A 60,115-nucleotide genomic window follows, 5' to 3' on the forward strand; every position below is an offset into this window, starting at 1 on the left:
TTTGATCTGCACCATCAGTGTGTAGGGATCCATCCTATGTAGATTAGACCACCAAGGCACTCATCCGAGGGCACAATAACCACTTGCCGCCATGCCTTTGCCCCTAAGATGACATGGTTGGTTGAGCATAGAAAATATGATGAGGGAGAGAGAGTTGGTGATGTGGCTGCAATTATTGAGTGGTGGAACATGTGTACTACATACAAGAGGTGAGAGTTTGATTTACCAAGTCTATTCTTAAGTATTTGGAGATAGGGCTTATGGTTTAAAGTTGGTAGGAAGTGATGGTGAGTCTGACTCGTCTATGTTTGTAGTGACAGTTCTTGTGCATGAGACAAGCATGGTGCAATGATGGTCTCTCTTGGCATTCTTTTTGTTGATTATGTTATGCATGATTAACTATTAGGAAGGAGGATTGGGATTGGTCATAAGAAGGGAGACTTGTATTACCTAGATTGGCTGGATGAGTTCACAAAGGATATCTAGAGTTAGTTTAGGAGCTGCAGTTATGAATGAGTCGGTATTCTATAAGTCATATTTCTCACTCTAGGATGTCGGGAGAGACCTCATCATTGCGCCATGCATGTCTCATGAGAATTGCCACTAAAGACATAGATGAGTTATACTCATCCTCACTTCCCAACAACTTTAAACAATAGACCCTATCTTCAAATACTCAAGAGTAGGCTTGGTGAATCAAACTCTTACCTCTTGCATGCAGTCCACATGTCCCACCATACACCAGTTGCAGCCACATCACCAACTCTATCTCCTTCATCTCATTTTCCATCCTCAACCGACCAAAAGAATGTGAAGAACCCAAAGTATGCACACGCTTTCAAAGCACATGGCCTACCTGCATACACTCAATAACTTTTTTATCTTAGGCACATAGCACAAATGACTTGGATCCACTGCTTCATCTTTGCATGCCAATACAAACTTCTCCCCTCTTTTATGCATTCCACGTGTGACAACTCTCTCTGCGCAACCCAAGAAAACCTACCACTACACTCCTCTCTCTCTCTCTCATGACTATGGTCCGTATGATACACATGAGTACATGACCACTGTACCCAACATGTTGCACATCAATATGTATGGTGCAAGTGAATCAAACCATCCTCATGTGACCATCCATAAGATGTGTATGGTGGATCTCTCTCTCTCTCTCTCTCTCTCTCTCTCTCTCTCTCTCTCTCTCTCTCTCTCTCTCTCTCTTTGCATGTGGATCACACAACCGTCAATGTGTATGGTGCAAGTGAATCAAACCATCCTCATGTGACCATCCATAAGATGTGTATGGTGGATCTCTCTCTCTCTCTCTCTGCATGTGGATCACACAACCGTCTTGTAACCATCCATGGGACGTGTATGGTGCATGTGTTTCGACATGTGTATGTAGCACACCTTTCCAAAATGAACATCCTTCACTACAATGCATGTGATGCATGTCAGCACATGACCATTGTACCCAATATCAACATCTAGCACATCGATCTGTATGGGGCAGCACATCAATGTGTATGGTTCTAGTGAATCAAACCATCCTCATGTGACCATCCATAAGATGTGTATGGTGGATCTCTCTCTCTCTCTCTCTCTCTCTCTCTCTCTCTCTCTCTCTCTCTCTCTCTCTCTCTCTCTCTCTCTCTCTCTGCATGTGAATCACACAACCCTCATGTAACCATCCATGGGATGTCTATGGTGCATGTGTTTCGACATGTTCATGTAGCATACCTTTCCAAAATGGACATCTTTCACTAGAGTGCATGTGATGCATCAACACATGAGCATTGTACCTAACATCTAGCACATCGACGTGTATGGGGCATCACATGGATGTGTACGGTGCATTTGAAGCACACCATCCTATGTTGGATGTGTTTCAACGTGTGCATCTCTCTCTCAGCACATGACCACTATACCCAACATCTTGCACGTTGATGTGTATAGTGCATGTGAAGCACCAGCCTATGGTGGATGTGTTTCGATATATTTTTCTTCTCTCTGCATCTGAATGACACGACCCTTGTGTGACCATCCATGCGTTGTGTATTGTGTATGCGTTTTGGCGTGTGCATGTATGTAACACTCTCCCTCTCTCTCATATCCTACACCCTGCATGCCGTATCTTATAAGTAGACCCAACCCTAAAATCTGTTAAACATGGCGAGCCTCATCTGACCATCCATGGGATGTCTATGGGTGATGTAGGCAATGCTCTCTCTTATCTCGTTTTCACCTTGCATGCCGCAACAAACTCAAGTTCTGTGTTCGGCGGACTGCCTGCCCGATCAAGACGGGGGATGTCTCGTGGAGGTTCTCGGAGCATTTGTTCAGGGGGCCTCGGAGGTCTCTTGCTTGCAACCTGTGCATCCACAACCTTGCCCAGATTCGTTAAGTTCGGGGTGTGGGTCACAGGGGGTCGATGACATGTTCCTCATATAGGGTATGTCCTTTGCAGAGGTTGCGCGAGCACTAAGAGTGTGCAGATTTCACTCGGGCACGATCGGCGGCCAGGGTCGCAAATAGTCTTCGTAGAGCTAAATCATTGGCCTGTTTGCAAGCCCAGCTTAAAGAAGATGAATCCAGCTCAGTTCGACGCTCAGTTAGGCACGATCGGCGGTCAGGGTCGTAAATAGTCTTCGTAGAGCTAAATCATTGGCCCGTTCGCAAGCCCAACTTAAAGAAGATGGATCCAGCTCAATTCGACGCTCAGTCAAGCAAAGGCGTACTAGGGTGCTCCCTGATTATTTATCATGAAGATGTGCATTTGGAATATTAGGGGCATGAATTGCTCCCGCAATCACTTGTTTTAGCTAATTGGATTAGATATGAAAGTTCGGACGTCGTTGCAATTTGTGAAACCATAATGGAGGATATTTCGTTATCAGTGGTGTCTTACTTATGGAGAGGTGCGGCATATTCTTTTAAACCGGCCGTTGGGTTTGCTGGGGACATCCTGGTTCTTTAGAAAGCTTCTTTTAAGGTGACGATAGTGGTCATTATTCCACCTCTCTTTCTGCAAACTTGCTGCCGTCGCTACAAGATGTCGTCTTCACCTTTGTGTATGGCCCTGTCGTGTCAGCCTCGCGACCAACTTTCTGGGCTGACTTGGACCGAGTTTTGGTTACTTTTGGAGCTCTTCAGTGTTTAGGAGAAGATTTCAATTGTCTGTTGTCCACGCAAGATTCTAGTCTGCCGGTTCTTCTCAACTCCTCCATTAGGGGGTTTCAAGAGTTTGTTTGGCGGAACCAGTTTTACTCGGTACTTCATGTGAGGGAGCAATTCTCATGGTCAAATATGATGTCTCACCCTTGCTTGCGGATACTTGATCGTGTATTTCTCTCACCAGATCTATTTCACGCTGTCCCGGATATCACTGCATGCCTGCTGCCACGGACCATGTCCGATCATGGACAACTGACTGTTTCTTGGGGCGCAGGCTTCAAAGTGTGTCGTAGATTCTTCTTTGAGAAGTAGTGGCTTCGTGTGCCAGACTTTAAGCAACTGGTTAGACAATCGTGGGTTGAACCTGCTACAGGATCTTGGGTGACCATCCGCATCCATGCAAAGCTTTTTCGTCTTCGGCAACGTATTAAGGAATGACTCAGCTTTAATAACCTGAACAAGTTTAGGTTCATCGGCCAGTGGGAAGCTGAGCTCTCATCTTTGGCCCAATGTCAGGTCGATCTTGTTGGTGTGCCGGAGGGTCAAGTGCTTCAGTTGCAAGAGCGTATCGTCGTCCTCTCTGCCCTTGTTGCAAAATGGAGAGCGCGAGATGAGCTTAGATGGAAATTGAGGGCCAGAGTTGCATGGTTGGCTAATGGCGATGATAATACACAATTTTTTCATATGAACGCATCAAATAAGTACAATAAGAACTGGTTCCTCTCGGTCGAGATCGATGGATGCAAGTTTGGTCAGCAAAATTGCTTGCCAGCTATTACTTCTTATTTCTTCAGGCTGTATTCAACCGACGTAGGTTTTGGGGGGGTCATCGCCGATATGGGTTATAAGCGGTTGGTGGCAAACAAATTTGTTCCTCTGCGGGCTTGATTCACCGAAGCTGAGATTTCTAATGCTATTAGCGGCTTCTCGGGATGGAATGCCCAAGGCCTTGATGGTTTCCACGTCGACTTCTTCAAAGCTTTTTGGTCAATTGTTAAAGCTGACCTGCTCCACTTGTTCGATGAATTCTATCGTAATGCAAGGCTGCCTAAACCATACCATGTGGCAGTCATCTCTTTGATTCCTAAGAGGCAAGGGGCGTCAGACATATCCAACTTTAGGCCGATTTCGGTGATGGGTGCTTTGTATCACATCATATGTAAGGTGTTGGCTAATCGGTTGCGCGCTGTCATTGATCAACTTGGCTCTCCGAACCAGGGGGCTTTTATTCCGGGTCGAAGTGTGGAAGAATCCTTTATTTGTGCAACTGAGCTTTTTCACTCTTTATAGTCGATCGGAGCACCGTACTTCTTGTTAAAATTGGATTTTCACAAGGCTTATGATAGTCTAACATGAGATTTTTTGTTTAAATCTCTAACAATATGGGGTTTGGCAGCCGGTTTATAGCATGAGTTAAGGAGCTGTTCACGAAATCCGTGTTGTCGGTTTGCATCAACGGACTGAGAGGGGAAGAATTCAAGTTGGCTAGAGGTGTGCGGCAGGGTTGTCTCCTAGCCCCAATCCTTTTTAATATCGCGGCAAAGGGTTTACCTATTCTCATGAAAAGGGCAGAACAAAAATGATTCTTGGATTCCTTGGGCATTCCTGGTTTTGTTGGTCACACAATTCAATATGCAGATGATAATATAATATTTGGTCATGCGAATGTTAATCAAATATCCAGGTTGTGCTTCATTATTAAAGTATTCGTTGTAATTTCTGGCCTTCGCCTGAACGAGAGTAAGTGCGCTCTGGTCTTACTTAATGCTGACCCTCTTTTCTAATAGGCTGCTGCAAGGATCTTCAACTGCCCGATACCTGACCTTTCTGTTTCTTAGGTCTATCGTTGCACTCACTGCAGTCGTCGGGACCTTCATCTTAGATGTCTACTATAGAGAGGGTGCAAGGGAGATTGCAGTCTTGGAAGGCCCGATATTTATCTTTTGCGGGACGATTGACGCTAATTTGCCATGTTTTGGCCAGATTACCAGACTTTCGTATGAGCATGTCCATTATACCGACGACAGTAGAACGGACAATTAACCGTTTGCTTTCGCACTTACTTTGGTCTGGGAATGCATCTCACAAAAAGTACCCGCTTGTTTTTTGGCAGCAAATCGTTCTCCTGAGGCAGCGAGGCGGCTTGGAGACTCCGGATCTGAGAAAGAGGAGCATCGTTTTAGTCTTGAAGTGGGCCTTGGTCGCTTCCACATCTCCATCTCCTTGGGCTACGTTTGTTAGGCAAAAATATGATAGTCTACCAGACTCCCTTCTTTCGACGCCCAGTTCAGTGTGCCATTCGTCCCTCTAGTTGGAGTGGCGGAAGACACTTCACTCATTCAATGGCAGGGATCTTAGGCCTGGTCATGGCAGCCCGTGGCTTCATTGGGGCATGGCGAGCGGAGATAAGTTCTCTATTAAGCAAGTTTACCATTCCTTGTTGCCATCCGGGATGGACTTTGTATATGGGGTAAGGGGCCCGCTCCAAAGGCAAAAGCTTTGGCGTGGCTAATGGCTCTGGATCGTCTGCAAACCCAAATTAATGTCAGGAAACAGGGGCTTCAATTTCTCAGCATGTGTGTTCTTTGCGAGAAGGCAGTAGAGGACACAACTCACCTATTTTGGTTTTGCACGGTCGTTCTAGGCCTATTTTTTCAAACTTGGGGTGCACCGTCTGTTCAAACTCGTTCGAGTTTCGTTATTTGGGACCTTTTGCTTAGTCCCATGATTTTACGACACAAAAAAATGGAGATTATTGTGGAAGGTATGGTTGGTTTAAGCATGGTGGGTGATCTAGACTGAAAGAAACGACATATTTTTCAGGGGCATCAAATTCGATTTTGGAAGGCTTTGCCAACGGGTTATGTCTGATGCGTATCTGACTCTTAAATTACATAGTGAGACGGGGGGTGTTGGATTTGCTTGTACTCTGAACTGTGCACTGTCATCATCTAGATTGTGGTTGTCTTACTCTTATGTTTCTCTCTCATCCAATATTCCGTTGGATGTATTTTGGTAATGTTGAATGATGAATGTTTTCTCTCTCTCTCTCTCTCTCTCTCTCTCTCTCTCTCTCTCTCTCTCTCTCTCTCTCTCTCTCTCTCTCTCTCTCTCTCTCTCTCTCTCTCTCTCTCTCCTACACCCCTATGTGACATAGACACGATAACCAGGTAGTTGTACCCATGTCGACATGACTCGACATGGGTACTGGTACCTGACGCAACACGGGTACATGCTGGTCTGGGTTGGGTCCAACCCGACCCAAACAAAAAAAAAACTGATGTGGGATTAAGAAAAAGAAGAAGAGGATGAGAAGGAAAGGAAGAAGAGGAAGAAAAAAAAGAGAAGAAGAAAGAGAGAGCAAACCCTCTTCAACTTCCTCCTTCCAATATGCCCGAGAGAGAGAGAGAGGGGGAGAGAGAGGAAGTGTACCTCTTAGGGTGGGCCTCTTCTTCTTCTTCCTCAGAGAGAGAGAGGGGAAATGCCCTGTGCGAGAGAGAACAAAAAAAGGGGAAGGCACCTTCGACCTTCCCCTTTTAAAAAGAGAGGAAAGAGTTTGGGTCTGGGTCCTATGTGGATCCAGATCCAAACTTTTTCCTCTATTTTATAGAGAGGGAAAATAGTTTGGGTCTGGATGCGGGTGCGGGTGCGACACGGGTGCGGCGTAATTTGAAAAAATTTGGACACAGGGACTCGACTATATATATATATATTAAAAAATATATATTATAAATATATATATTTTAAATATATATAATTATATATAACAATAAATTAACACATAAAGATTGTAAAATTTAAAGCAAAAATAAAAAAGCAATTCTTAACAACACAAACTTACCAAAATATAACACATAAAGAAGCTTGTGAGTGTGATAAACAACAAAACTTATCATAAATCTACCACATCGTCTAAATTAGAGGGAAGAACAGGATCGAGGTAGTCCATGTTGAGAGTATGTAAATTATGTTCTCCCTCCAAGTCAAAATCTTCTGGATTTACATCCCAATTCTTGGATGGCCCACAACAACATCAAAAAATGACTATATTAGTATCTAACTTACAACTTTGAATACAAATATTTAAATACAAACTTTGAATACAAAGAAAAAAAGTACATATACTCTTCTTTGGTGCAGCGATTAATTAATCGTAGATTTGAGTGAACATAAACCAAATCCTCTGCTCTTTTACTAGTGAGTTTGTTTCTTTTAATGTTGTGAATTTGAGCATATGTACTCCAATTTTTTTCACAACAAGATGATGTACCAGGTTGAGATAACAACTTCATTGCAAGACATTGCAGATTTGGTGTCTCTGATCCATATGTTGCCCACCAATTAAGGGGATCTTCCTCGTCCCTTGCCACAAGTACTGCTAAAGAATCAAATCTCCCAGTAGAAAACTTGCCAAACTCACTATTTACAACCTTAAACATGTGAGGATCATTAAAAAGTCTTCCCAAATATATCATTCTATTTCTTGATATCTCAGGATCTTCATTTGGAGAAACACAACTAACACCTGCTGTCAACCATTTTTTTGCGTAGTATTTTGGATTGAGAGAGTGTGCCATGCAATGTAAAGGTGTATTGCTTTTATCCCATCTTCTCACTAAAACTGAATGTACATGATTGTAAAATTCTGAATCATCAAGTGCAATATCTTTTTTCTTATGTTTAAAAATGATACTTTGAACTTTTTCAATCATATTGTCCCATATTTCATAAATTTTATGAAGCATGGGTACATCTCTGTCAATTTCTCTCAACATTTCTCAAACAGGCTCTGTAAATTCAACAAAATATGTAATTTTATCCTACCAAAAATCATCACAGATGCATGTTTTTATAGCTTGAGCCTTGAAATCATCTTCAGTATGATGAAAATCTCAATCTTGATCAGCCACCATGATCATCAATGCATTCTTGAGTTGCTTAATTCTTTTTATCATAACAATGAGAGAAGCAAAACGAGTTTCAGCAACTTTCAGTAACTTGAGATTAGAATACCTATTAAATATAGAAAGAGCATGATGATGGTTTACAACAAAATTTCTAATATTTTGAATATCATGCTCTATTTCCTCAATCTATAAGCACATTTCATGTGCATGTGCATCATCTTTTGATGGATTGCATATACTCTTAAGTGTCAAATTTAAACTGTGTGCAGCACAAGGAGTCCAAAAAATATGTGAATATGTATCTTTACTTGCCAAATTCATTCCTGCACGACTGCAAACTGGAGCATTGTCAGTAATGATTTGCACCACTTTCTTCACCCACTTCTTTTATCACTTCAACAAATAATCTCTTTAAATATTCAACATCTTTATACCCTCCAGATGCATCAACAATCTTCAAAAAGATTGACCCATTAAGTGAGTAAGCAATGAAGTTTATCAGTGGTCGCCTTTGTATATCAGTCCACCCATCAGAAACAATTGACACTTCATGTCGTTTCTATGCAAATTTTTGGGTCTCTAACAAGTCTTCAATTCTATTTTTTTCCTCTGCAAGAATGACTGTTCTTAGTTTTTCTGAACTAGGAGGCACATAACCACTCAAATTACAATTAGACAAAGATGTAATCATATCTTTCCAGTATGGACTTCTAGCTACATTAAAAGGAATTGAGCTTGAGTAAAAGAATCGATCAATGTTTTTATCAATTTCTGCTCTTGTCATGTTTTTGAATGACGCTTGTATTGTTTTATTGCTTTCCATCTTTCTTTTCTTTAAAAGCTCTTCTTGTATATCACTAGCAGTAGGAAAAGACAAATTAATCGAATCGCTTCTCATCTCTGCAATTTTCTTCCTTTCAGCTTCCTCTTGTTCTTTTTTTAATTGCTTTAACATGTCTTTATCAACCCCAGAACATGCCCTAATTCCTTGACCACGAATATGCAAAAGATGTGCTTTCACACGCGTATAAGAACATGTGAAAACAGTCTTACATAGATTATAATGAAACAACACATTCCCACCACCACCACTACTAGCTTTTACCCTTTTTGTCACAAACCTCCAAAGTGGTTGAGAAACTTCTAATTCAGGGTTAGAACTTGAACCAAATGTATTGACACTACCGCTAGAACTCACCATTATATCTGAAAAGTGAAAACTGAAAAGAAAATAAGTAAATAAAATAAAGTTAATAAACACTTCAAAATAATAGTAATAGGAGCTCTAGGTTTGTTCCCCCTGTTTAAACCAGACCCTCCTCTGCAAACCAGGTTCGAGATAGGGGGCTTACCCCCTATCTGATGCTAAAAGGATGGGCAGGGCAAGCCCCTGCTGAACCTTATCAGTGGTAGGGACTTTGCCATTGCCAAAAATCTAAAGGCAACAGGGGAAACGAGGAGGGGCCGAGCCCCTCCTCGTTTCCCTTTTGTTCGACAGGGGTAAGACTCGTCCTGTCAGTCGAGCCCCCTCCTTCCCCCACTCCTACTTCTTACCCCTGCGATAAAAGGGAAACGAGGAGGGGTTGAGCCCCTCCTCTGTGAATTAGAGGCACAGGGAGGGACTGAGCCCCTCTTCTGCGAGCAGCGGGTGCAAGGGGGGGGGGGGCTGCCTGACATAAGCGAAACGAGGAGGGGCCAAGCCCCTCCTTTGTGAAGAGGAGGCACAAAGAGGGGCCGAGCCCCTCTTCTGCGAGCATAGGGTGCACGAGGGTCGACATACCTGTTGAGTGTTGACGGAGGGGGAGACGGTGGCTGGCACCTGTGCGTACCGTCGTCGGAGTCTGGATCGCCGATGTGGGTTTAAGAGAAAGCTGCAGGGGCTGAGGGGGAGAGGCAAAATCGAGAGGGTAAGCCCCTCCCCCTGTCGATAAACCCCTTTTAGGGTTCGGTTACAGATGAATTTTGGATCTAGGTCGGGTCCGGACCCGATCCGACCACGATCCAAAACATATTTTAAACATCAAAACGGACATTTTTGGACTCGGTCAAAGTTGACCGAGTCCAAAATGTAGACGGGCTCGGCCTCGACTCGTTGACCGAGTCTGACTCTGCGTTGACCGAGTCCGGGCCGAGTCCGAAGCCGCACCCGTGTCGGGGCGTGTCGACTCGGTGCGGCGCCTCCTTAGCCGAGTCCGTGTGACATAGTACGTGAAACCAAACCCAAACTCTTTCCTCTCTCTTATAGATAGATAGATAGAGAGAGAGAGTTTCTCTTATATAAAAAGAGGAAATAGTTTGGGTCTGGATCGTATGTGGATTCAGACTCAAACTCTTTCCTCTCTCTTATATATATATCCGCATTGTTTGAAATTGTCGTGTCGTACCCTCCGTGCCCGTACCCATGTGACATAGCTACACCCCCTTATAAGTAGACCCAACCTTAAAATCTGCTAAACATGCGCACCAGTCTCTATATGGCCCTAACACGTGCAGCAGCCTATAGATGCCAAAAAAAGGTGTCCCCTTTCCCCTTACATTCACCTATTGGTATATATAAAGATATTCTTCCTTTCTTTCTGGCAATTCCTTGAATGCAAGAACTCACCAAATGTTCTGTTTGGAGCTCAAATTGGCTTGCTTTGATTTTTTATTGTGTTAAAAGCTTCTGATATTTTATCAGCACTTATTCTATGAAGCTCATGGAGCTTGCTTTTCTCCTACCCAAAGTTTTGTTCCTTTTCAAGTAAGCGTTTTAGTTAAAGGGCTTGGGCCCTCCTGGATACAATATGACATTCTAAGTTATAAGGTTTCTAGCTATTCCTTTTGCAGTACAAGAAGCCCTGGGAACTTCTACTAAAATGACAGTTGTGAATAATATGGTCTCTTTCCATCTCCAAAATTAATTTCTTTTTTATTGAAACATCATATTAGCCTTCAATAAAATTTTCCATGAACCATGTCTCATTAAATAGCTATAAGCATAACCACAAGAAAAAGTCAGAAACCCAAATGAAACAAAATACTCCTGGACTTTTTTTGGGGGGGCAACCAGGGAAAACCACCTAGCTTATTCGTGACATGATTGTTATAAAAACCCCAGGTCCCCTTTCCACACCAGGGAGTATACACAGCTTCGTCCTTGCAGCAAGGGACATGCACCCGTGGGTTTCGAACTCTTGATGCTCATTCAGCTTGGTGAAGTTCACGAGTCGTCCCTACCAGCATGGGCAAACCACTCAAGGACTTGAAAATTTGTGACACGAAATAAAAATGAATTGTATAAATTTTTTTCGATAGAAATATCTAAATCTAATATAACCAGTTCATATAGTGTATGAAAAGCCTATGGATTACTTTCACTAGACATAGTAAACAACCCAGTGAAGAAGAAACTTCTTATAATCCATAACTTTGTTATATAATGGATATTCACTTCATCTCTCTAAATTATTATAGGTTCATGTTCTAGGTATGGCAAGGTTTTCAAATATCTGAATGTGTTTGGCCTATTAAAATGAGGGAAAACCATAATGATTCCAATATGTTAGCTTTTTTTGTGAACTTATTTCTCTAATATCCCCAACACTGATTTCTCACAGAATATCAAAACAATTTTGCAACCAAATATAAAAGGATTGTACCAAAATAAGAACAAGAACACATAACCAATTAGAATTATTTATCAACTTGAATAAAGTAGTTATTATTATGTCCCACAATGATCTCTACATCAGGGGAAACTAAAAAAGTATCGGAGAACAAATGAGAAAAGAAAAGATTTTATTGACTTATTCTGTTATTATGTTTCTACTATTGATTGTCTTGCAGTGTTGTGAAAGTCACAATGTATTATATAATATGTTACGAAACACAACTTTTTCAAGGCAAAACCGACTTGAGACACCTGAAACTAGTTTAGAGGTGTATCTTATGTGTCTCATGTATATCACATGATATTGATACTGCAGGAATTTTCTAGCAGCCGTTCTTATTTTTTACCAGACCTTGTTCACTTATAAGGGGGTTTTTTACCCTTAAACACACCGTAAGTCATTCTTTCTTTTTTGTGTGAGAACTAGGATTTCCAAGGAATATGATGGGTTTTGGGGGGTTCATCACTCTGCAGTCTGATTTTCGTGCAAAATTGCAGGTGGATATTCGATGATTGAGGTGAATAAATGTGATTTATGCATTCTCATCTATTCTTCTAACCTTTGAGGTAACAAATCCTATTCTTTTGCTTAGATCTACAGGATTTTGGAAATTTGGGGTAGCTATGAACTCGAATGATCCAGCATGGCATTGGAGACTCAAATCAAGGAGATTGAAAATCCAAAATACAATTTTTATAGATGATCCACAGTTACTAGAAGCTTTTAAAAAACTCAGAAGCTCGATTCCTAAGTGCAAAACCATGTGCTTTTATGCTTCCAAAATTTTATAGGAAGCAGACTTCCTCCAATATAAAATCATAACTTTTATTGATGTTTCATGGTATACAAATTTCTTTTAAAGATATTTTTATTGCAAAACCTTCATATGATGAGTATTTTTCTGGGCAAAAGGGCCTAAAAATATGTTTAAATAAAGACAACTTTTCTTCTTATGTCACTTCATACTCGCTTCAATTTTCACACCGTACTTGCTTCCTCTTATGTTTCTTAAATACTTGGCACTTCACACATATAGGGTTCGCTTGCTACCACCGAGGTGGTATCCCATGTGGTAAGCGGGGTCCTGTGCCAAGCTGAAGGCCCAGGTTCGAATCCCTCTGCCACATGGGGCTTAAGAGATATTTGGTAGGGGTCTGCCTCACCCCAGCTTGCCTTTCAAAAATAAAATTGTTCGCTTGCTTCACACTTCACGCATTGCCACGAGTGTCTCTCTACTAAAACACCATTTAGTCAGGACAGGCAACATTGCTTCCTTGTGCATGTCGAGCGACATACAAGATACTGTTATATGGCATGCTTATACAAATGACTCGCTGTTTTTTACATGCTCATGTAAATTATTCATTCTTGGGGCATTTAAATTATATATATATGGATGGAAGGAAGAGACCAAGGACACAAAAATGACTTGGCGCTGTGATATTGCCCACCAGTTGAGAATCAACTTGAAGATTATTGAAGTGTTGTTTTTGTGTGCTTGTAATCATGGAGCCATATAGATTCAAATGTCATATTTTAGGCCAAGGCAATTACATATGATGTAGCACTTTTCATATTTCAGCGATTCAACCAATATTCGAGCTGAAAATATTACCAGTTTAGAACGAACTGAAAGGAGAAGAGCACAACAGCTGCTAATCCCATGTGTTGTTTCATTTAGCTCGATATATATAAACATGTATTATACGTATGTTACATGTTAAAATAAGAAAAAAAAAAGTATTTGTAAGTAATGGCGACTGGCGAGGGTAACAAACAAAGGCCTATTATATATATTATATTATCGAGCCTTAAAAAGCAATTGTTTGAGAAAAACAAAGCAGCTCGTGATCAGCTAATGAACTCACGAACTGAGCCCAAGCTAGGCTCATTTGCGAACCCTAGGTCCAGCGGCCGAGGAGGTCTGGACCCGGTAAAAAAGTTGGTCTCGCACAACCGCACAAGCACTCAGTCGCGGTCCGGACCAAGCCCAGCTCAGTGGGGTTCGCGCCCGCTCATGCGTGTGAATTGAGTTGTCACACGTGCAATTCGGCCCGGCAAACCCCGATTTAAAAATGAGGGTTTTTTCCTCACTCCCTTTCTCTTCTACAAGCATCGTTTGTGTCCGTAGGGTTAGGGTCTCTGCTTAGCTATTCGTTCACCCGAGTCGACTCCTCAATGAAGGAGGTGTTGTTCTAGGGCCATTTCCCGACGATCTAGGATTACGGCAGAGTTATGGTTTTGAGGTAGCACAGAGATGAAGACGATGTATGGTGATCAGTGGCAGCAGCAACAGCAGCATATGCATTCGCAGCCTCAGCCCGGAGGTGATTTCCACCGACGCATGCCGATGTGGCCTCCGCTGCTGATGATGCCGCCCATGGTTCTTGGGCCGATCCATGCTGATTACATTCACGGCAATGCTCTGCCTTCTTATGACGGTTGGTGTTCTTGGATGATTATTTCAGTTATATGTTTGTTTCTCTGAATCAATTGGCATCTGAGGATTTAGGTTTTGAGTTTGTGGTTGCTGATTTCTTGGTTATGTCGAGGGGTGTTTCCATTACTGTTTGAAATCGGATTTTTATTATGTGAATTGGTTCGATCACGGGTTTTTTAGGGTTTTCTTTATGCTGCGTTTTCGAGTTTTAGGTGCTAAAGTTGAATGCTTCATGAAAAATTAGACTGGTTTTTGGATTAAGCATCTACGTCGTCTGCAATTTGATATAATTTTCTTGCCCTGTGAACCAAATAAGTATGGTGCGTGCGTGCCTACACACAATCTTCTTTCGTCCTAAACAAAAAAAAATCCAGTGAAATTGGAAAAGACTTGTTTGACTTCAAATCTTCAATTGCCCTTCCCACTCTGGTTTGGTACGTGAGTTGCCTTAAGGTTAATGGCATTGAGTTCTTCTGCAGGATTTCATAAAAATCAAGAAGAAGAGTAGCATTGTTAACATGGAGGAAAAATTAGCTTTCTTTTCTATAGTATATATGATAAGAGTTCACGTAACGTAGCAACATGGAACCCTGGTTTGAAATCTTTTGTTGTATTTGTACTTATTGCTCATGAACGAAAAAACAAAAATGCTACGGTTCAAACAAAAACAAGAACAACGAGAGAAAATGAGGTGGTTGGTTGAATCATTTATGAACTCCATATCTAATGCGGACCCTGCCTGTACTGCTGTATGTATTAGCTACCCTTTGCCCGCATCTCCATCTCATGCTCATCATATTTCTAGTCAACCAAATCACCCTTCAGTCTCCCCTCGTACGGTGGTAGTGATTTCCTCATTGATGTAACTGATCACCACTTTCTTTCCATTGATGACGACGGTTTTATCTGATTTGGGTTTGGAGACACTGGTCTAGTAAACATGGTGGGAGTGAGAGACAATTTGGGTTGGAGGTGTATGTAAGAGGGGGAGGCGAGGAGAGAGGTATGGGTTTGATGAGGTGGATCAAGGGTGGACTGTGTGTGTGTGTGTTTTGGGTGGGGGGGGGGTTGATTCTTATTAGAAGAGTGGATAACCTCACACCAACTCATCGGTTTGAGATCCAATTCAGGATTGTCCTTAGGAGGGGTCAGTAAAGAAGTGGAATGTAATAATATTGATTCATTCAAAAGAAAATTGATTCAAATGTTGTACTTGTGTGTGTATGTGTGTGTGTGAGAGAGAGAGAGAGGATTTCACATGGTACTTTTGATCAAAAAATCAATCTAATTTATTTTACACACTTTGTTCGATGAGAAAATGAATCAGGTTCTACAAGTTCAAGCCCATGGGTCTTAATGAATTATGAAAATTAATAAAAGAAAAAGAGAGAATGAAAAAAAAAGAGATTCTAAATGGAGGATTCAAACTCGAAAATGTCCTTTTTTATTCACAAAGAATGATAGACAAGATTAATCGAGAAAAATCTCTTCTTATTGTAAGATTATAAGATCATGATTTGGTTTGTGTACGTCTGGTTAAAAGAGTAACCTTCTCCTTTGATCATAATAAAAAATGGAAAGTGTTCAATTAGAACACAAAAACATGATTGAATTAGTCCTAGTTACTCTTTGAAATGGAGTGGAAGAATGGTAGAGATTCTTTAATGACAAAAAGGATCCATTCCCTTTGAAATAATTAAATGAGGAGTCATATGAAGTGAACATCTCATGTACGGTTCTCCATAAGGGTGACTTATCTATAAACTTTTCCAATATCAACCCCCCAAAACTAAACTCTACCTTACGTAAAGTTGTTAGAGTACGATTAACTTCTGGATTTGAAATCATTGCTTATATTCCTAGTATTGGACATAATTTGCATGAACATTTGAACTTTATAAAAACCCACCATGTGTTGGAATCAAATGTTTCAAGAGCTGATCCCTATAAAATCAATCAAGTACTTAGATCACATTTCAATGGCCAGAATTTAAAAATAGAATAAAAAAAAGCCCAAAAACGTATTTATCACGCAGTTTAGCACCAAATGGGTTTAGCACCGACCCATCTCTCTCTCTCTCTCTCTCTCTCTCTCTCTCTCTCTCTCTCTCTCTCTCTCTCTCTCTCTCTCTCTCTATATATATATATATATATATATATATATATATATATATATATATATATATATATATATATATATTAAAAAAGATTGAGGTATCTTCAAATTGATCCTTTTTTTTAAGGCAAGCTGGGTTTAGGCCGGCCCCAACCAGCTATTCAACATACCATTGAGTTTTGAACATGCTAAGTTACCAATCATGTGGAGCAGCCGTTGGTATCTTCAAATTGATCCTTTCCTCGTAAGAATTCTCAAAATCATCTTGACCTTGCCAACAAAGGCTCCACTTATCTATTAGGAGGGTGACTTGTCAATGTCACCAAGTTGACAGGATGTCACAAGTTTGAAACCCATGGGTGGTGCCCCTTGCCATAAGGTCCAAGCCGAGTGTACTCCTCAATGGGCAGAAGGAACCTCAAAGGTTTTGCTAACCAAATGCTTCAACCCAAGCCGGCCAGCTTGAAACTAATAAGGGTTGGGTCAGGGTTAGGGCTTGGCCATCAAGCTCTAATGGACATCAAGTGAAGTTGGTCCATGCTGGTCCCATGTTCACTCCTATTGCAGGCTATCAAAGATGATAGGGTCCTCCACAACAGCAAGACCAAAAGGTGCAGACCCACTTTATGATGGAAATAAGGTTCTGCTTAACACTAATCCTGGTTGACTGTGGAGGTGAGTGATGAACCTCAACTGTAGTCTTATTAATGGGTCACAGGTCCACATGTCATACCATATTTTTGTGTTTGTGTTTGGTCTTGGTTTTGGGTCCATTTTAGAAAATGGGTCGGGTATGAAATCCACAAAATACATCTAGGTTGGTTAAAAAGTTATCAAGCTTTTTTTAGAAGTAAAAAGTTATCAAGCTTTAATGAGTATGGTCTTGTATGACCTTCCAGTTTGTAAGAGTTGGGTTCCAGTCACCCCCCATGCCATCCCCTATATTCATACCCTTTTGTTTTTTTGACAGAGAAAACAGGGGTTAGGCCGACCTCTACCAGTTATACAACCATATACCATCAGGATTCGAACTTGCAGCGTCCTAACACAAATTGAAGTGCACTAACTGTTCCTGCCAGACAAGCGGACCCCCTCCCCTCTTGGTAAACCTTCTTAAAACTTATGCTGCACGTTGTTTTGATCAAATCTGGCTTTATGGACGGATTCAACATGGTTGATTTAATAGGAATCAGCCTTTGGATCGTATATTTTCAACAAGAAAATATGATTTTTTAAATCACAAAATTTTGTGTTTTGACAACTATTGGTTTTTGATTAGTAAAAAAAACCTGCACACAAGGCGGATTTCGGCGATTTAAATATAGAAGTTCATTCACATCTATGGAGTCTGATTTGATCAAAACAACTTGAATCAATGAAATCTCAAGAGGAGTACGAAAATGTGAATGGCATAGTGGATGAGTGAAACCAATTTAAGTTTGTAGTGGTTTTGGACACAAACTTGTCCTACCAAATTGAATCCTGACCTTAACTGGCATCCAAAACTATTGGACTTGATTAGGTAAAAGACTCTAGTTGTTTACTGATGAAAGCCACTTTGCATGGCCAAATTAGGAGCAAGAGATTTTCTATCTCATAGAATTCCTTTTCTATGGTTTCACTGCGTTTGGAAGTGAGAAAATAGTAGAAAAAGTGTAAGAAAAAAATTCATTTTTAAAATTGTTTCAAACAAGAGAATTTTTTTCAAAAAAAGTACTATTTTTTATAAGAAAATGTTCTCCACCTACCTAAGATGAAACCGTATATCAAATCTCAGAAACACATCGGAATCCAACCACAACTAGTTGTCGGTGGTTGACACACTAAAGGAGGAAATGGATGAGAGGGGTGGTGAATATCGATTGCTAACCATCCTTGACTTAGCCTCCCCATCCCATCTCTCTGGCTGGCCACTAGCAACCGTTTAGTGATGGTGGCAGAAACTGGGTGGTTGGTCGGCAGGTGGGTCCAAACAACCATCGATATGAGAAGGGGAGAGGGGGTTGTGTGTTCGCTCCCGAACACAAATTCGTGTGTTCGGGTGTGTATGGAGGAATATCTTGGGACCCGAACATATAACCTGCTTCATGAGAAGGGTGTTGGGTTGAGGAAGAGAGGAAGGTAGAGGATGTCATTTGGTTGGGTCATCGGGTACAAGAAAAAGGAGAGTGGCATCAAGGTTGGAGAGAGAGAGAGAGAGAGAGATTTTGATTCAAAACACTTAGATCGTTCTACTGTGGATGATCAGACGACCTTGGGTTATTTGTAGATTTTGAACCATCAACAAAATTGCCAGAATTGTCGAGGGCATCAACAAAAATGCCTCAGTTGCTAGGGGTGTCAACGGATCGCATTTAGTTCAGACCCAATCGAAACCAGACCTGACCCGGGTTTTTGGGTATAGTATTGGGTCTTAACACAAGTCTAATCTGACCCACCATAAGAGAAATCATACTCGGACCCAATAAGAACTACATGAACTAGACTCGGGTCATACCCGATAAAATGATATTTCTTATTATTTTTACATTGAAAATTTGTAGGTCTTAATCGAAACTTGGGTTGAGCCCAGGTCTGGTATAAAATTTCACAGACTATACCTGACTGCAAGTATTAATCAGACCTTCAGGTTCAGACCCAAGTTTTAATCGGGTCTTCTTATTTATCACTATACTTGGATCCTATAGGGTTTGGTACGTGCCGGCTCCAAGTAAACCTGACCCGTTGACACCCCTAACTGTTGCTGGTGCCGGAATCCCAAACGATGGCATTGGAGAGGCGGAGGTTGTTGTAGGTGGAGAAGTTGAGGGAAGCGTTAGTGTTGACAACGACCGTAGAAAAAATTTCACTCTATTATTATCATGCTACACAAACAAGCCAAACTTTTTCATTTGAATAGTCCAACTTTTCTTTTCTTATGAAATCTTTTCTTGCCAAATGTGCCTTAGAATTTTAGTAAGTTTTCAGTTAGGGTATTGATTTTGCAGGGCTTAGAGCATTCCTTATGTTCAATGCATCAGTAAATATGTCATAGAGATACTTCAACTTTTTTGTTTTTTTTTTAAAGGCAAGCAAGGGTTAAGGGGACTCCTACCAGAACAACAGCCTCCCCATGTGGCAGAGGGATTTGATCCTGGGCCTTCAGCTTGGCACAGGACCCCGCTTACCACCATGTGGTAAGCGGGGTCGGTAAGCGGGGTCCTCTGAAGGCCCAGGTTCGAATCCCTCTACCACATGGGGCTTAAGAGATATCTGGTAGGGGTCTGCCTAACCCCAGCTTGCCTTTGAAAAAAAAAAACACAGCTTGTTGCACAACTTGTGTTCAGGTCATAAAAATCTTGTTCAGACAAGCTGAACATGAACAGTGGGTGTTTGGATTGACTAGACTCATAGATTAGGAAAGTGTGGGTGTGACTTAGTGTCACATTTTATTTTTTTGCACGAAAAAACAGCCCCATGATCATAGACCTAGCCGCGTTGGCTCTGCCTGCCATATTCCTACAATGTTCAAAATCTATTTGAATCCTATTCAGATCGAATCACTCCATTTTTAAAAAGATGCAGCTGTGGATTCGACCCATCGGTTTGACACTATTAAAAGAAGAAGAGCAAAAGGAGAAACCGTGTAACCAAATTTTATCTTACCACAGAGGTGGTATCCCATGTGGTAAGCGGGGTCCTGTGTATGAAGGCCCAGGTTCGAATCCCTCTGCCACATAAGGCTTCCGAGATATCTGGTAGGGGTCTGCCTAACCCTAACTTGCATTGCCAGCACCCTGCCTCCCCCCACCCCCCTTCTCTCTGAATTTATCTAAAAATTTACCTATATTATTTACACTAGAAAGCATCATTTATTTATTTCTGCATTATCTTTTTTCCTGAAATTTTCCATTTTTCTGGATTTTTCTGTTTGTTTGTTTTTTTTTGAAAAATCAATTTGTAATTGTTCCGCGTCAAAAACGATTCGATTCAGACAGAATTTTTTTCGGTTTTTTAACCGATTCACGTTGTGTAGTTTATTAGCCCTATCGGTGACAAATTTGGCGATACTTTTTAAATATCTGTTGCGGGATATTTCAAAGTCCGATACGCAGTTTATATCCTTCCTACTTGTTATATTTATTTGTTTTTTATATATCCCGATATTTCTCTCGTCCCGTATTTTTAAATTTATGTATCATGATATTTTTTCCGGGCTTCGAGAGCGAGAGAGAGAGAGAGAGAGTTCCTCTCTGTGGACCACATCGAGTAATTGTTTCCATCTTCTTCATATCTCTCTTTGTGATTTTTGAAGCTAGCGTTTTTTAGTTCCCCTTCTTCTTCTTCTTCTTCTTCTTCTTCTCTCTTTCAAATTGAGGGTTTTGTAGATACAGTCTGTGTGTGCACCGAAATCCAAGCCATCTTGACGATTTCTGGACGATTAACTATGGTTTTCTCGTTCTAGCATTCTACTAAAATTGGGTTGTTCCTTTTTCCCCTCTTCGTCGTCTCTTTTAGATTACATTATACGTGGTTTTGTTAGGGTTTTACGTTTTTGAACCGATTTCGTAGGGTTTATGAATTCTGAGAGTACGGTCGTTGGGGTTTTCGCTAACTAATATATGGAAATGTGAGTATTTGTGTGTCATATGAAGGAAGAGGGGAAAAAATCGTTCGGTTTTTGCAATTTTTATTATTGTTACGCTTGTGGTTTTGGGTGATCGGATGCAGGTGAGTTCTCGAAGAAAGCCGTGAATTCGGCGATGGCGTTATCGAACTTCATCCTCACGGTGGCTGGTGTGAGTGCCGTCATCCTCCTCCTCATAACCGACGTGAAGCAATCGTCCACCATGTTGAGACGCAACATTCGGCAGATTCGGGACTAGTTGGAGGAAGAATCTTCTGCTGCTTCCAGGTAATTCATTCATTCGCAGCTGACGTCTTCTCGCCTTTTGCGTTTCTGGTTTTCTGTTCAGATGGTTTTGATCTTCTTTTCTTAGTATCGTTGAAACCTCATCTTATTGGTCACTTGTTAGATTGCTTTCTTTGTTGCTTATACGATTGTTTATCATGTTTAGCGATGACCCATGAATGACTTGTGGTAAGCAAGTAATGTATACAAGTTACAGTGGCCTCGTATATTGTGTATTTGTCAGTTTGATCTTCGCTTCTTGATCAAGTAACTATTTTAACAATCCTTTTGATTGACTGCAAGTTAATATCTTCCCCATTGTGTCATTGCCATGTTGTGATTTTAACCTGCCAAGCTTTTCTACTGTTGTGTCGTTATCATGAACCATTATTTAAGATTTTCTGGGCTAAATAACATTGATATGAAAGCTTTTGGTCTTGGGCAGTTGGATGGATTATCAATTGCTTTTGGTTGGTGAGGTTTGCGATTGTTATTTGGTGTTGATTTATATGTTCTGTAGCAAATGCTAGCGAAAACTGACATAAAAGGACAAACTACTGGAATCTGAAAAAATGTGACAAGTCAGACCAGAAATTAGGTTACCCTGAGAAATGGTCTAACTTAGATGTTTTTGTCCTCGATCATGATGGAACTCTTTCAACAATGATCACGATGTAGTTTCTTTTCTCTGCTTAGGGTTGGAATATGAAACAGGATATGCCTATGTAGAATGCCAAACTGGAGCTGTTTGTGGTTGTTTACGTGAAAGATTGGGAACGGGATGTACATGGCCAGCCAAGAGGATCATAATGTTTGCAGCTACACCAGTGGTGCGTGTTTTAGTGGGTGTGGTTCTTCAACCATCGTTTGGGGGGCTTCTACTATGACTCCCCTTGTCAAGCTGCTGTTGGAGCACGCCTTGCCCCTACTCTTCCCTTGTCTTGTAACCAGATTGCAGTGTCCCCATCAGCTTCCTTCTGGAGCCTCCCCCACTCTACTGCCCTTTTCCTTCCACCAGGATCATAGGTCACATTCCTACTTTGCCCAAGCTGTTTATGCTCCTGATCTTGTCCAAGGGAAGGGACGTGGGTGCATTCTTCGACCTGTGTGTGCTTCTCCTGGGCACCAATTGTGCACAGCGCCCTCTTTCCCCCAGGATTGAATACACTCTGCTCCTTGCTAATGCAGGGGGTTTCTTTGGCATGCTATAACCTGTGACTGTCACCTGTCTAAGCAACAGTGTACAGCTCCGTTTCCTTCCAAACTGAGCCCAGAGTGAGCATGGAATTCTGAGGCGTTGGAATGCACTCTGCAGCATTGAATTCCTAGCTCAATTCGAAGAACTGCTCCAGATCATCCTCCATTAGATTCCAATCTGCCACTTGTCTTGCCAACAGATCGCATGCTTTTCTCTTTGCCCTACCTTCTTGCTGCATTCTTTCCTCAAACAATTGGCTGGCGGCTACTTCCTTGCTGTACTTTTCCAGCCCTGCTGCATATTCACGGTATATCTGTGAGAGCCATGGTATGGATGCATCTATCTCCAACCCTCTCAGCCTGACAAGGGTCCATTCAAATTCCTCTAAGGCCGAATTCATGTTCTTCAAATGTTTCTCCATCAAGGAATTTTCTTGGTCCACCATGCAACTCTTGATGCTGCCATAGAGAGTCATGATCGCTGCAAGGGCAGCATCCACCACACCGCTGCTCGGATCAGATCTAGTAGCATTCATCTTGTCAATTATGGTGTGCATACAATTGCCAAATTCGGCAAAGCCACGTGATGGGCTGCAGATGGTGGTCGATCCACACACTACCCGTTCCTTGTCCTAAAATGCAGCTGCTAAAACCAGATCACTTCAGACTCACGTAAGGTTGGCTCCGATACCAATTGATAGCCTTCCTTTTGAATGCTATAAAAAATCATAGTGAGATGGCTATGAATGCACACAAACAAAGATGAAGATGGAGAGAGAGAGAGAGAGAGAGTGACCTACTTCAAGGCTAGGCAGCCTACAAGTCAATTCCAAATTCTTATTCGTAATGGGAAAGCTTATTACATCATCTATTTATATGGTTCTCAACCCTAGTGCTCACCCAAACTGGGCCATCTAATGGATCCAACCCAGTCCTTTGACCAGACCCAAGACTTAGCCCCCCACGTGGCTTGACACCTCTCTCCTTGTCCCATGTACAATTGACTCTATTGGTGCACCGAACCCACAAACTGAGGTCTGTATCATCAAGATATCGTGATATTTTTCCTTTACCATCATTTTATGAATTTACAGGTATATTGTCGCTATATTTTCAAAATATATATCACATATATCTGTGACTGTGCTTTGTATTTGTGTAGACTTAAAATGCTTTTCTCAAGTATACAAAGTGGGATTCTTGTGCTTTGTTGTAAATCAGGATATCATCAAAGCAATCTTTTTATTAGTTTTCTGATCATTCTAGCCATATTCTCCAAAATTTCAGATGGTGATGAACAGAGAAACATTAATACACATTGTTTGTTGCATGAGTAGTGCTGTGTATATGTTTGTTTAATGTAGGGATGCAAATGGGTCGGATCTGGGATGGAAGTTGCAAATTTTGGCTGTTCCAGATCCTAGCGGATCCGACTTCGCCATGCATTTAGCTGTGCTGGATCCGAACCGTTTGCATCCCTAGTTTAATGTGGCATTGGTGAGAAACAGGTGAAGAAGGTTTCAAGATATGGCTCTTTCCTTCAGGGGGCTTTGTTACATGCCCACATATGGATCCCTCTTTCGTGCGAAACGGATGCCTGCAGGAAACTGCTTCCCTATGTCTTCAACCAACTTTGGGAAGAGGCCCTATTTCTTATGAAAGTTGGCCTCTTTCCCATGTTTTGGGGTGAAACAAATGCTCCCTTATGTAATTTTTTCACAGCTTTTTTAGTTTTATAATTTTCTAATGCCTCAGACCATTTCTTTTCTTTTGGCACTTTTTGTTGAATGGGTCTTCCATACATGTATCATGTTATTCTATTGTTTTTAGGTTATGTCTTTGTTAGTTGATGTGGTTGTGGAACTTTGATGATAAACTGTTTTGTAGTGTCCTCGAACTTTATTGTACTATCCTAAATGATGCTTTCTGTTTAGGAGAAAAATGTAACTCACGGTATTAACACTTTGGAGTGTATTTCTCAGGACAGCTGAAAGGGTGAAGCCCAGGGAACTAGAAACACCAACACCTGAAAAAGATCTTCCTAAGGATATGCACAAGGATTGAATTTTCTACTGCAGAGTTATGGTGTCAATTTAGCAACTTCTAAACCTTTTTTACCCTTTCTGTAGGACCTGGCAATGCGACATGAACGTTGCTGGAAAAATAAATTTTTGCACTTAGCAACCAGTGTACTTAAAATTTACAGAGCATAAAATAATACTCAGGTTTGGCAGTTCTGGTTCCATCGTTTTAGATGGACTTCTGACATTGTTGTGTGAATCTTCTATTCAAAATATTTTCAAAATTTATCTCGTGCATGCATAATCATTGGGAATATTTCTTTATTCTAAGCATCCGTCCTCATATTTTGTATTCTTAGGTTCAGATGGAATGGTTGACTGGAGGTTTATTTGTTTTTGTCTCTGTTTCTCTTATTATAGATGGATGTGCTTGTTTCACCAAGAGAAAGTAGGAAATAAAACATTCTAGTCTAAATTGGATACAACCACAATGCCAAAAAGAAAGGTGCAAACCATGATAGGGAAGGCCTTGATGTGCCAAACTACTGCTAGTCTAGGTGTTTTTTCCCATGAAGGGGAAGGGGAAGGAAAACCTGATACTACTGTAATTTTGATGTGCTTCGCCGGAAAATTGAATTCGGCAAGATGGTGACAGCAATCAGCTATTCTTATAATTGGATGGCTACAACTGTATTTAAAGGTTACTGGCCCTTTTTGGTGTCATCCTTGTTTGTAGTTCACTAGGATCTAATTATCCTGATAAGATGGTTAGTCTCCTTTTCAAGTAATTGATGTTTCTGGGTATTTGTAGATCCTTTTTTTTTATTTTCCTAATTGCGTTGTGGACCCTAAATTATGCTTCATTCATGTGCCTATGTCTGTCCATCTCAATCTTTCTCTATTATTGAACCTCACTGATTCTCTGGACGGTCAAATTTTGACCAGGAGGAAACTTTTAAAAAGATACATCAATGTGAGAGACCCTCTAGGGCATTGCTGTTGGGAGCTATGCTGCGACCATAAATTTAGCACATGGCGAGTTTATGTCAGATTACTTCAATTTGATTGAATTGCATGGCCCAAGCACTCGTGCCTTTGTAATGTTCATGGGGTTGAAGAAAACCCTTGAATTGTTTAAATAAGATCCATTCTCTTCAAAAGAAAACAATACAATGGATTTTTATCCGTGCTAGATAACATTGAAAACTTAAAAAGATTATGGGGTTGGCATTTTCTAGTGCAAAAAACCTATCATTGGACCATCCATTGTATCAGATGAAAACTTAAAAGGAATATGGTGTTAGGCATTTTCTAATGAGATTGAAAACTTAAAAATAAAGCTTAAAAAGAATGCCAATCCATGAATATGGACCATCCATTGTATCAGATGAAAAAATAGACTTCAATACAAGGCATCTCCTAATGCAAAGAACCTGTCATTGGACCACTCCATTTCTGTTGGCCCCAGTTATTGGCATTTTCTCCATGTACTTAGATGTGCAAATTTTCTAGTATTATCTAGTAATTGTGAGCAAATTTACTGGCCATTTGTATTAACAGACACAGGATGTGATGGCAATGATTCATTTAGATGCTTGACACTGAGTGAAATGGAAGTTGTTTGGATAGTTGGTGCAATATTTTTCTCTGAAAAAGGAAAAGTCGGTGCTATGTAGACATTAGACAGTTATTCTGCCTTCTCTAGAAGTCGATCTTGGGATCTCTATCACTCAAATCAAAGCAGGTGCAATACTAAAAGAATCACAGATACATGTGACGCATTTGATCAGCGAACTTATTATTAACTCTTATCATCAAGACTCATAATGAGATGCTAATCTTGGTTATGCTAAAAATGCTTGAGAAAATGCAGGTACAGTTATTTCTGTCTACCAATGACCTTTTTACTTTTATGCAAGTGTATGATCAAAAGCTTCACCGCATCAGTTGGTCAACCCCATTTTCTTAAGTTCTTTCTGAAATCCTGCATCCTTCCAAAAGTGGGTTGGTTGCTTTACAGAGGGTGCACACTGAGTAGCGCTGCACATGGGCAGCACTCAATTCATTGTCTCGCTAGTTCGAGCTTGCCTTGTTAGCTTTGAGCCTTCCTCAAGTTCATCTCAAGTTGGTCAAGTCAAGTTTCAGTACGGCTCAAGCTTGAATAGCCAAAGGGCTGTCAATGAATCGGATTGTATCCGATATCTGCCCAATTCTGTTTAGTTGCATTTGGTAAGCCAAATCATATCTGATTATAATCGAATGCAGATATGGTTTTGATTTTTTTATTTTTTTCTGATCGAATCTGACAAATATCCTAATTTGAGGGATATCCGAATCTGTTTACATGTAAAAGGTGGATCTGATGAGCTTTTCATCATCCGAATTAGACTCCATTTTTATCCAACATTCAATTAATCGAATATGATATTGTTCACATCTAATCTTAATCCGAGTCGCTAAACTCAAACTCAGCTGGATAAAGTTTATGAATGTTCTCTTCTTTACAATGAATGAAAAAAAGAAAGCCGGATTTAAAACTGAAATAGTGTGTTTGATCTTTTAATAGAATATTGTACAATATGTATTTGTATAGATATTTATTCATCAAATTATATTTAGTACCACTTGTAGTCTAGTAAGCCTGATTTAATATTTTTCTTGCATTTTCTATACGTCGGAACCTACAGATGTAATCTTCAGTCTTTTCTGTAAAGAGCCGTATTAGTTTAAAGTTTTTTTTTTCAAAATGTTTAGACACATTTTAAAAGAAATATAAAATTCAACAACCCACGTTGCATTAAAACTTTACAATTAAAAAATGAAGTATTTTCATTGAATAATTTAATCCAAAACATGTCCTTTAGTAAACGAGCAATGACTAAACAGGTTTAGATTAAGGAAAATAATACTTATAACTATCACCTTCGAACGGGATAGAATGGTACTATCAATAGTACCAAATATATTCTCCTTGTGTATTTAGGAAGTTGGCGAACCTTGTCAACAGTTCGTGTTTCGGTTACTTACAAAAAGAGCTCAGATTATTATCAAACAAAATTCAAAGAGTTCCCTGGCGAGTTGAACTTGAGTAGTTGAATTAAGAAAACAAAAACACAAAAAACAGAAAACAAAACAAAAAAGAAGTGTTTATGTGATAAGTTTGATCAATCACAAAGTAGAGGTATAACACATAGTTCTCCAAAATTGAGAATTTATAAATGACTAATTTTTGTTAAATGAAACTCTTTTTTCTTAAGGATCTTTATCAGTATCGGTGTGCACGCATCGTATCGGGTAGCCAACTTTTTCTTGACTCATGTCATTCGTTACTCTATCGGACTAGCCATTTCCTCTAAGTGGAACCCCTTCATCTTCTCTGCAATGGCTTTATCTTTGTCTCTCTTTCTGCCCTTGTGGGCCTTTTTTCAAGGAATTCACTCATTTTCGCATTCGTGTTAATTTGAAACAACTACAGAGGGTTTTGATACCAATCATTTTTTTTCCTTCCCCAGCTCTCAAAAAGACTCTGATGCCGGTTGTCACGGGCTTATTGTGCAACACTTGGTGATCCTTGGCCAGTTCAGCCTAATGAGCCTTAGGAAACTACCTCAAACCCACAAAGACGAATGCAAGGTCCTGATAAGGTGCTGGATGTTGATTTTCAACTTGAACACTCGCTACATTGTTTCGATCATCCATGCAGAATGGCCTTGCCTAAGATCTATTCAACCATATATTTTGCCACGGCTAAGGCACTGATCAAGTCGGTCGGCTTCGACCTAGTTAACCCTTGTTAGGTCCAGAACTTCAATCCTTTCATGAAGAAGTATACTTGGTCCCTTTTGGTCATGTCTTCGATATCGAGCATCAAGGATGAGTAGGATACAACACATTCTTGAATATTTCATGTATGCTTTTTAAAGTCATTAACTTGTCACGAGCTATTTTCTCAGCATTATGGGAAAGAAAATATTCTCTCATTTTTCTCTTAAAGTCATCCCACGAGTCAATCATCAACCTTCTCCTTTTTCATGTTCTTACATTACGTCCTCCACTATACCAAGGCATCGTCGATCAAATACGTAGCTGGCTGCAGTGAGTATTCTCTCTGCATCATCTTCAATCTCTCCTTAGTCAAAGAATTGTCATATGTCCCAAATCCAGTTCTCATTGACCCTTGTCTCCTTTTCACCTTTGAACTTTGCTGCTTCTACTAGTTTCAACTTAGGTTTTTCGCATTGAACTATTATAGTGTTCATGCCATTCTCATCATTCCCAAAATTTTCAGCGTAATCAATACAACCAATTCCTTTTCCCAGCAATCTTTGACTTTCGTCTTTACTTCACCCTCCAGCTTACCAACATCATCTTGTGCCCTTTCTACCACACCAACTCTCACTTGAGCATCCACCTATAACTTTGCCAACTTCTTGGCACTTGTCATTCGTTTCTCTATCGAACTAGCCATTATCTCTAGGCGTAACCCCTTCATCTTCTCTGCAATGACTTTATGTTTGTCTTTCTTTCTGACCTTGCAGGCTTTCCCAAGGAATTCACTCATTTTCACATTCGTGTTAATTTGAAACAACTACGTACCGAGGGTTTGAATACCAATCATTCTTTTCCTTCTCTAGCTCTCAAAAAGACTTTGATGTCAGTTGTCACGGGATCAATAGAACCATCGTGCAACACTTGGTGATCCCCGACCAGGTCAGAGCCTAAAAAAACTACTGCAAACACACAAAGACAAACTCAAGATGGTATCAAATAAGTAGAAAGCAAGAACACAGATCACTTGAAGAAACATATATGCATCAAGAAAACATTTCTACATCAGTAGGAAGACTTGTACGTATTAAAGTGGCAATGATTGCAATCGAGCCTCCAATAACGCATACAGGTAAGTTTTTTTGTCAGTCTAAGACACTTCAAGTAATGAAACACCCACTACAGACGGATCATTCTAAGAAAATACAAGACACAAATTTACATCACATCTACATGGTCCCAAGGCCCAACTGGCCATCGTAGGGTGTGGGTACGGTGGTGCAGGGCTAAGTGGTGGTGCAAAAGAGGGGGGCAGGTGGAACAAGGGCAATAGTCCCACTCCAACTGTCATATTGGTTCAGATTCAGATCAAATATGGCCAAATACCAGATCCAACTAATCGGTTATTGGCTAACTGGATTCAGATTCAGATTCAGATGAGGAAAGGTTGATACTAAATTCAAACAAATACGTGTAATCTGATTCGGATATCTCTGGGAATCGTATATCAGTTGGGTTAGGTTATGAAATTCTAAACTGAATGCCACCGGCACGATGACCTTAGGTATGGCAGACTGAGCCAATGCAGCCAGATCTTAGTGCTGGGTGTGGTTTCTCCGGATTATATAAAAAAATCTAATTATTATCCCATAGATGGTGTAAGGTTGGCATAATTTAGAAGGTGTGGTCTTCTCAAAACCTTTTTAGTAGGTGAATTTAGATCATAGACACCAGTCTTGTTCTTGGGGAAATCACATTATATTTTGGAAAAATGTGGTTCTTTAATCTTCAAAAAAATACACTACAAGGAAAATGCGTATTGGCGACGGATTCTATACGTCGCTAGACCGTCGTTGTACATCTTTGCGACGGACTAGTGACGGATATCACCCGTCGCATAACCTTAGTCGCTAAATTGTGACAGAATTTATCTGTCGCCAATCCGTCGCTATGTTGCGACGGCTTAAAGACGGATGATGTACATCGCGAATTCATCGCTAAATGGAGACCGATTTGGTTATGCGACAGAATTTAATTTGTCGCTATTTCTATCGCTACTATTTATCGACGGATAAGTATCCATCGCTAACTTTTGTCGAAATATGGCGGCAAACATTAGCGACGGTTTAAATTTCATCGCAAACCAACGCCTGCTTTAAATTGGCGACGGATAATATCTATCGCTAATCCGTCGCTAATTTGTAATAAAAATTTTAAAAAAAAATTTGAAATATTTTGAAACTCAAGAAAATTTCTCGTACAGTTCATATATTCTGCTTATAAAAAAATAGTATATATAAAAAATACATACAAATTAAACACAAATGCTAAGTTAAGCAAACTTTAACAACCAAATACAGTCCTTGCGAAGTTATAATTAGTTACAAGTTTGTTAAACAAATTAAACAAAAAAATCTAATCCTCGCCAAGATTTTGGGCATCATCCTCTTCATTTTCTCGATCTGCCCCTCCCTCCATGCCTCCATTAGCTCCTCTACACTGATCATCTCCAGCATCTTACAAAAGAAAACCAAAATGTTAGTATTTATAAACAAAATATAATGAAATAAATTATATGTAATCTACCTAATCTAATGCAACAAAGCAAATGGCTGAATGAATGACACATAGACTAGTAATAAACTGAAAGACATTAACAAAATTATAAGAAAAAATTTATAATAATTCAATCATGCATACCTAACAGGCACCTGAGCTCATGTTGAATACGGATGAAGTTCTCCTCTCCTGAAAAAAGTTACACAACTCATTACGGACCATGTTGGGAATGGCTTCATTTAAAAAGTGTTGCATTTTGTCCTCAAGACGCTGACAGACAACATCCCAAGACATAGCAGGGTCAATAGGACGTTGGGAGTTGATGCTGGCGGAAGAACTCTGTGAGCCCGGGCTGCAGGAGGCAACGACTGGTGTAGTATTCATGTTACTCTCAAACCCGAACATATAACCCTTTTTGGGTTCACCTGTAGCAGTCACCCATGCTGCATGATCAAAAGTCGAATGTTGAGTGGAGTCATCGCTATATCGCTGTATCATTTGCTGCTCGTATGACTCCTACAAAGTAATAATTAGAATATGAATTAAGAATTAAGAATTAAGAATTACAATGGTTATGATAACATAATTCAAAGTAACTTATATATTACAATGTTTATTAATACAATAAATACATACCGTTGTCGTTCTCGCCTTATCTGATATAAAATCTTCCGTACTCTTACGTTTATGTGTTTCAACAAACACATCCTTGTAAGGCACAATGTCTCTTTTTTCTGCTTTCTGCAATATTATATGATCAAAAAAATCGATTAATAAGTATGCAGAAATACTTACAAATTTGACAATATATATATATATATATATATATATATATATATATATATATATATTGATGAGTTACCATTTCCTTTTGGTGGCTCTCAAAAGTCCTAGATTCACCTGTGTGTGGCTGCGCATCGGGCATCGCTGCTCAGTTTTGTGAAGCCTTTGCTGAGCGGTTCCAAAATTCATTGCTCGCCCACTTGTCGCACATGCCCTTCCAATAATCTCTCCTGACAGTAGGAGGCCCATGGCCCTTCCACTGCAGTGGATCATCTATCCCACTAGCTGATTTTTTTGCTGCAGTATTCATATTGTGCAGCATGTCGGAAAAACGATTGGCAGTCACCTTCTGCCATACTACATTCGCGTCTTTCTTTGCATTTGTAGTCGTGAAGCGATGAAAAACCTACAAATACATTCAGAAAGTTAGCACACATAAATATAAAAAACTTCTTGTTATGATAAATGATTACATACCATGAATGAGGAAATTAATCTGTCCAACACCTCTCTTGGGTACTCTTTTCATTGCGCTACCGGTTCTGGAAGATAATGCAGTAATGACTTCATAATTCCTCATATTACTTCTTGATGCTCAAACCTCGCACTGCACATGAAAATATACGCATTAACAATCGACTATCAATATACACTTTTTATAAGTTAAATATTGGACAAGTGACAATGAAATACTTACGGTCGACCATCGATATATACTATTTGAATTACTTGCCGTGGGTCACACTGAGAAGACCCTACATCCGGCGTAAGTGGGTCATGTGCAGGCGAAACAACACCTACAGAACAATGAGTTATAAATTTACACAATGTATATTTCAACTAATCAAGTATATAATTATTTAAATGATATATCTATCGAAGGAGCCCGTAAAGATGAAGGCTCAGACTGGCTACCACTGGGTGCTCGACGAGTGTGTCCTCCACGAACCATATTCTAACAAATAAAAATGTACTAGCAATATATTCAAATATTGCAATACATTTCAATATATTCAAATCAATACAATACATTTCAATACATTCAAATCAAATTAAAAAAAACTTCATGCAAGACATTCAAACATTGCAATACATTTCAAAATGTTCAAATCAATACAATACATTTCAATACATTTTAATCATTCAGATCAAATTGAAAAAAACTTTATGCAAGACATTCAAACATCGCAATACATTTCAATATATTCAAATCAATACAATATATTTCAATACATTTTAATCATTTAGATCAAATTAAAAAAAACTTCATGCAAGACATTCAAACATTGTAATACATTTCAATATATTCAAATCAATACAATACATTTTAATACATTCTAATCATTCAGATCAAATTGAAAAAAACTTCATGCAAGACATTCAAACATTGTAATACATTTCAATATATTCAAATCAATACAATACATTTCAATACATTCTAATCATTCAGATCAAATTGAAAAAAACTGTATGCAAGACATTCAAACATTGCAATACATTCAAATAATTCTAACACATTACATGTGCATTCAATTCATAACTCTATACCTATCGAACATACATAATCAATTCAAAAAATATCTGAGACATGCAATACATTCAAACATTTCAATACATTTCAATATATTCAAATCACATGCAATAGATTGCAATACATTCAAATCATTCAGATCATTTAGGTATGTATTACAAGATGTATTTCACTAGCTCGTGAATGATTCATCATCACTTGTCTGACTTTCATACTCTTCTTCTTCCTCCTCCTCCTCTTTGTCATTATCTTCTTCTTCTTCATTTAGCGTTCATCCACTTTGTATATCATTTGGATCACATTCTTCCATGCATGTGCCATCAGACAATGGAGATATGACATGCATACTATGTGCGACATCATGACCATAAGAGAAGTCATACATATCATCTGATTGATAGTAATCATCCTCTTCAGCAATCTTGTCTTCTTATAACTGATCATACTCGGGGTATAGTTTAGACTTCACCTTACAAACTGCCCACCATTCATTTTTATCTGACTTCCTTGTACTCGGATATGAAGTATAATAAACATGTTGAGCTTGCGAAGCTAATATGAATGGTTCATATGTTCCAAACCTTGATTTATGATTTACCTTCATAATGCCTGAGACTTTGTCGACTCTTGTTGTTGTGGGATCAAACCATTGACACTTGAATAAAGTTAAGCTATTATTTATGCCTAAGTAAGTCAACTCCATTATTTCTTCTATAACACCATAGTAGTCATGTTCGTTTTCACCGTAGTTGCTACCCATGACGCACACGTCACTATTCATCATTAACTTGTTGACACCGTAGTCTTTTGTATGAAATCGATAACCATTTACGATGTACCTGTTGTAACATTGCAAAACTTTAGACATGCCATTTTATAAATCACATATTCTTTTATCTTTAACATCACCATGGTGGACCTACAAGCATAAACAATGACTATGATCACGACAAATTAAGTATCTTATTGTTGTATAAAGGAAAAGAATGTATACAATCGTCCTTACCAACTCTTTCAACCATGCCACAAAATTATTTTTATGTTCTTTCTGTACTTCTGCATCAGTGAGTTATGAAAGTTTTCTTCGCAACTCCAGATCAAATCGTCTGTACTTAACATAAACTTTTTTTATCGAACCATGTATGCACGTATAGAACTTAGTGTTACGTATTAAGTATACTTACTCGATGTATGAGTCGATTGCTGAGCAATTAAAATGGATGTATATTTGTGTTGTATCTTGCTCTCGATTTTTCAAGAGTTTTGACCGGCAACTGCCAAATGCATGCCCAAGTGGTTGAAATATAGACAATTTGTTAGTTATAGTTAATTGTTCTCCATCATCATTACGAGGTGGGCATGTGTAACATGTTGGAATGTGAGTTTCAAAGTACATAGAGGAGAAATTTGAAATCTCTTCTAAGGTGTATGTCTCACAAATAGAACCCTCTACTCTTGCTTTATTCCGAACCTTTTTTTGAGGTCAAACATGCATCTGTCAATAATATACATCTCGGTTTACAATAAATTTCTCAATAGCATTGCACAAGTCCACCAACCCTAAGTTCATATCGCAAATGTATGATCACATGTTTCATAACATCAAAAAATGTTGGTGAAAATATCTTCTCTAGCTGACAAATAATAGTTACGACAGATTCCTCGAGATTCTTTACCTCATATACTACAACTTCTGTTGCGCACAATGTTCTAAAAAATCTACTCAACTCGGACAATACCCCCTATATAGGTTTGTCTAACATATCATGGAATGCTAGGGGTATCAACCGTTGCATAATGACATGACAATCATGGCTCTTCAACCCATATAATTGTCCATCGTCTATCTTCACAGCCCAAGCAATGTTAGAAACGTAGCCGTCTGAAAATCTCAATTGTCTAAACCATTGACATACAAGCTTTACTTGATCTGGTCCAAGCATATACCTTGTCTTTGGTTTGAGTATTTTGCCATTATACTCTTTGAGTTCTAATTCTGATCTTTTACATACCACTTTTAAATCCATAAGTGCCTTCAGATTTTCCTTTCACATTCATTACTGTATTAAACACATTATGGAACACATTTTTCTCTACATGCATGACATCCAAATTATGTCATATCAATAAGGTTGACCAATATGGTAGTTTCTAAAATATAGATTTCTTTGTCCAATTGTGATCCTTCCCAAATCCAATAAAGGGCGTTGGCATACGGGCATCTGTCAGTCCACATTGAAAGTATCGCAATCTTCTTAAAATCTCTATGCTAGACAACCTTGTTGGTGGACTTTCCATTTCAGTTGTGCCTGCTCGAAACACATTCTTTTGTCGTCGGAATGGATGATCGCTGGGTAGAAATCGACGGTGACAATCAAACCAACACGGCTTCCTTTCATGTGTCAATCTAAATGATTTTGTATCCTCCATGCAGTACGAACATGCTAACCTCCCATGTGTACTCCAACCAGATAACATGTCATATGCAGGGAAGTCACTGATTGTCCATAGAACAGAAGCCTTCATATTGAAGTTTTGTTTTTTATAGGCATCGTATGTGAAAACACCGTCATCCCATAATATTTTTAGTTCATCAATCAATTACCTCAAATATACATCGAGATTTTGGCCCAAAAACGTCGGACCAGGGATCAATAAAGACAAAAAAAGATTTTGACGCTTCATACACAAGTTTGGAGGTAGGTTGTTTGGGGTGACAAATATCAGCCAACACGAGTATGTGGTTGATCTACCCCCAAATGGATTAAATCCATCTGTACATAAACCTAGCTTAACATTTCTCACTTCCAAAGTGAAGTTCTGGTGAGTATGATCAAAGTGCCTCCAAGCTTCTGCGTCAACAGGATGTGTGATCTTGTCTTCAACATGTCGAACTTTATTTGCATGTCATATCATTTGTTTAGCTGTCCTTGAAGACATATAAAGACATTGCAATCTAGGGGTGAGAGGAAAGTAGCAAAGTGACTTATATGACATTTTTTTTTACCTTGTGCTATCATTTCCCTTTGTCTTTGGCTTGAACCGAGGATGTCCACATGATGGACATGATCTGTTATTTTCTTGATCTTTGAAATACAACATGCAGTGATTGGGACAAGCATCTATCTTTTGATACCTCATACCTAGAGCATTGACCATAACCTTCGCACGGTAGAGATTTTGTGGCAATTTCTCATCTTTGGGCAACATACTTTTTACAATAGAGCACAAACGGTCAAAACATGAATGACTCAAATTAAACTCGGACTTCAAATTCAGTAGTTAAAGAACTGTAGACAAGATAGTGTGACTCTTACAACCATTCCACAGTGGTTCATCAGCATCTCTAAGTAAGTTATAAAATGTACTAGCTGCATCGTTTGTTGATTCTTTCTCTACCCCAGTTGGTGCATCACTCTGTCCCACAACAGAACCCATTTTTGGTCCTGCAACATCAAATATCAAATCCACATATGGATTATCGTGCACCACATCCACCAGTGCATCAAAATTATTCCAAAATTCTTCACTATGAAGCATCAAATTTTGATAACCACTAACAAAACCCTTCATGTATAGGTGATGTCTAACGCCATGAGGTTCTACAAATCGATTATTCTTACATATCGTGCAGAGGCATCTGATCCGATCGGTGGGATCCACTGTACTGACACTTGCCGTTGCGAATTCAATAAAACTGTCAACACCATCCATATATTCATGTGACACCTCATTATCAACTATCCTATGATACATTCATTCACGGTTTGCAGTCATTTTGTCTTATAATGGTACAGATATTATCATCACCAGTTAAAAGAAAATCTTAATAATACGTAGATTTTCGTGTGCAATACACCATCACATCATATTTATACACATCAAGAGGATATTTAAAAATTTGAAATCACATTATATATAAGGATATATTCATTTGAACAAAAAATTCATGATACAATTCCACATGGAAGGCATAATCAAATGAAAAATAACTGTGTGCAAGTATGGATACAAAAACATCAAACATTGCAATACATTCAAATCATTCATATCAAAACATATATCAAACATGTACCTGCAGCAAACACACTCCAATATTTCACTAACTACAACCATGCTGAGTATAAAATCAGTACTCAAAAAATAAGAACACTTTTACTAATACATTAAAATCATGCTCAGCATGATCTCCAAACTTCATCAAAACAGTCATAGATGTCCACAAATATGTGAGTGTGTGAATAGAAAAGTGTTGCATCCAATAAATTAAATAACATGTGATGCGCTTCCATCACTTACTCACCATGGGTATTTACCCGATTTTGCATTGCATTTTTAGCCACATGTGATGCTTAGTACTAAGCATCGAGTGTTTTTGGCTCAATAACGTACTTGTGAAGCACAAATATACAGTACAATACAGGGAGGTGGGTTGGGGGGTTACCTGCGAGGTCGTCGGAGATGGGATAAAAGCGTCAGTGATGTTCGGAACACGAGCGAAAAAGAGGGGGAAAGGGGATGTCTGGACGGGGGTGTCGGCCTAGGTCAGGTGCGCGGTGAAAGAGGCTCGGCAAGGCTGCCGGAGAGGGGGGGGGGGGCGACAGGAGGCGGGAAGGGGGGCAAGAGGAGGCGAAAAGGGGGCGGAGGGCTGGGGGTTGATAGGCGGCAGGAAGGGGGGCCAAGGGAAGGCGGGCTGGGGGGCGAGAGGAGGCAGGAAGGGGGGCAGCGACTCAGGGGTCGACAAGCGGCGGGAAGGGGGCCGACGGGCTGAGGGGCAAGAGGAGGGGGGAATGGGGGGCGGGAGGAGGCGGGAAGGGGGGCGACGGGTAGGGGGTCGACAGGTGGTGGGAAGGGGGACGGCGGGTCTGCGGTCGACAGGCGACGGGAAGGTGGGCGACGGCCGGTTGGCCGGGGGCCGACGGGAGGCGAGAAGGGGGTGGGCCGGGAGTCGATAGCGGCGGGCAGTGGGGGCGACGGCTGGCAGGCCATGGGGCAACAGGAGGTCGGTCGGAGGCCGACGGGAGGAGGGCCGGAGGCGACTGGGGGGGGGGGCGACGGGAGGCGGGATCGGGAGACGCAACGGAGAGGAAACAAAAAAGAGAAAGAAAGGAGAAAAAATTAGGGATTTACAAGAAAATTCGCGACGGATTCACGATGGCCAAATTCTGTCGCTAAGTCGTCGCTATTTGGCGACGACTCAACGAGCAATGACTTAGCGATGAAATAGGTTTGACGTTGATCCATCGCTAAGCTGTAATGGATATGGCGACGAAATAAAATTCATTGTTAATCTGTCGCAACATTGCGATGAATTAGCGATAGAATATTTTTTGTCGCTAAAATAAAAAATAAATGATATTTTAGCGACGAATATCATTCTCTCGCTAATCCCGACGATACTTTACGACAATTTTGTTCTGTCGCAAATGTCCGTTGCTAAATAAGGTTTTTCTTGTAGTGATATGTATATATAGATATAAATAAAATACAAATAATATAAAAAAGGGGGCAAAAAGTGTTTATCAGTATTAAGTTAAGAACACAATATTTTTAAATAAGTAGTATTTTGAAAATATCATGCTTTCTTGGAATAATATCATCACTTTTTTTAATTTAGAACATGAAGAAACCACACTCGGCACAAAGACCAGATCGTGCTGACTCAGCCTGCCATACCTACAGTCATCATTTCAGTTGCTTAAAACTCCAAGGCTAGGACTCCTGCCCCCAAGCCTATGCTGCTCGTCTAGCAGTCAAAGCCCCACCCCACTACGCCAACCCCCCCTTTCTGAGCAATAATATCATCACTTGAAAACATAAAATTAGAGATTTTTGTGACTATGAGTTGCACCTCGTTCACCTGAATGATTTAACCATGGCCGAACCAAGTCTCAAAAGAATAGCAACCTGAAGATGCTTATATACCATGAAAAGTTCTAAACTTATTGATTGACTTAGAGCCCAATGAACCCTAGAGAGTAGCTGACCTTGTTCATTTCTTTTTCCTTCTTGAAGTGTATGAAAAAAACCTAGCATTGACCACAGCATCTATGTGAGTAATGGTAGGCTGCAAGGTCCAGATCCATAATGTAACTTGAATTGATTGCATTTAATGAAAGAATAGATTTTGAGCAAAGGGCTGTGAATGCATTTTCCATGATTGGTTCACATCATAATAACTGCAAGATTGTGGAATAATCCCCAATAAGATTCAAGTGAAAAACAAAAAGTTCAAAAAGACAATTATTTTACTTTACTTTTTTTAGGAAAGCTCAACAATTTAAACGAATTAAAAAAAATGTAACAGATACTAATGATGAAAATGAAAATAAAATATTCAATCTGATTTAAGAGAGTTCATATCGCTGACCCCAATTGTTTTGGGATGAAGGCGTAGTTGTTGTTGTTGTTGTAATCTGATTTAAGAGAGTTTGCAGACAAAAAAACTTAAATATTGCAATAGCTGAGCATTGAAAATGTGGCAGATCACAATTTTTTCCTGGAGTTTTACGCTGCCGGCACGATGAGTATGGCACCCTGAGCCAGCGCGACCAGGTCTTCGTGCCCGGTGCGGTTTCTTCGGGTTATAAATCAAAAAAAAAAAATTTGATGAAATCTGTCACCATGAGTTGAATTTGGGCAGTAGGGCTTTACTTATCCAGCTAGCATGTTCTACGGTGTGTAAACAAGGGGGTTTCACCATAAAGCGGATCAGGTCAGGGGTCCCTTTGATGCCGTTCATCTATGATGATAAATTGCATCAACCGACTATTGGTTAATAACTTATGTTTCATATGGGCCCCACAAAAATGTTGAGCACCGTTGATGCTTGGGATGAACAGCATCAACCTTTCCAAAAAATGGACGGCTGAGGCATAAAGGGACCCCATCGCCTTATCGCCGGGGAGACATGACTTTATCCGCACTTTCACTACAAAGACAGAGAAAGCTGGGGCTAGGCAGACCCCTACCAGTTATACAACCATATACCATTGAGATTCGAACTTGCAACGTCCCGACACAAAATAAATATAATTTTATAATATAAAATACGTAGGAAGTGAGTGGGAATGACAGGAAGAAAGAGAAACTTTAAGGAAGCATAAGGGAATCAATTTGGGAAACGAAGAGGAGCAGGCTTCCTACTAAAAGGAATTATATTTTAGAAGCTGATTTTCTAAAACTTCTCCTTTGTGGAAAGAGAGGAGTTTCCCACTTTTGAAGCCAGCTTCCAAAAAAATGACTTTTCCCATATAAACAAGAAGCTTTCGGTAACTATGATTTGATCTTTAAAATTCAATTGCACAAATTGTTTCAAAATTTGCTTTTGGAACCATTTTTTTTTTCTTCGACAGAGAAAGCTGAGGTTAAGCAGACTCTTACCAGTTATACAACCATACCATTGTGATTCGAACTTGCAACCTCCCAACACAAGGTGACGTGCACTAACCTTAAGGGGCCATTTGAATCGCTGTCTCGCTCTGTTTGTGGGACGCCTGCCGCGTGGAGCCCACGTTCATCCTCAAGCCCATGCCAACACAGGACGTGGGGATGGCAGGACAGTGCATCCAGCAGTTAGCGTTTTGCTGTCCCAAAGTGTTCTACCCTCACCCTGGAACAGAGGAGGACATGACCAGACAGGACAATTTAAAAATAAATGAATGAATAAATAAATACGTGTTTTTTGACCTTGTAGTGCTGTCTGCAGACAGGATAGAACTGGACACCTTGTGCGTGTCCTTGTCCTCCCTTGTTCGCAAATCAAAGGCACCCTTATGTGGTAGGGACACTGATACGTGTCATGAAAATGAGTACGATTTTTCATTTTTTACATAAAATATATATTATTAGGAAGTATTGGTCAATTATTTTTTTAGAAACAAAATTGTTGAATGTATCATGGTGTGTCACAATATTGTTGGATGTATCATGGTATATCACATGGCAGTTGTCCACGTGTCATGTTGCGAGACAGGATAAACTGTACTCGGATCCAAAGAAAACTTTTTCCAACTACCCTTTTCATAACTTTACATGGGAAAAGTTAATTGCGTGGAAACCTTTTTCCAACACCACACTAATCTAGAACCGGTAAAAACAATGTACTACCTGGACAGGATTCTGCCTTCCCAGGTCAAACTCAAGTGGTTCTCTTATGTGCTTTGTTTTTTGACAAGGTTAGGGTTGTAGTTCTGGCTGTATTGACTGCATCCTATGGTGTAACTGGTTATTCTTTACTTTGGTACCAAATTGATTATTGGGCAATCAAAGCTATTTCTGTAGAGTTATTACATGAAAGTGCTAGCATGGGTCAATCCACTTTGACCCATTTTTATATTTTACATACTTTTATTAACCAATAATTTGATTAATTAATTATATCATTTGACCAATTCAATTGTAACTCCTTGGGTTAAATTTAAAATATGCGAGTAAGAGCAAGAATAATAAAAAAGAATGTTCTTTCTTTTTAGGATCCTTATTTTGGTTTGGGTTTCAAAAAAAAATTAACTGGTGATGAATATGAATTGGGAACAATAATCAATATAATATAAAAGAAAAGAAAAGAAAAAGAAAAAAAACTCATCCAACAGGGACCGCACATTGGCTGGCCTTCTGTTTGTAAAACCTTTTGAGGTCTCTCCTACCCAAGTGAGAGTACACTCTGCTTCTACCTTGCAGCAAGGGATACCACTTGTGGGTTTCAAACTTGACTTCCTGTCAACTTGGTGACATTCACACATCACACCTACCAGATGGAGCAGGAGCTCTTGTGGGCCTTTTATGTGCATTTAAATGTTAGGATCACAAAAGCTAATTTTATATTCATGTATCTCTAGCTTGACCTCCCTTCTTCCATTGGGTCAGAGATTCATGGATTTATATTGGAAAATGAATCTCAAATTCTCATTTTAAGGTTGATCTATGTAATTGAAATGCAAGGCATTCAAGACTACATTCTTGCAAAATCTGAACCCACACTCATGACCCAACTTGAGGATGCAAAAGGATCCAATCAAACATTGGCTAATCAGATTCAAAGTCAAATTTCAATTTGGAGGGAAATGGTATATGATCGAATTAGGTTTTTTTTTACATGTGTTCCCATAGATATTTATCAAATTTCAAACTTAAAGCTAATTCGAATCGTATTATTAATCGAATTGAACTTGCTTTACCAAGTTTGATTGATGAAAATCATATTTGATTAGATGGGATGCAAATCCTATCCGTTCACATCCCTTCCCAACCGAGTTCCTAGTGCAGTTAGAAGTCGGACACAAAGATACACGTTTTTTTTAGCAACAATTTGTTGGAAAAACCAATGGGGGGCTCCCCTTGTGTGGCAGGAGCAGTTAGTGCATGTCACCTTGTGTTGGGAAGTTGCAAGTTCAAATCCCTATGGTATACTTCTGTAACTGGTAGTGGTCTGCCTAACCCCACCTTTCTCTGTCTAAAAAAACAATTTGTTGAAAAAAAATTTGTTGAACGTGTCATGGTGTGTCGCAATATTGATGGATGTATCATGGCATAACACATGGCAGTTGTCTGGGTGTCATGTTGTTCCACCCAAACAAGGACCCAATAGTGTATCTAGGGCTGTCAATGGGTCGGGTGAGGGTTGACCTGGACCTGCCCACATAACTAATAACTAGATTCGGATTCAGGTTTGGATTTTGTCGTGTCACAGAAATAGAATCCCATATCATTTTTTTGTGATGTGGGTTTCTATTTTTGTGACCGACATTAGGCCAAAAGTACCCACTTAGTTCTAAACTCAAGTGGCTCTCTTATGTGTGTGTATTTTTAGGATAAGCTAAGAAAAAAACCTTTCATCACTGACTGCAGATTGGCTGGCCTCGGGTTGGTGAAACCTCAAAGTCTCCCTACTGACCGGGAAGTACACCCACGAAGCCTTGCAGTAAGGGATGCTCTTTTGGGTTTCAAACTTGTGACGTCGGTCAACTTGGTGACATTCACAAGTCACCCCTACCAGCTGAGCATAACCCTTGTTGGCCTCTTATGTGGATTTGAAAGATTGGATCTCAAAAGTGTAATTTGAGATTCATGCACCTCTTGCATGACTTCCTTTCTTCCATTGGGTTAGAGATCCATGGATATGAATCTCAAATCCTCATTTTAAGGTAGATCGAGCGTATTTGCTTGCAAAATCCGAATTCACATTCATGACCCAACCGAAGAATGTAAAAGGATCTGAGTAGGTTTACTATTTTTACTAGATCTGGTCCAATTGAATATTTGAAAGTCCTATTTGGATTTGGATGGAAAATGATAGAATCAGCTTTTTATGTATATTCATATTCAGATACTCACAAATAAAATCTCAAAGCTAATTTCAATTTTATTATTAACTCAAGACTTGCTTTTACCAAATCTGATATAAGATGCAAATTCTATCAGATAGGAATTTCCCAGTTTGGTTTGGTACACAAAGACACAGAACGGCAATTTAATCATTTCAACAACCTCACTTTGTTTAGTTTTCTGTTAGTATCATCCATTAAATTAATCAAAAGTTGTCATCATTCCCAACAAACTTTCCTCATTCAAATCCAACGTTTCTGAGAGAGAAAGATTGTGGTTGTGCGTGTGATTTTAGAGAGAGAAACTAACCAGCAAAAGTTTCTTTGTAGAAAAAGAGTTACTGATTCTAGAGAGAGAAAGTGACAACTAGTGAAAGAAACTGTATTCACCACTATCAGGAAAGGCATCCTTTTTAGAGAGAGAGAGAGTGTGGCCTGTAGTGAGAGAAACTTCTTGCTGATCTTCCATTCTCAAATCAAACCACTGCAGCCAATCTTTTCCCTGCAAATGCAAGATCCCCACACACCAAAAAACTCTTAACTCTAATTTCACCCATAATCCCCTCACATTTGTATTGTCCCACAAGGCTACAGAAGAACCAGAAGAAAAAGCGTGAAGAAGAGAGCAACTCAGAGCCAGAGGAGGCTCAAAAAGTACAGAAATGGGGTGCACCACCTCCAGGGAATCCCGCTTCATAGGTGCGACGACAACCGAGCCAGGTCACGAGTTCGAATCCCACCACCCCCATTACCAACAGCAACAACAGCAAGGCCTCCCCCTCCCTCCCTTCTCGCGGGCGCATTCCCTCCCTCTGGCTGTCCACCACCCACCGCAGAGGAAGGGCGACTCCTACCACGTCGTCGCCCTCACCTCCTCCACATACGGCTCCCTCGTCCTCGACTCGCCGGCCGACGCTGACGCCGCCTCGCTGCCGGAGAACATCGACGCCCGGGAGCTCATGCAGGATCTCGATGATTTGCCTGATTCGGTCTCGAGCGATGTGGTCGAGAAGAAATCCCTCGGCCGGTCTGTCAGTCTCCATCATGATATCAGCAGCGTTGTCGATAAGAGTCAAGCGGCTGGCTGTCCCAAGCCGCTCTGGATGCATCTTTCCGATGAATCCACAAGCCCGGAGGCTACCGTCGTCTCGAGTTTCAGGCAAGCGACGGTGAAGACCGACGTGGGTTTCAAAGACTCCAGCCAGATGAAGCCGGCGGTCGCGGCGATCCCCAGCTCGAAGGTCTTGCCGGTTGATAAGGCGCCACCGTCGCCGCCTCAGGGGGGCGAGGGGAAGATCGTGGTGTATTTCACGAGCCTTCGGGGGATCAGGAAGACGTACGAGGATTGCTGCACGGTACTTTCGATTCTCAGGGGGTTTAGGGTTTGTGTGGACGAGCGGGACGTTTCGATGGATTCGGCATACCGGAAGGAGTTGCAAAACGCGTTTGGCGGCAGCGTTGCGCTCCCGCAAGTGTTCGTCGAGGGAAGGTGTGTTGGGGGAGTGGAGGAGGTGAGGCATCTTCACGAGATCGGAGAATTGGGGAAGATCCTGCAGGATTTTCCGGTGCGAGAGATTGGGGACGTCTGCGGGATGTGCGGCGATGCGAGGTTCGTGCCCTGCGAGAATTGCCATGGCAGCAGGAAGGTTTATGAGGAAGATGATGGGTGTGTGCTGAGACGGTGCTTGGAGTGCAACGAAAACGGATTGATCAGGTGCCCAATGTGTTCTTACTGACTTCAAGAATGAACAAAATGTTGAATGCTACAATGATGATGAAGATGGTGATGATGGTGGCAGCGAAATGATCGGAAAGGAAAGATGGGTATGCAGTTTTTCTTTGTTGTTTCTGTGCATAATTGTATACTTGATAATTTTCGGGTTCGAATTCAAAGAGTGGTATTCGAATTGAAATTGGGGTTGGCTCGAATGTAAAAATTTCCGTTGGGTTTGTGTTACGTAATTCTTGTTACGGGGTTCTTTCTCTAATGTAATAAAGTTCAGATTTCTATTTATGGATTGAATATGGTGAGAGATGGTGAATTTTTTCAGTATTTTCGTTCTGTTCTTAATTGATTCCTTCTTTGAGTTGACGATGCGATGGTGAGGATCTATTGTGGTGCACATTTTGCATATATCAGATAAGGATGGTGGTGAATGGTGATTGAACTGTAATTTGTATATCCACGGTTCAATTCTTCAATTTATGGTTGAGACAATTGCCACCATCTTTGGCCTAATGACGCTGGACCAAATAACTCTATCTTCTTTGGGGTGTGTTGGAATGTCCCCTATTATCTGGACATGTAGGATAAGATAGGGAATTGCATAGGGAGAATTAGCAAGCCATACCAATTTAGCCCTTTTATCTAGGTAAGTGGTTGTGACCAGGCACAACCGTTAGGGTGTCACCATCAGGCACAGAAAATCAATAGCCGGAACTGCAGGGTTACTAAACTTATGTAAAACCGTCTGAAGCTGATCAATTTAAATATTTTCTTTTTCTTTGAAGGGAAATTGTACTATTGGATGAGTGGAACACACTCAAGTTCAATTTCTAACTCCCCTCGCTCTACATTCTTAAGCTTTAGAGTTATTTCCTGCTTCACCTTTCCATCTACTAATGTTATCTCACTGTCTTTTACAAGACTATTGTCTTCACCGACCCTCCATTTCCCAAGTTGCATCAGTTCTGTTACACCTGAGTTCTCATGTGCTACGGCAGCAGCAACCAGTGGTTGAATGTCCACTTCTGCTTCTCCCATACGATCATCTGTGCTGAAAGTATCCTTGTCATATACTTGCTGCAAGCAGAAGCACATGTTTTAGTCAGTTTTCAGAAGGCAGCATTTTCCAAGTTTAAATCAAGTACAGTTCAGACTCAAAACTAATCAACATCTAAATTCTTAATTCAATATTAGTAAAATCAGGGTATACATGGCTATATCATTCTCTTGGTAGAGTTGGAAGTAGCTTCAGCACATCAATCAAAGAGACCCCATGAGTCTAGCAGGTCATGTTCTATTTTTTACAGAAGTTTGGGTCTTTAAGGTGTCTTGTTAATAGTTAAATAAAAGGAGTTTGGTGAAATCCTCTGTACGTGTAACATAATAAAGAACACAACTGTAAGGACTTTGAACTTTGCCAACGAGGAAACATGTCCAGATGCTTAGGGTCATGTTGGCCTTTCATTCCCGCACTCGACTTCGTCCCAAGGTTTTGCCTGCCATGAAAGAAAGCAAGGCCATTGTTTTCATGCTAGGTTCCTGTTGACTGATCTGTATTTTAAGCCGAATCCAAGGAATAGATCACCAGAACCTTTCGCTTTGACTTTGATTTGATTTTTATTCTAGGAAGCCATGTACTTGTAAGAGTGTTAGAAGTTTGACAGACAGACATTTTTAATGAAGGAAAGGTGATTTGGGCATTGTTTAAAACAAGAGAAAGATGGCCAAGGGATAAAAAGGCTAAATGAATATTAACATTGCTAAAAGCACAAAGGATAGAAAAAGAGTTTGATAAGGACATCGTGGTGCTCACTGCTCCCTATGTAATTCTTTATCTTCTATAATTTTTTCCTCAGATGTTCATGCAAGCGATATGGATGCAAATTGGCTCATCGTTTTTGGTTCTTTCCAAGAAATTCATTAAGTTACAATAAGTTTGTCAAATTCATTGGACGTTTGTACGCTTGTCCAGTCTACATGTCTTCATAAGTGATGCTGTATGCTTGCTTAAGCATAAAAGCAGAAAAAAAAAAGAGAATTGATGAATCTTCCAAGCTGATATTAGCACAAAAAGTGAAGATATACCAACATAAACTTGTCATAGTCATAGAATATTATGATTTTTCCCCAGAGTACAAATTCCTCCCTGTTTATGAGAGTGGTTTGATTTTTCCAAGTAAACAAAATCCAATCAGTTAACTTACCAATTTTGTTAAAACTCGTCCAGTTTGTGTCTTAACAGCTGTCTGTATGCTTATACAAAACAGAAAGAAATAGGGACACAAGTTATGAATCTTTGAAGATGATATTAGTGCAAAAGGTGAAGATATACCAAGTGACTTGTAACCCTCATAGATTGTTTAAATCTTCTATCGACAGTACCAAAGGTTAGATCTTTCTACTGTAAAGTTATCATCTAAAAGCAAATTCTCTTGCAGTACTAGACATGCCAATCGAGTAGCAGGAGCTTGGAAGGTACTGTTCTATAAGACGATGAACATATGGTTCTATCAGCATCCATCTCAACTAAAACCTGAAGCTAGGTACTGTCCTCCTATTTCCAAATCCTAAAAGCTTTCATCCCCATGACCCAAAAGCGTCATGTTCCTCATACTCCACAAAAGCAGACACAATAAAAACCCATAACTATTAACTAATATACAAAAAATAAGGGGAGGGGGAATTAAGGGAGGGAGAAACTCATTCAAGTGAATGACCATTTCCATGCCATCAATCCCTAACTACCATCTAATATACAAAGAAAAAAGGAAAAAAGGAAAAAAGAAAAAGAAAAAATTTAAGAAACTCATTCTAGTGAATGACCATTTCCACGTCATCCTTCATGACAGCAATTTTTACAAGTAATGCAGCTTTTGGGAAAGTAGAATAATATGTGGACATGACAGAAATGATGAGGTATCAAACACAAGAATATCAACATAGATTGGTGGTCATCTTGCAGATAGTGTTAATTGTACATCTACCTAGTTCTGATAAAAGCATAACCATTTTGTCTTAGGCATAAATAAAATGGAAGATACTGGTAGTCTTGGGCATAACCTTACAAATAAAATATTTCTAACTAGTCTAGTCTACACTGAGAAGAAACCACTTATATTGCTATATTACTAAAAAGGCAATGTGAGTGCATAAATAAAATGGAAGATACTGGTAGTCTTGGGCATAAACTTACGGAGAAGATATTGCTCTGGTTTAAACTGAGAAGAACCATTTGTATTGTTCTACTTCTTGGTTATTAACTAAAAAGGCAATATAAGCAATCTATAGTGTACTATTATTCTTTTCGTAGCATTTTTAAGCTGGCCAGAATCATCTTACCAACTTTAGAGGTGGAACAGTGTCTGGTATGGACAGAACAACCTGTTCATTCCAAACTGGGTTCAGACTGCTCTTTATCACACGTGTCTTCAATGTCTGTGACAGTTTATGAAGATTTAAAGCCTTAGGAATGTAGTCCACAATATTTTACTAAAATGAAAAAAAGGAATGCAGTCCATAACTTAGATATTTTCATCAGGTAAACTAAATGAGGATATGTTGATTTTATCTCAATAGAAAGGCTTACTTGGTTTCCCATTGTCAACATGACATATGGATCACTAGACACCATATCCCGAATAGCCAAGTTTGTTCCTCGAATAACATTTACCTTAATGAGCCCTACAAATTCAACCATGCCCATCTGCAACCAGAGATAAAAAGCTAAGATTAGAATGTCCAGAAATTAATTCAAGAATCATAGAAACATTGAAAAGGGGGCAAAAGGTTGTGGGTCAAGCGCACTATACTGGTCAAACTACTTTTTCTTCTTTTGAGTGTTGCCCAGTTACAGCTAAAGCACCATACCGGGTTGGTAGACCGACCAATACCTGGTTGATCCAGTAGGCTTTGTTGAGCATACCGTGTGAATCCTGATCTCACGGGGAGGTGCAACCAGGCATGGCATATCTTGGACATGATTTTGGCCCATCTTAGACTGAGATCTAAGATGGGTCCTGTCAACCACATTAAACTCAGAGATGAGCCCAGAAATTCAGATCATGCCATGTTTGGATGCACCCGACCAGACCAGACCCCTAGTTACAGCCAAAACCATACCGTTGAGTTTTTTTTTGTGGATTTGTGCTCAGATTCTTTTTTTCTCCAGCTATTTCGGAAATTAATACCAATGCCATGAAAACGACTGCTGTGGTGTTTTTCAACTTGTTTCTTGTCTTGGGATGAGCCTGAGATTCTGCCACTATAAGTGCTTTGTGAAGCTTTAAAGTTACCAGATCCAGAGGAGCTTACTGATTCCTTGGCTACAAATTCTTGCAGCTCATACTTTCTCCTGATTTATGAAAAAAATGGCAGTCTGCATCAGCATATGTGAATTTCTTGCACCAGTCAGCCAAAAAAGATATAATTCACCTAATGTAATCAGTGCGCTCCTTTATTGGAGCTTCTGATCTTGGCTTTGTAAGATCTTCTGGGAGACAGGCTTCATATTTCATATTCACCGCAATATTTCCACCCATGCTAGCTACTAAGTCAACCTGATCATCTGTCCATTCATCCAGTTTCACTGACACAATCTGATGCGGCAGCAATATGCAGCTAGCATAAATATTTTGTTGTGGAACATATAATCTAATAAGATGTCAATGAAACTAACCGCGAAACTTGAGTTGCAGGGGTTCAAAAGGAACTACATCTACAAAATTTTATTTTATGGCTTGAGAAATATCGGGGATAGAGTTTTTCTTTTTCCTTCTTTGGAAGTCAAATACGGGAAAGAGAAACTGAATTCATAGATGAGTTTTTTTTTTGTCTAAACTGTTCTAATTTCATAGCTGTCCAACAAAACTTTTGACGCTATATGCAAAAGTAATGTGGTTGTACCATGGCTACTGTCTGCATGTTTCTCAAGTGATTGAGTGGTTAGACAGAATTCCTAATCAGCAGTTAGAGTGTCATTGATGCATATCGTGTGGTTGTATGTGTGTGTGGTCCAGCAAAAACCAAATATTAGTGGCATTTTTGTGGGTTCATATGTTGGATCCAGTCACTCCAGTGAGAGCCAGACTACAGAATGGTTGTTCGTGGACAACCCTTTTCTTTTTTTAATGATGAGGAACCCACCCGAATCAAGCCCCTTGTTAGTGAAAATAGCTGGATGTGTAAATCTGCACAAATAGCTTTATGTGGTAACCTTCTTATCATCAATCAAAGGTGCCTGACCTCTCATGCAAAGTTCCTGCAAGATTAACCAATTAAATTTCTCCTGTGCAGTTATGCTAGTGCTTGTTCTTATGAGACAAATATAGATGGTTGTGAAACTCAGACTCTAGAGGCATTAGATATAGAAAATTGCAACAATTTCCTTTAGGGTGTGGGACAGATAAGGAATTAAATGAAGAGTTCTCTGCCTCTGATGGTGAGGTGTGAGAATGTCCTGAAATCCATCTATCCGTAGCCTGAAAAATTGTCCTCGTGTGGAAGATCAGTTCAGTAGCAAGTCAGATGTTTAATGTTGACAGAAAATGACACAACATGATTTGTCTCATGCTGAGTGTTTGATGAGGATAGGAGTGGCAGACAAGCCAAGCCTCTCAAGAGTCTTAGGCACAACTAATAAATGAGCCCAGTTTGAACATAGTTTAAGGGTTCCTTCAATAAACAAACTCAAGCTTGAGGTTGAGTGCAGGATCATTAAGAGCTCCAAAAGTTCTCTGAGGGGTTTAAATTTCTTTTATGTATATTTTTTCTATTCCAAAAGTTTACAACAGAATAAAGGTTAATTGTTATGGAACATCCTTCTCACAATAATAGGCCCCAAGTTTGAATTGCATGTTCTTTTCCTTCAGTACTTCTAATAATAAATATTTCCATTTTTGGTTACCGGCTGCTCTCAAGCTTAATCAAGCATAGATAGAGCTTGATTGATTCAAGTTTTGAATAATGGTAGATTTGAGCTCAATCTTAGTACATGCTGTTTTAGGGTGAACTTGATTGAACAAGACTCCAGCTTAGCTTGTGCAGAGCCCAAGGACAAGACTTGAACTAATTTCCACATTGGAAATTGGATTATTTGCACGCTTCAGTATTCTCATACCAAAGAAAAGGTACTTGTACTACGATAATTGATGAATCGAGGACTTTAAGTTACTCAAGGTGTATTCTTTATGTAGTATCACTCACAGATTGTAATAGACAAATGAAATTTAATAACAATTAATGACGATAATATTCAAACCTTTGAGATATGAGCTCCTAAACTCCTGTGAACGCCTGAACACTTGATGCATATGAATGCCCCTGTATTCACTGACCTGAATTCAGCCACTCTAGTGTGTTAGATAGGACTCTTCCTAAAAGATAAATATGCAAAGAATTGCATAACAAAGGAAGTTGAATCTATGTTCAAACAACTAAAGTATGTATCACCATATAAAGAATCATAACATGTCAAGATACGTCTCTTTCCTGAGACTCATAAGCACCATTTATTAGTATTAGCAACTACTCCAAGGTATAAATTATGCCTTACATTATTGTAACTCATGGATGTGAAGGTGCACACACTCACACACAACAACACGCACACACACAGTCATGCTCTTTTGTCACGGCAACTTCTGGGCTCAGAATCTTAATGATATTCATGTAGCCAACTGAAAGACTCCCAAGACTCCCACAATGAAGGTGAAGATGCAAAGATTGCATAATACGTCTTAGATGTTATGTACCAGAGGAATTTTTGAGATTTTTTTTCCTTTCCATGAATAATAAGCCTTTAGGTGTTTTCTAATTAATAATGTAGGCAGATGGATCAAGTATTCCTCTAAACATTGCCACTTTAGGAATGTTTTGTTTCTCGGTTGAGGAGATCAAAGCTTCTACTCCTTGTCCCATCTGTTTTGGAAATATATATATATATATATATATATATATATATATATATATATATATATTCTGTAAATTTGAATACTTTGATTCATATAATTTGCAATCCCTTTGATAGTGTCAACTTGGAATTTGCATGTTGTCGGTCAACTGGTGGCAAGCATTTTCAGTTTTTTTTATGTTATTCCTGTTGTCATTGGCTCCTATATCTGCCTGTTCTTTTTTTTAGTTTGATCAACTGATTAGTTTGTTTATTGTGTTTTTCTTTTAAAATGGAATAATATGTTGACCTCAAGGAAATGTTTTCTCTAGAAACTTGAGAAAAGAATGCTCCAGGTTCAAATGTGATGCCAGTAATGAAAAAAAAGTTCCTTCCAAACATGAACAATATGCAAAATGAGTGAAACGAAAATCACATGATCTGCAGCTTTTGACTGGTTAAGGCCAAATTCAATTGTCGCATGGTACAACTTTTTTCTCCAGTTATAAAATGCATCCATCAGTAGATTATTGCTTGTTTAATTGAATTTGGAAGCTAGAGAACAGTAATGTTTATGGAACCATCAAACGGAACAAATATAGATATATTGATATAGTAACCTTGCTTTTTCATCACATTCTCTTGAAGAAGAAGCTCCATATCACTGGAAGTATATATTATCTCTAGATAGCAAGGAATTGCAAACAGGTGATCATTTTGAATGGACGACATTTCTAAATAAAAACTTCACGGTAAATGATCCAGCAAATGGTGTATAGATTTTGCAACTTTAGCAAAGCACCATGAACATAATAGACATGCAATCAAGCATCTGAAACCCGGTAAATTCCAAACATTTCTGTAAATTTATGGGTAGTATACAAAAGCCATTATGTGAGTGTAAATGGCTTGGAAATAGGCAGTTGAGTTCTTACCGTACTACATGCATAACTAATGAAAGCACAATGGGAACATGTAACAAGCCAATCTCAAAGGATGAGAAAGAAAATCAAATGCTCGGATACATACACCCATTTTGGATTGGGCGAGCCACAATCTGCACAACATCTATTCCCTGGTTGTGATAACAGGTCTTCCAATGTTTGCCAAGAACCTATGAGGCATCCAAGCATACAGGAAAAAATAAATAATAATAATAATAAAACAGCAAAAACAACAAAGATAAGTGTTTAAAAAAAGGGTTAGGACAATAAACTCATCTTCAGATTGGAGAAATATGATCAAGCAGAAAAATTTTGAACTGATCTTTGAAAGAAAATGAACCAAACAGAATAGAATAATGTGTTATGGACAAATTTAGACTGCTTGTAAGCATAAAAATAAATTTGGATACTATACAACATCCATCCTGTTTCCGTACAAAGCAACTAGTGGTCCCATCACATAAGACAGGTGTCAATTTCACGCTGATTGTTTTACATAAGACGTTTTACCCGATCGACTCTTGATCTTGTAAGAGTGGGTTCATGCTCTTAAAAATAAGCTTAACGAGTTGACTGCTGAGCTCAAGCCAATTTGTTTACAATATTGAGTTGAGCTCAATCAAAGCTGCTCGGCTCATCCTGGCTTGTGTAAGCTCATTGACTTGCAACAACTCAAGTTTGAGCCTAAACGAGCCAAGCTTGAACTGCCCAAGCCCTTCACAAGGTAAGGGGTGGACATGGGTCAGGGACCTGATGGGTAGTTGGGTACCTGACCCGAGACAAGCCGGGTTGAGCATCCTTGTGCAGCCCGAAGCCTGGTAAGTGTTAACTGCAGGTTCAACTCGAAGAGAAAAAAATGCCATAGAAGGCCAGACCAGGTGCATTTACCAGTCAGGTTTGAAAGGCCCAACCTGGACGATCTGTAACTCAGCCCGATAAGACCTGAGCCCAGCCTGAACCAACAAGAGTCAGGTAAGGCTTTCAGCAGGCTCAATTCTGAGTCTGGCCGAACAGGCCTCAAAATAGGCCAACCTAGCCCAGCCCGATGTCCACCACTACCCACGGCATTTTCTCCCTCTCCTCAGACCATGTCAAAACTAGTTCTTGAAGATCATATTCTCATGCCATGACATGGTCATATGGATTGATCAGAAGTGTTCTAAAATTTCCAAACACATTGATCAGAAACATGAGTTTTCAAAAGTGCTCAAAAATTTCTAATGTTTTGATTTATGACAGATCACACTATGCCTAGGCTTTAGTAAGGCATATTTGATTACAATATAATATTTGACACTAAAGTTATCTAGGTTTTTTTGGAGCTTATATTGCAGTGAGCTACAGTCTCAAGATTTCTTGAGCAGGTGACATGAAATTGTCGTGTCTCTAGCAGAACCACTCATTTTTAAATGGCAATTCCTATTTTCACCATTTTAGAATTCTTCTCAGCTTTTCTATCCCTCGTTAGGAAGAACCATCTTGAAATTATCTTGGAATCCGAATATTATGCTGTGTAGATGTAAAAACAACCAAAAGGTATACTTGTCCATTTCATGTTCTTGGGTAACATATGAATGGGCCAGAAAATCTGGGTGCCTAAGCAAAAAAGGGTACAGATAACTTTATCCAAGTTTCAATCACCGAAGTGTTCATGAACCCTTTATTTCAAAAAAGAAGGTGCATTACTCATAGCTGCCCTCCTACTTATATGAGGACATCAAACTCGGACCATATTTCCATACACGATATTGGGTGATATGTGGAATATGTGCTTTTCTGATGATCTCATGTGATTTTTGCTTGAACTTTGTAACTTGATTGATGTGTAGCACATCACATTGTTCCCAGTGGATCTACTTATCTTCCTGATGCATGAATTGGTTTATATACAATGAGAACTACAATCATCTGAGCTCACCCAGACTTTAGAACACATGAGATTGAGGTGACATGGTTCGGTCATACGAGGCAAAAAGGAAGAAGCCTCAAGAAGGTTTAAGCATTGGATTTTCCTTTATAGAAGAATTTCATGTTCTTAAATAGAAAGAGATGTCCTCTTCAATGAAAGAACAATAATAGTAGGCACGATCTTCTTCAGAACTTCAATTGAAAAACAATTTCAGGACTCTAAAAACAGAAAGACTGCTGAACATTGGAATAATGATCTAATGTATGATTATGTTCTTAAGCAGTTGGTCTGACTAGCAGCTGTTTTTCTTAGGGCGAACAAATCCTATTAAGACCACATTTTTCTTTCTTAGACTACATTAATCTCCAGAGAACCTAACATACAAGCAGAGTGATCTGTAAGGACTAAAAGGTTCCAACACATTGTGCATGCAACTATGGTCGTTGCATTGTAATATTTTTCACTGGTCTCTAGCAGTAAACAAATTCTACCAACACTGCGTGTTCATCAATTACATAACTTCTACCAACACTGCATGTTCATCAGTTACATGACTTAAATTAAACTCCTCAGCACCTAAACTTCAACGTCCTTCATTCCAACCGATTCATGAACTGCTACTTTATGTACATGTATGCAGATCCATTAAAAACTAACAAAAATATATTGCAACGTGCGTGTCAAACTGTAGGTTTGCCAAAAGTTCGAATTTCATTGCGCAGAAAACCATGGTAATTGAATTGCATTTCCAGCATCAAAGCTATCTAGCTTGACATGAAATTCAGTCCATCACATTCAACACCATCCCTTGTATAAGGCAAGTGATAAAAAACAAGAGCAGGGCAACTAACAAAAACAGGCATCTTGAACAACTAAAACCACACCGTGAAAGCAATTATCAACTCAACCATGTATAATTTGTTCCAATTTGTTGATTTTTTTGTTTCCAATGTCAACATCCTCAACGACTAATTATAAGGAGGAAACAAAAAAACAAAGACTTAAAATCAAATGGGTAACTCTAGAGAATGCAGAAAATACATTGAAGGAGGTCAGCAAGTTGAGTCTCTCCTGGGGCACTCATCTAATCTCTGTCTTGAAACAAATCCTCAAGATCTGCAAATTTCACAACAAAACAGGGATACCCATCATTATTTTCTACATAAAAGGTTGAGATTAATGCATAATTCTCAAAATGGACAAGATGGTATTGCAGATTAAGGAGAGAAAAAACAACAATAACTAAACCTGCACAACTACAGGAGCAAATATGCGTCAAAATTTCTGCCTTTTCTCTTTGTATCGTTTGAAAGGAAAAGTTTGGCGACGTTGATGATGGGGGCGCATCAGACAAAAATTGAAAGAAAGTTTTCTGGCGTGGCTCTCAAAGTCAAACCAGAAATTTCCGTTTCGGATGGACCAACCTTTGCTATTAATAAGCAGGCCCCTTCACGTCTTCAGATTTTGGACAGTCATTTAATACGTACATTTTTCAGAAAAAAAAAATTTACAGATACCTTCTTAACTTTTAACCTAATTTTAGATACCCGATTAACTTTTAAATTTTACACATAAATGCTTGAGTTAAAATAATAACTCTCCAACACACGCCTCCTTTTAATCCAGTAAGCTTCCAATGGTCAAAACATGGTTAAATTAGTCAATTTACTAGATTACCTTTCCCTTCCCTCTTTTACTATTAATCTATTTATAAGTTAGACCAAGGGGTTTGGCGTAGTGGGATGGGGGCGTCGACTGTTAGACGGGCAGTCTAGATTCAAATCCCATGTGCGTTACCCCCTCATAAGCCAAAGCTTGGCCACTCACAGGGATCGAGGGGTGAGCCCTCAGAATTTTATGCCGACATGGACAAAGACCGGCAAGCTCAGCCAGCGCGGCTAGGTCTCTATGCCTGGGGCAGTTTCTTCGAGTAAAATTTAAAAATCTATTTATAAGTTATTTTTGAACAAAATCAGGGTCTCTCTCTACAGTGCCAAACTTGAATAGTATGCTGATTGTCAGAAATATTTTTTTTTAAGAGAAAGGAAAACCCTCATCAAGAACTGGGTCACTTAACGGGTCTGCATCCCTGCAAGGTAAAACTCCGGATCGGGTTGAGGATACGACCACGAAGCCTTAGCTATCCCAACCTTGTTAAAGCAACAGCAGCTCCCATGCCTCAAGGGGATTCTATCCAGAGCTTCCAACTTGACACAGGACCCAGCTGACTACATGGGTAACCACCGTGGTGTCTAATCAATGGAACTTCAAACTCACCTCCTCTCCTCACTCCTCTCCTCATTGGTGGCTCGAAAGCTGCTGGTGCTCTCTCTCTCTCTCTCTTTTTCTCTCAGTGTGGTCTAATTGAGCCACTCGGTATATCAGAGTTTTCGTGTCATATCTTGACCTACGCCGATGATATGATTATTTTTGGAAGGACTTCAATCCAACAAATGTTATGATTCAAGCTTGTCCTACTTTTTTTTTCTGTCGGTGTTAGATTTATCTATGAACTATGATAAGTGTTGTCTATCCTTGGTTAATGCCCTTCCATCAATGTTGGTCATGGGCCAGCAAATATTTGAATGCACGGTAATGGAAAACTCCTTTTCTTATCTGAGTCTGTCGCTTCAGATCAGTAGGATCACAACGGCAGCTTGGAACTCAACTCTGCAAAAGTTTCAGAATAAAATTTTGGTCTGACAAGCTTCCTACCTTTCCATCGCGGGTCGATTGACTCTCATCAAGCACGTCCTAAATGCTATGCCAGAATTTGTTATGACAATGTTCCTGATGCCTGTAGGGGTTAGTAAGAAGCTATCTCGGGTTTTGACAAACTTCCTGTGATCTGGAAGTGGCTCCAACAACAAGCGTCACCTGATAGGGTGGGATACCCTAAGGGTTCCTCTTTATAGGGGGGTTTGGAAATCAAGGACCCCAGATTGAGGAGTATGATTCTCGCCGTGAAGTAGAGCTGGCTTGCGCACCAACATGGGTCCCCGTGTGTCAGCGTTCTTCTTGCTAAATACAGGAGGGTGGAATCATTGGTTGGGTCCACTCACGTGAGTCAGCAATCAATGTCAAAGCTTCGTCAATCATGGATCCAAGCTTGGTTTGCGGTTCTTTCTATTAATGGCTTTGTTGATTCGCAGTCTCAGTTCTTAGGACGCGCCTTTGCTCCGAACGGCTCTTTCCGCGCTAAAGGATGATACCTCTCTCTCCTTCCTTCGAGGGTGGACCGGTTCCCAGCAAGCCTTATCTGGGGCAAGGGATCGACTCCTCGATCTCGTTTCCTAGCATGACTCATCCTATACGATCGGGTGCAGACTGACAGCTTCCTCAAATCCATCAGATTTCATCTTTCGAGTAAATGTGTGTTGTGCCAGGCAGTCGAAGAATCTGCATTTCACCTATTTTGGGAGTGCACTGTATTTCAAAACATCTTTAAGGTCACCTGGAATAAGCCTGTGGTCTGCGTACATCACGAATCGTTTGCAAACGACTTGTTGTGGGGTCCTCAACCTGTTCGTCAGTGCAACAAATGGTGAATTATTTGGCGAATGTGGCTTCTCTCATCCTGATGGGCCGTTTGGATGACCCGAAACAATGCCATCTTCCGGCATATTCTGGTGGTTTTCAATAAAATAGTGAACCTTATCTTGGCAGACGTGTACGCCATTCTGCGCATCAACCTTCCTGAGCTTCAGCGCAATCAGCCTCCATCGCCACCTCCTGAACCAGGGTGACGATTGTCGATCAAATGTATTTTGTATCTTGCTTTCTTTTCTGGGCTTTTTGGCGTGTATTTTTTGACAGGTTCAATGTTGGATGAACCTGTTTTTCGCAATGTTGATCTCTCTCTCTCTCTCTCTCTCTCTCTCTCTCTCTCTCTCTGCCAGATAAATTATGATTTGGGCTACAGAAAAAAGACCACAAAAAAGCTCAACAAAAATAAAAATAAAACAACTCAAATTCTGATCCAATCAATTAAATGTGTCCTTGATCCAAAAGGATCGATGAGCCTATGCCATTCTTAGTAGTTGTCGGTAGCGGTGTCAACAGGTTAGGTCTACCCAAACCAAACCCTAGGGTTTGAGTATGGTGACAAATAAGAAGACCCAATTAAGATCTAAGTCCGGATCCAAAAGTTTGATTAAGACATGAACCTAGGTATAGTTTGTGCAATTTTATACCAGACCCGGGCCGAGTTTTGATTATGACCTATAAATTTTTAATGTAAAAATGATAAAAAAAAAATATTAATTTATTGGGTATGGTCCAGGTTTATTTCATGTAATTCTTATCAAGTCTGAGTATGGTTTCTCTTATAGTAGACCCGAGTTCAGACCTGATACCATACCTGAAAATCTGATCCAAGTCTGGTTTCACCGGGGTCTGAACCAAACCTGACACGTAGTTGTTAGGGTTAATCTGTGGTAAACCAGATTATAGTCTTGTCACCTGTGACTCATTCAGTCATTCTCAGTAGGGGTGGCAATTTCTGACATGACCCGCCAACCCGACCCGCCAACCCGCCTCTTAGGCGGGTTCGGGTTGGGCTTAAGCCAACCCGTTTAATAAACGGGACGACCCGCGTAACCCGTTTATTAAACAGGTCGGGTTCGGGTTGGGGGTATGCCAACCCGGCTGACCCGTTTAATAAACGGGTTAGGCGGGTGGGTCAACCCGCCAACCCGACCCGTCAACCTGTCAACCCGACCCGCCAACCTGCCTACCTGCCAACCCAATCCGTCAACCCGCCAACCCGACCCGCCATCCGGACCCGCGAACCTGAAAACCCGTTTACCCGACCCGACCCATTTATTAAATGGGTTGGCGGGTCGTGTCGGGTTACCCGTTTATTAAACAGGTCGGGTTCGGGTTGAGGTATGCTGACACGCCAACCCGCCAACCCGACCCGATTGCCACCCCTAATTCTCAGTGGATATATGGGTATGAATATGCTGTTAAAGCAGTAAGGGGCATGAAAGTATAATTTATGTTTGAATCATAAGATGGCAATATATCTAGGGATGGCAGTAGACTGGGGCGGGGGCGGGGGACAAGGTCTCCACCTCTGACCTGTCTCAAAATACTGCCCTCCATCCCGGCCTCTATCTCCGCATGGGTTTTGATTTAACCTCCATTCCCACCTCCATCTTCACCTCATGTCCTTCATCCTCGATCCAAACAGGTCAAGGAGGGGTGGGGCCCCATTTTCCCTCAGTCCATTGCCATCCCTAAAGAAGAATTGGAGACGGGGCAAGACTGGTATCGGGATGGGG

The 60,115-nt window shown here is 40.0% G+C and overlaps 2 protein-coding genes and 2 long non-coding RNA genes across 4 annotated transcripts; 3 read left to right on the forward strand and 1 right to left on the reverse strand.

Moving 5' to 3' along the window:
• Window positions 1-12,160: 12,160 nt before the first annotated feature.
• On the forward strand, window positions 12,161-12,687 carry LOC149814400 (uncharacterized). Its single transcript, XR_016427942.1, has 2 exons — window positions 12,161-12,251; window positions 12,327-12,687. It is a non-coding gene; the product is annotated as an uncharacterized LOC149814400 (long non-coding RNA).
• Window positions 12,688-20,427: 7,740 nt separating this feature from the next.
• Window positions 20,428-24,644, forward strand: LOC149814401 (uncharacterized). The gene is made up of 2 exons (XR_016428061.1): window positions 20,428-21,184; window positions 24,361-24,644. It is a non-coding gene; the product is annotated as an uncharacterized LOC149814401 (long non-coding RNA).
• Window positions 24,645-43,887: 19,243 nt separating this feature from the next.
• Window positions 43,888-45,359, forward strand: LOC149814402 (uncharacterized protein At5g39865-like). The gene has a single exon (XM_089989901.1). The coding sequence runs from the start codon at window positions 44,028-44,030 to the stop codon at window positions 45,099-45,101; it is 1,074 nt and encodes a 357-aa protein (XP_089846027.1). The 5' UTR covers window positions 43,888-44,027; the 3' UTR covers window positions 45,102-45,359.
• A 487-nt stretch (window positions 45,360-45,846) lies between these two features.
• Window positions 45,847-56,173, reverse strand: LOC149814403 (putative ADP-ribosylation factor GTPase-activating protein AGD11). The gene is made up of 9 exons (XM_089989792.1): window positions 56,079-56,173; window positions 55,872-55,946; window positions 53,007-53,091; window positions 51,348-51,423; window positions 49,523-49,686; window positions 49,211-49,442; window positions 48,678-48,794; window positions 48,431-48,526; window positions 45,847-46,168 (listed from the first exon to the last, which is right to left on the reverse strand). Exons 2-9 carry the CDS (start codon window positions 55,912-55,914, stop codon window positions 45,887-45,889), a joined length of 1,095 nt encoding a protein of 364 aa, XP_089845918.1. The 5' UTR covers window positions 55,915-55,946; window positions 56,079-56,173; the 3' UTR covers window positions 45,847-45,886.
• Between the last annotated feature and the right edge of the window lie 3,942 nt (window positions 56,174-60,115).

This window comes from Nuphar pumila, chromosome 15 (genome assembly GCF_984573655.1).
Source record: "Nuphar pumila chromosome 15, dmNupPumi1.hap1.1, whole genome shotgun sequence".
NCBI classification, from domain to species: Eukaryota; Viridiplantae; Streptophyta; class Magnoliopsida; order Nymphaeales; family Nymphaeaceae; genus Nuphar; species Nuphar pumila.

What these genes read in the sequence shown, in the direction of transcription:
- LOC149814402 (XM_089989901.1), top strand. Translation starts at nt 44,028, where the DNA reads ATGGGGTGCACCACCTCCAGGGAATCCCGCTTCATAGGTGCGACGACA.
- LOC149814403 (XM_089989792.1), bottom strand. Translation starts at nt 55,914, where the DNA reads ATGAGTGCCCCAGGAGAGACTCAACTTGCTGACCTCCTTCAAT. An exon ending in TCGCCCAATCCAAAATGGGT is followed by an intron (nt 51,424 to 53,006) that starts GTATGTATCCGA and finishes GGCTGAATTCAG; the next exon opens with GTCAGTGAATACAGGGGCAT. An exon ending in TAGGAGCTCATATCTCAAAG is followed by an intron (nt 49,687 to 51,347) that starts GTTTGAATATTA and finishes CTGCCGCATCAG; the next exon opens with ATTGTGTCAGTGAAACTGGA.